The sequence below is a fragment of the Populus nigra genome, chromosome 3 (genome assembly GCF_951802175.1).
Source record: "Populus nigra chromosome 3, ddPopNigr1.1, whole genome shotgun sequence".
NCBI lineage: Eukaryota > Viridiplantae > Streptophyta > Magnoliopsida > Malpighiales > Salicaceae > Populus > Populus nigra.
The window spans coordinates 23,215,813-23,275,209 of NC_084854.1; the positions used below are offsets into that span (position 1 = coordinate 23,215,813).

Below are 59,397 nucleotides of genomic sequence, written 5' to 3' on the forward strand. Positions count from 1 at the left end.
TCAAATACCTACAAGATCGAGAAAGGGACTTTCACTTGGTGGTAGGCCAGATGACCAGGTGCCAATGTAGACATACTATTTACCCAGCTGACACCTCATGGGAATACCATGGATGACGTGAAAATATGGCCGGCTTTATTGGTTCCCTGTCATAGGAACCGAGGTGGACCTCTTCCAATATCACCATGAACACTTGGCAGGCTATGGTTGCCTCGACGGCTATAATCAAAAGATTAGTGGCTTGTTTCGATGTGAGGTTGCTGGCAAGAAACTCAAGTATAGATTTTGTGGTTTTGCATGTCCATTTAAACAAAAGGAGAGAGGATCGAGTCTTACATTTGTGCCCTCAGTTACAAATTGTTTTGTTGAAGATGGAGAACTAGAGATGGAGAATTCGGAGCCTAACCCCTAACCAAAAGGGTAACCTAGGGAAAAATGCCGATTTACAAACTCAGTTCTAACCTTAGAAAATAGGGGAACAAAAAAGAACATAGCCAGTAAATTTGGGATTTGGCACGCAAACAAAATTCTTGGTTGCGAGAGTGAAGTACTCGACAGATGGAAGTCCAAGCTTTAAATATTTATAATATTTATAGTAGGTTTGTTTTTGTATTTTGAGAATATTTTTTTAAAAAATATTTTTTTTATTTTTTATTTACTTTGAATTATTTGTTTTAGTGTTTTTAGATTGTTTTGATGTAGTGATGTTAAAAATAATTTTGTTTTAAAAAAATATTATTTTAATACATTTCTAAATGAAAAACACTTTAAAAAATAACTGTTATGATATTTTCAAACACCCAATATTTTGTTAGTGCAGCCAATCTTTACTAAAATTACTAAAAGAAAACAATAATGGTTACAGAGATTGTGTTCAATATCATGGTGGTGCAAGTTGTTTTTTTTACTTAAAATATATTGAAATGATTTTTTATATATTTTTTTTATTTTTGAAACAGACACATATAAAATTATCTAAAAATATTTTAAAAAAACATTAATTTAATATATTTTAAAAAAACAAATCACAACAAAAGCTATCATAGTGATTCCATGTCTTAGAATGCTTTTCCTTCGGATTGACAAAATGGTAGAAGGTTCTTCTTCTGCTTGGGCTGTGGATGGTGCTGATCATAGTTCCATTTGTTAAAACAGAAGCTGTCGAGGCCCACTGGCTGAGTACAATATGGAGTATGCGAGTGGAGCTGGACTGTACTACAGGCTAATGAGATTGGGCTACTCGTAACCGCTAGGCTGTCATCCCCCCCCAGACCCCTGTGATGTGCCGAAGTTAAAGTCCGCTTCAATTCACCTGGCAATGCTAGACTTTCATCAGTCGAGTTGTGTTTTTTTTTTAATATTTGTTCTTAATCATTTCTCACTAAATGTCATATGTTTTTTATTTATTTATCACATTGAATGAGCTTTATCCATAATTGGGTTCTAGAAATTGAGTAGCAGAACATTTTTCTGGAAGATTATATAGAAAATATATCCTGGTTAAATTAACATTATTCATTAGTAAAAGAAACACTGAAGCTGCATCTGCTTTAAATCCAGTAACGGGCCAATATTTTATCAGCTGCAAGATAGAATCAGGCGAGCCGAGACTGAAAGGATGAGATGATTGGAGATTTCCGCGCTCAGATTCTCCGAGGCTGAAAGGATGGGAGGATTGGAGGAGATTTCCATGCTCAGATTCTCCGAGGCTTGGCAGATGTTGCCCAATGGGCTTGACCCATCTGCATTTTGTTTGTTCTTACAATTTTTGGATTGGTAACCACTTTGCATCTTCTTTACAAGATCAGAATTTTTATTTTTTTTTTAACCACTCTTTAGGTAGCATTCAGTCAGTTTCGGAATACACGTGGTGACGATTATTCAGACAAAGCGGATATGTTTTTTTATTTTAAAATTATTATAGAAACAAATTTATTTTTATTTATTTTTCGTGTTTTTAAAATACTAGTCAAACGCAGCCGTGAACCACGTATCATGTGTTGTTTTCAATGATTCGGCTAGGATATTCTCAACTATGAAGAAGGGAAATTGATTTGAAGGAAAAGAAGCGCAAGTAGAAAACAACAACCAAACTTTAAAAGTCTACGAATTAAAAGATGATGGATTGACCTCTTCAAACATATAGTTTTCCTTCGTGTAATTTTCTCGCCTTTAATATGCAAGTCGCTCGTGGTGAATGCGATTGAAAAACTCGGGTCGACAGGCGCAAACGTGCTTTTCTTGGACCTAGCCTTTTTCCATGTGTTTCTGCTATTATAGTCGTGGTTTGGAAATTTATTTGAAAAAATGCTTGGGTGGTTAGATCATTACAACAACCCGGGTAAACTATATTTTATAAAAACAAAAGATTCTAATTACTTTATAAGATATTAAATCATCATGGTTTGAATCGGGATTGACTATACAAATCAAAATACTAAGAAATTAGTCCGGTTAAACCAGTATGATCGAGTTATTATCTTGTCTAATTTAACTAAAAACTCAACTTGGGCTAGGTTTCGATCCTGATTTTCTAAATTATTTCATTGACTCGAGTTAAATAATTACGCTTTTAATTATTTAAATTTAAATAAGTAGTTAAGATATCCATTTGCGAGTATGATAAGCATTGATTTTTAAAATGTTTTTTCGTTTGAAAATATATTAAGATAAATTTATTTTTGACATTACCATGTATTCAAAAACATAAAAAAATAATAATTTAAAACTAAAAAATAATTTAAAAATACAATTAAACCAAGAAGACAAAATAACAATAATAATAAAACCCACCAAAGTCTAGTGAACAGGGTTTGGATAAAAATTTAGGTGGTTGGTTCACCAAACGCTGCTGGCATGCGACTCCAATCACCCAAAGTCTCATCTCAATAGCCCAATTACCCTCTCGTTTATCTAGGCAATGTAATCTTACAAGTGTCAACGACAAATTTGGCATCCAATGACACCATATTGGAGTCCAGGAGTGAATTAAACTCGATATATAATTATTGCCGAGAGAGGTCTGCCGCTGCTTTCTCCCCTTCCCTTTGCCCTTTATGCCATGGGCAAAAGAAGATCTTGAACAGTAAAATTGCATGATAATTTATCATCATTACAATTTACTGGTTGCTATCATCCTCGTGACAGGTAGCACGAGCAGGATTCTAGAGAAAACCTAGCTGTCACTCCATGAGTCAATATTTACATAATTGACAGAGAGAAAGAGAGGGAGGAATGCTCATGTGTCTTATAAAATAACCAGGAAGATAAGCTGACGAGGCAATTTTTGTTTGGCATGGAGAAAGAAAGATTGGGAGATCCTCTTTTGTTTTACTATGTTAACCTTTTTTCTCGAAGGAATAAAAAGAAGCCCATGCCGTGCATGCAGTGCGGCGAGTCTAGTGGCCTTTCCCTAGTAGCCTTTCCTCCCCTCAATTTCCCAATTATTTTGGACCCTTTTAGGTACTCGTAATTTATTAAAAAAATAATTTAGAGTTATTCCCGGAGCCTCCCGTTCAATATACGTTAAATTCTCTGGTTCAAATAGGTTTTTTTTTCAAGTCCAATATTAGATTTGTAATGATCAAGTCATGGGAGTCTAAAAAACTTCATTTAAAAATATATTTCAAGAGTGGTATGTTATTATTCTTAAAACTTTATTTAATAATTTTAAATTTTAAATTGAAACGAGTTACTTACTGAGTAGTCATTACAAAATTTTAAAAACAAATTGGAAAACTATCATAATTTTAAAGTATTAATGTTTTCAAATTTATTTTGATGGGTTAATACTAAAAATAATTTTAAAAAATAATTATTATTGTAATTTTAAAAATTCTGAAATTTAAAAACTCCCGTTTTAAATTATCTATTGATTTCCTAGAACGGAGCGTGAGATGCAAAAAAGAAATATTACCTTCCCCTGTTACCTTCCCCTTTTTTTTTTCTTTTCTTTTTTTTTTAACCTTCCCCTTTCTTTTAAATCATGAAGCGGCTCCAGCACAGAGTGTTGAGGTGACAAGAGCACTTTAAGTCCAGTCTTTTTGCTAATTATGAGATAATGTTGATAATTTAATATTACTCTTTCTTTAATTATTATTGTTGTTGTTCATGGAGAGGTTTGATTAATTACACCTTTTCTCAGCCCCGATTCCTCATTTTATAATATGAAGATTTTAATATAATTTTTAATTTTACTGTGAAAGCATATTTCAGTTGGATGTGAAATTTAACTTTTTTCCATGGTGCTCGTACTGTAATTATTTATTATATACTTTTATAGTGAAATTATTAAAAAGAAAAGAGAGATGGATACAAAAAGAATAAATAATAATAATAATAATAATAATGTCCTAATCCCATCAAAAAGTGATACAAAACTCTTACTTGTTAAGAAAATATATTTTAAAATTTTCTTTTTTATTTTTATTTTTATCTTTCTTCTATGCGGTAAATATCCAACAATTACAACACAGGTAAAATAAAATTTATCTACAAACAATATCAAAATAACATGCCATCTATTTTTATCACATAGTTCAACTTTCAACTGCAGATACTTAATTGCTAAACAACAAAAAAAAAAAGGAATGGCGGTTATTGTTTGCTGTTTACGTGGACCGTGAACCACCCGCTAGTGTCAGTTTGTTATTTTTTTATTGTTTTTTTAAATTATACCTTTCAATTTTTTCCCTCCATAATCTCTCAATATTTTATTAAATTAAAATAAATCATTGTAATTTATTATGGTTTAATTTTTAAGATGGTGTCACAGTCTTAAATAAGTTTTTTTTATATTTGATTGATACTAGATTATTTGATTGATATTAAATTTTTAAAATCAACTATTTTGTTATCATATCGATAAATAAAAAATAAAGTTTTTATGCCTATTTGAGTCTGGGGACATGGATTTTGCGAGTTAAGCTACAAAACACAGGTTGATCTAATATTGTCGTCTCACTGTAAAAAAAAATATCATATTGTAAAAAAAATTTAAAGTCAAACCATGCTTTTACCGATCATTCTGATTGTCTCCTGGTATCAACTCTTATGTGGGTTAATTTTAAACATGGGTTAGGTAAGAAGTCAAGTCAAAATATTTTAAAGTTGACCCACTAGGTTAGGTTTAATAATAATGTCATATAGTTTTCTTTTTTATAAAAATCCATGTTCCAATTTTTTTTAATCGAATTGAATATTTTTTTTTCTTTTTTTTATTAATTTTATCCTTCAATATTTGTTTGATTTTGAATTGATATGCGTGATTTATTCTGATTTGCTTTATTTGAGGTCATTGCAATCTCAAACAAATATCTTAGTATTTAGTTGATGCCCAATTTTACAAGTGTTTATTTTTATTATCATATTATTGAGTATAAAAATGTTTTCGAACCCAATGAAGTCCATGATTTAAGTCACGGGGTTGGTGAGTTAAGTCACGAATCCCGATTCAATCTAATGTGTCACCATTTCAATATTTTAAAAAAATAACATTGAATTTTTTTTAAAGCCAAACAATGTTTTTACCGATCCTCCAGATTGTTTTTTTAATTTATCAAGTCTATTGAATCACATCAATATAACTCTCGTATGATTTAATTTGAAACATGAGCTGGATAATAAGTTAAGTAAGGAGTTTTAAAAGTTAATTTGTTGTGTTGGGTTTAATTACAATATAAAAAATTCTCCATTGTCTATATAAATTTGTTAGATTCGATTTTTTTAAAACCTACCTCATGACAAAGTGTGGGTGAGAAAGCTAATTTACTCTATTTGTATGAACGTTGAAAAAACTGACAACATTTGACATTATCAATAATAAATTTATGTGCCATAGTAATTATGAAAAATAACAAATTTAATTACTTTTTCCTAATCAAAGTGTTTTTTGAATTGAGGTGTGATTTAGTTTTTTTTTACGAGAGATAAGAAAAGCAACTAAAAAACATATATTTTTAACTTTTATTAATAAGTGATTTGTACCTTATAAAAATCATATCTATCAAAAAACCTAACTACACCTCGTTATGCCTCAATGCCAAGCAGACTTAAGGAATGTATACATAACAAATCATGGATTTTTGTTGTAAAATTAGCATAATAAATTAAAAAAATTGATGAATTGAGATAGGTTCAAAAAGATTTTGCAATATAGCATAATTTGATCACGCCACACTTATGAAGTGTAATAAAATCAAACTTCAATCTTCTGCCTTAACTAGTTAGCTGGTTAGATGTAGTTGTATTAACTGGTTGATCGTTTCATACAAAAATCATGATTTTTTGAAGTTTTTCTTCAAAGTATGCTTTAGACTCCAATTTATTGATTAAAAAATAAACTCCAATTAAAATCTCAAAGAATTATTGTTCACATGGTAGTGGGGTCTTCGAGCAGTCATATATATATCTGTCATAATTAAATGAGGTGTTGCCCCAAATATATAGATGGATGACTTAGCAGATGTATTCATGGATTAATGAGACAAGTTTAGACCTAAGAGAAAATTTGATTATAACTTTTGATTCTATCGTTGGATCGCGCTCAAATCTTTATAAGAGTTTTTCGAGGTCATTTTCCCTTTAGCAAAGACTACATTGCTACATGAACCATGAGATTTTTAGATATGAAAAATATAGCTGGACTTCAGTTTTTGATAATTTTAAAAATTTTCTTGTTCTTTTTAAAATCAATCGATTGATTTTACTTATTATTATGAACTAGTAAACAGGTTTACATGTGAAACTATACTATTTCATAGAATTTTGTTAAACCTATATCAATTCACCAATTTTTTAATTTACTGTACTAACTTCGCAATTTTTCGAGAAATGAAAGGGGCTATGGGAATGCAAGTTGCTGACGTTCTTGAAGAACGAGGAGATGATGGGCTTCTGGAGTAAAATAATGGAAGCTACGCTGTCAACGGTTGACTGCCCAGAGCTGAACTCCATTGCCACTAGAGACATGTGATGTTCAAACTTCAAAATATAAAAGAAATCACGAACGTGGCTCAACCATCCTTTGGTTCTATCGTCGTGTACAAATCATTAGGTCAGCATCCATTAATGCCCTGTCAAATGATGTCCACACTACTCTGCAGGAATTCTCTTTTTTCTTGTATATTTCAAATTCATGAAAATGTCTATCTACACACGACACTATTTAATTTGGGGACCATATGATATTCTTGTGTCGGTCCAAAGGATTATTTAAGAAAAACTGTAAGAAATTATTTCTTTTCATAAATACGTTAGTCTATTTACCTAAAATCCAATTAGTTTTTTCGTCAAGCTCGATGGATTATAGATCAGAATCTTGTTTCATTAAATTCTTTTTTTTTATCGAATATTCACAATTTTCAAACTAAACCTGTATATGCTTGTTTAATTTTAATACGCAAAGTAATTAATCATAAAAATCAAAATAAATTATAGACTCTGATGTTTATAAATTATGTAATATTACAAATCATAAATACTTGATATGGTTCATGGGTTATTTTTTTTTGAAATTAAATTGATTTATTTTGTTATATAAAAACATCACTTATTTATAATCAAATATATTTAAATAAATAGGTAAAAAAAAATATACCGCTACACTTTACAGCAAAAACAAAAATAACTTTGATTTTTATTTTTAGTTTTAAATTTTTTTTAGACTGGTTTTTTAAATGATTTTTTATTTGAAAAATATAAATTAATATTTTTAAATAATTTTTAATAATTCTAATATACTAATATTAATAATTAAAATATATTATTTTTAATTAAAATATACTTGTGTAAACTGCATCCCCAAGTAATCATTTATTTTCTTTCCTAGTTTCCTTTTCACTGTCTTTCTTTATCTCAAGAAGAGATGTCATGTCCCGAAACAGGTCCTTTTTGAACAGGGTCCCCTGTCTAGTAACTAGTGAAAGTGGAACTACTAGCCTACTAGCTAGATCATAGATGGCTTCACTTGGCTCCTAATAAAGGAATAAATAAAAGATGAATTAAATTTAACGATAAAACAAAAAATCCAAATTTATCAGAATAGCTGAAGGAAAATCCCACAAAACCCTTTTCTTTCTCATGACTACAGTCTTGCTTTCACACTCTTCCATTTCCCATCTCTCCTCTCCAATATCTTCTTCCTCTTCTTTGGCCACTCCTGTCAAAAAATTTTCAGGCCACATTTCCATTTCCAGGGAAGAAAAAGAAGACCCTCCTTGTTTGAAAGAACCACTTATTTCCTGGTTTCTTTTTTATTTTGAAAGTGTATTTGGCCTGTACTTTCTATAAAAGACTAGAAACCCTCCTCATTTTTCAGTGAGTTGGTCCCAATCTGTGGTTTATATCTTCTAATTTATCAGCTGTTGATTTTCAAAGATGGATTCTTTTCAATACCCAATATCTAGACCCTACTCTGTTTTTTTAAAGCCCTGAAAGTGATTGCCTTGCCAGGAAGTTGTGATCCATTGGCCTAATTTTGGGTCCCATCCGTGTACCTGCATAAGTTTCAATATTCAACTCCCATTTTTCTATTCTTCTGTGCCATCAAAATTTATTTTTTTGATTAGGCCTGTGATGTTGTATTCATCGATTTTGCCTTCCTAGTCAAATATAAGATGCTCCTCTGTTTCTTTATTTTTTATTTGTATTGTGGCCTAAAAGAGAACAGTTGATACTTCTGCTGAGGTCAAGGTGGTACTCTTAGCCGGCTTCTTGAATTATAATCTCCTTTCCTGCCCTTTTCAGGTACTAAAGTTCGAATCTTTAGACCATTCTTGAATTTGTGGTTGCTTCATTGTCATTGTTTTCTGCTTGATTATATCATACAATCCTTCAAATTCCTAGATTTGGTCCTGTTTTTGCCTAATAATCATTGAAATGTGATTCACTAGCTTTGATTTTGTGTTTATGATTCTTCTAGTCTTGAAGGGGTCATTATCTTGAATCTCTCCTTCCGTAAGCTGCATTATGCTTATTTTGAAAATCTTGGTAGCTGCCTAATTTTTTACTGTACCGTGCCTCCAATGTGTAAAATGAGGTTCAGTGGATTTAACCTCTCCTGATTCTTTAGGGGCTTATTCACTATATTTGCTTCTTGTTTTCTTGCATACCTAAGCATTTCAAGTATGCTTGAGCAGGGCAATTTTTTGTTCAATTCGCCTTTCCTTCCGTGTGTCTTTTTTTGGTTCTTTCTCTTTCCTGTTGTTGCTTCACAAATTCCCTTGGGGTCAAAGCTTTCTGTAGAGGAAAACAACTTGTGGGTTTCCCCCCGTGGTGATTTTGCTATTGGATTCGTTAACCGTTCTGATCAGCCCTATCAGTATAGTGTTGGGATACGTTTCAATTCGAAATCTATTCCTGTTCCCAAACAAACTGTGGTTTGGGTTGCTGGAGCTGATGTCACTGTTGGTAACAAGTCCTATTTCCAGCTTTCTCAAAATGGGGAACTGGTATTGGTTGATTCTTTGAAGGGAGTCACTGTATGGACCAGCAACACAAGCGAATTAGCTGTTGTTTCAGCTCTTCTTCGTGATGATGGCAACCTTTTTCTATTGAATAGAAAGCAAGAGGTTGTTTGGCAAAGCTTTGATAATCCATCCGACACGCTTCTTCCAGGCCAGAATTTACCTGTTCATAAAACACTAAGAGCAGCAAGCAGAAATTCTGTTTCAAGTTATTACAGTCTTTACATGAATGCTTCAGGTCAGTTACAGCTAAAGTGGGAAAGTGATGTCATTTACTGGTCTAGTTACTGGTCCAGAGGAAATCCATCAAGTTCGAATCTTGGTGCTGTCCTTACCTCTGGTGGAGTCCTGCAACTTGTGGACCACAATCAGGAACCCGTTTGGTCTGTTTTTGGGGAAGACCACAATGACAGTGTAAATTTTCGGTTACTTAAATTAGACATTGATGGTAATCTGCGGATGTACTCATGGGTAGAAGCTACAGCGTCATGGAGATCAGTTTGGCAAGCTGTTGAAAATCAGTGCAATGTTTTTGCAACCTGTGGCGAGCATGGCATCTGTGTTTTCAATGCATCGGGATCTCCCGAATGCCAATGCCCTTTCAAGTCAACATCTTCTCCCAGCTCGAAATGTTTTGCACTGAATTGTGAATCTAATTACAGTATGGATACTTATGAGCATACTTTTCTGTATGGGATTTATCCACCAAATGAATCAATCACCATTACTAGTTTACAGCAATGCAAAGAGTTGTGCATACAGGACCCGGCCTGTACAGCTGCAACCTTCACAAATGACGGAACTGCTCAGTGCCGAATGAAGACAAGTCCGTACTTCTCTGGGCATCAAAACCCCTCTTTAAGTTCGATATCTTTTGTTAAGAAATGCTCAGACCCCATAGCAGTTAATCCCCATGCCTTTAGATCTTCTCCAGCACAATCTCCTGTCAAACGGTCTCATGGGTTGTGCATTTCTTGTCTAATTGGAGCAGCCTCTGGCACATTTGTTTTGTTTGCTATTGTTCAGATAGGAATCGGCTACTTCATCTATAGAAGAAGATATCAGATTTTGAGGAAAGCTGCTTTAGCTTACCCGGGCTGGAACTCAAAGGGTTTGATGATGTTACCATTTACAGAAATCAAGGACATCACAGGGAATTTCAAGCACCAGATAGGGCCAGGTATGTATAGAGGTGAGCTTCCAAACCATCAGCCAGTAGCAGTCAAAGACCTTGAAAACGCTATTGAAGAAAGGAAGTTTCGAGCTGTTGTTTCAAAGATAGGAAGTATACATCACAAAAACCTGGTGAGGCTTGATGGCTATTGTTTTGAGTTGGGTCATAGATATCTGGTCTATGAATACGTCAAAAACGGTTCTGTGGATAAATATATAGAAGACGATGAGTTGAGTCAGAGACTGACTTGGAAAAGGAGAGTTGACATATGCATAACTGTGGCAAGGGCCATTTGTTATCTGCATACAGGATGCAGGGAGTTTATAAGCCACGGGAATTTGAAATGTTCAAATGTAGTCCTGGATAAAAATTACGAGCCCAAGGTCAGTGAATTCGGGTTGGAAACAGCTCATCTCGAGGCATCATATGGTGGGGAGAAAGATGTGGAGGATTTTGGCAAGATGGTGCTGATATTGATAACCGGGCGTCCAGAAGTCCAGGATGCCTGGGAATGGATCTATGAGGAATGGATCCAGCGGCGTCTAGAGGGGGTGGTTGATAAAAGACTTGACGACGGGGTGGATTTAAAGGAGCTAGAGCGACTGTTACGAATTGCATTTTGGTGTCTTCAAACAAATGAACATATGAGACCTTCGATGGGTGAGGTGGTGAAGGTATTGGAAGGCACATTAACCGTTGATCCCCCGCCGCCTCCTTTCAGCCATAGGTTATCAGAAGAAGAGTCCTTGGAGTCGGGCTCCAAACCTCCAAGTCCAGTGGAACCATGAAGATCAGTCAAAACCTTTTCCACTATAATTTGTATAGTAGAACTAACACTGCATGGTGGTACAATTTAGCACTTCCCTTGATACACACCTGCTTCCCCCAACTGCATGAACATCGATTCTGTAAGAAGAAAGTTCCATTGAGATCTAGTTGAAATTAAAATGCAACTTCATATGCATTCTGGGATGCCATATTTGCAATGTGAACTTTGATTCGGATGCAATTGATGTAATGGCTAATGCTTTTTTGTTTTTGGCTTGTGGCTTTCGCATCATTCTTCTCTCTGATATGGAATATGCCGGAAAAATCAAATTATTGGGGTAGTCAACCTTTGAAATTTTTGCCATGCGTGGCACTTATCTCCTCACGGTACTTTAAGTTTGTTAAAAATTATAGGATGATGAAATATGTTAGAAAAATATTTGAAAAATATAATATTATAACATAATTATATATTTTAATATGATTTTTATTGGCTGTTTAGTCATGTTTAAAAATGTATATTATTTGTAAATTAATTAACCTAAATAGGTCTAGAAAGATGAGATAAAAAGTAAACTAATAGGGGAGAGAAATGAGAAAAGAACAAAAAAAAATACATTATCGAGGACATACTGGGATTCTGTTTTTAACATACTAGGTATTATTAAAAAGATCTCGACGAGAAGATTCTAACTATATATTAGAAGACTACCAAACACAATCGTAATTAAGTCTAAATCAAACTCGAACAAATTTCTTAACTAATTATGATATCTTTTTGGTGTTCTTTCAAGATGTGATTACAATTGTCTCATCGAGATCTTTCTAACAACACAAAGTGTGTAAAATACGAAGTTTTGGTGTCTCCGGTGACCCATTTTTTCTTTTCTTTTCTTTTTTCCTTCCCTCTTTCCCTCTTATACCACATTACCTTATCTCTCTTTCTTAGCTATTGGATTTTGAATCTCATTTTTTGGCCATAAGATTTTTATAGAATTTTAAGTTGATTTTTATACATGTTAATTATTTTGAAGGCAACATAAATTTTGAAACAACTGTTTCACCTTATCTCTTTTTTTTTTTTTTAGCTATTGGATTTTGATTCTCATTTCTTGACCATAAGATCTTCATAGAATTTTAAGTTGATTTTTGTACATATTAATTATTTTGAATGCAACATAAATTTTGAAACAACTATTATTCCCAATGTTCAATCACTATTCCTAATGCTGGGTGTGTTAAGAATTGAGTCCCGGTATATTCCCGATGACTTATTCTTCTTTTCTTTGTTTTTTTCTATCAATCTCTTTCATGCCACAACACCTTATTTTATTTTTCTTTCTTAACCATTATATTTTAAATTTCATAGAGGTTGTGTTTAAAACATGTTATTTTTCTAATGTTTTTAAAACTCATCTAAATTTTTTTTTATCAAACTGTCCTATAATGGTAAAAGATCTACGGTTCTCGGCCTGAAACTTGTACGCAAATGCCTAATCCAAGACTTCCAAGTACTTTTTCTACCAGCAACTGCCTGGACTTATCTTTGGAGCGAAGCATGTGAAAGGGCTTGAAGCTTGGCCCATAAACTTTTTGTTGATGACTGGCCCATTTTAGTTGTTTTTTCCGCAATATCCAAGCTATATCATCATAATCAGTGGGCCTTCTTACCAACATTCAAGCAGACCTTTGCCGAAAGCCTGAGATTCTGGGTTGCTTTGAAGCAGCCTAATTATTCAGTTGTCTTTTTGGAGGGAAATAATTTCATTGTTTTTCTTTATTTATTCGATCTGCTTTCCCTTCTATCTACAAGTCCCTGCTCTCTAGTAACCAAGAAAAAAGACTGTATTTTACTATTAAGAGTCTGAGTAATGTTAATGGGGGATTAAAGAGCTACCTCCATCTTCCATTTTTTTCTTTTCTGGAAAAGAAAAAACAGAAATAAACGTAGCAAGTTGTTGCACATTTTGCTTTTAAATCATTGAGGTTATGTTTTGGTTAGTGCAAATACATACGAAAGAGACATAGACATAATGTTTGATTAAAGAGATAAAAAAGTAAAATAAATTATTTTTAAATAATAAAATATATTGTTTTTAAATAATTTCTATCAGAGAAACTTATAGGCATTCGTCAATTTTTGCGTGGATAAATTTTGTTCGTCCTTCATACGCAGGATTCAGTAAGAAGGGCAGCCAATTCGCCACAGTACACACGGCACGATTACGCGTAGCATTTCCTCTCAAATGCATTAATAAATTGATTTAATGCTTTAGAAAGAGGAAAATGCTGACACACGTTCACCCATGCTGAATTAAGCATAAAGTGAAGGGAAGAACAATAATCTCAAGCACCTCCCATTGTCCCACATCAAATAATACCATTTGATTCTTTACTACTAAAGCCTTATCTCTGTTATTAAAAGTTGCAAGACTTTATACATAGAAAATTAAGCCTTACTGATTCTCCTTCAGTACGCAATGAAGTGTCTACAAGCTGGAGATCATCTATAAGAAATAGATAGGTAATTGCAAAGAATTATTTCTTTAAGTTCTGCCGAGTTATTTCCTACTCCAAAAAAGCGTCCAATCCTATCATGATTTGGTAGAGGTTTGAATAAATCTCTTCCTCAAGTGGCAGTGGTTGGTATTTGCTGCTGTAGTGTTATTTTGGATTTACTTGATCTAGCTCACAAACTTTTGAAGTTTTCAAATGGTTATTGATAGTTGTTTTGGAATGTTTCTGTTGCTGTCTTGCAAGTCTTGAATGCCTTTCAGGTGAGAGCTTCTGTTAGCTAGCCAGTGTCTCTTTCTTAAACTTCCTCGTCTGTGACACGCACAAAGCCAAAAAGCAGTCTATCTATCTATCTATCTATTATATCCACCTGAAAATAACATCTATAGCTAGCTGCTACATTCTTTTTTGCCCTTCTTATTGGACTTCATTTAGCATTACAAGATTATTCATCAAGTTCTCAGATGGCACCGTCAAATAATACAAGAAGATCAACAAGATACAAGAGGCAAGAAGTTCTGACAAAACGTGATGAAACATCTAGGGATCTCCATTGTAGTCACAGCACTACTGCTACCAGCTCCAAAGAATCATGCAACGAGGGCATTGTTGGCTGTTCTACACCAAAGGCGCAAAGATTCAAAATACCCGAGACCCTATCTTGTCCACCAGCTCCGATGAAGAGAAGGGTAACTACAAAGTGCTCATCAAAGAAATCTCCCATAGCATTTTTCGCTTCTCCGGAGATAGAGCTCTTCTTCTTCCTAGCATTTCACAATATCCCAGCTTAATTAATGTACTTACATCGGGTCTTCAGGGGATGGCTTCTATGTATTTAACTATATTTGCAACTTAATGATCACTATTTAAGTGTTCAACTAGTTAGGGTTTGAAGTTTGAGCTATCAACCTTGGTTGCAGTTTGTACTGGTTAATTTCAATAGGGTTTTGTTATATTTTATGGTTGTGTGCTAAATTAATGATCATTAATGCTTAATCTTCACCTCTCCTTAATTTTGCTAATACATATATAAAACTGAGTACTGCTTGTTAATCTGTAAGACTATCTTGTACATTAGTTTTGATTCTTGCTATATAAATTACTCTTAAGATGTGAAATAGATGTCTGTGGATTGAAAACAGCCATAGCCAGCTCCATCAGAAGCCTTTACGAAACCGTGTTTTCTTTTCTTCCTTGCGAGCGTTGCTTTGCAGGGTCAACCAGGAAAGAAAAAGAAATAAAGAAAAGCTTCTTTTTCGTGTGACCTTGATGATTGGATATTCTTCTTCCTTTCCACTTTCCTCCACCAACAGTTACTTGTCTAATCTTGGCATCTTGATATAATAATCATAGTACTGCTCAATTCTCTGAGTCCTCATTCTCAAGTTAACATGTAAACATGCAGTTTTCCGTAATTTATTAGTTAAAGTACCAGTCCTCGTTACGGTGCTACTGCACCATAATTTGATCGGCAGAGCAATGGCTAACACACTCACACAACAAGATGTCTGTTAATAAGTCCAGATGTATCTCAAGGTATCAAATCCATTTATATATATAACCCCCATGAAGTCTGAATTCTTTAATTTGTGTGTGTTAGTTTTCGAGAGGTAATATAATATTTTGAGATCAGTTTTCATACATGCAAATTCAAAACTATATGCTTACTTTATCGTCTGATGAATAATTAAAGTATGATCACGTAAATTTTGTTTCTCGAATCCAACAAAAAAATTGAATTATGGTTAGGATTATTCTAAGATTTGACTGGTAGATAATCTATGATTAAAGAAGTTAGTAAAGAGCTAACCAAAGTCTTGTTTGATACAGTGAGTGAGTGAGTAAAAGGTGAGAATCAATCGATCTAGTCTGTGTTCAAGGCTCTTCCACCGCTAGCGAAGTCATCATAGAAGAGAGACGCTTGGGTGGTGGGTTGGATCATGGTGTCAGGTGGAAGTGGAACCAAACCAAAGCATCCAAAACACGGTAAGTTGTGCATGGATTCCATAGAATCCAACGAGGAACCTCGTGCGTGTTATCGTATCATTTCATTGACATGACAGGACAGGACAGGACACGTGAAGGGAATCTCCACATTTTCTCGTGAATTTGTTTTCCTCGCGGAATGAAATTATTTGTTTCGCATGTCTTGTGTTAAACTTGATCGGTGGGTTAGATCTGAAAAATTCCAGATTCAGGGGAGCTTGATTTACACTTTATTTTTAATTGAATTGAACATTACTTTGATTAGATGAATTTTAGTACACTCGATTTTATTTTTAGTGATTTGGTTAGCTCTATATGGATTTAGAATATGCTTGGTGATATGGTGTAAAAACTTGGATTCTTTATTAAATTTTATTTTTTAAAAATAAATTTTATTTTTTAATTGAGTTTATTTAATTAATTAAATATAAACATGAAATACTCAATTCATAATATTTTATTTAATATGCTTAATGGATCGTTGTGTTTATAATGTGTGTGATCTTTTTCTCTGTTGTTGTGTAGTCTTTTACAATAGTGTTAAAACTATCTCAATAAACTTTTTTTTTATGGTAAGATTATGACGAGTCTTTAACATAATTTTCTTTATATTTTTTCTAAGTACTGATAACTCATTTTTTTATAATTAATTATTATTGCTGATTTTTTTTATTTACTATCAATGCTTTTAAATTATATCAGTAAGTTTATAAAACTCATTTAAAACAATGATTCGAGTCTCAGAATTTTTTTTTTTAAATGAACTCGACACAACACTTGCCACGTTTAGCTCCAGATGAGGCTATGAGAACTATGATTTTGTTCAACTTAATTAGCTCCAAGTTTTTAGACTTGATTAGCTAAACTTTGAGAGCAATATCCTTGGAAGAATTGGCCTTCCATAGAAGACCAGCAGATTTGGGTCCATTGGATGCTGACAAAAATGTCTTTCTTGAATTTGCTACTCACACTTATATCGAAGAGGTAATTAAGCAATTAGCCCAAAGTACCTATGGACCATAACTCTACAATCTTTTCGTAGCCCCCTTCCCCTCCAAAGGCCTACCAAGAAAAACGATCCCCCCCCCCCCCCCCCCCCCCGGTTTTTATTTCTTTTCGGGGTGTTTCTGTGACCTGCTACTAAGAAATTAGGAGCTAGCCTAAAGGACTCGGCTGGAGGATGAATCATGACGAATCCAGCCTCTTCGGGGCATGTAGTCTGTGTTTTGGATTGTTCCACCAGCAGAACCGTACGAGTGTACTCCATGAATGAGAAAATGGCTTCTGCCTTCTGGCATACAAGCTCTCAGCCTCCAAACAATGGTGTAAGACGCAGTGATTGCCAGGTTCACTGCTTGTAGTGTAAACCAGGTACGCAGAGTCGATTAGAACCATATATATATATGAACTGAAATCCGAAGTAGTAAACACAACTAGATTAATAAAAATCATGAATAGAAGGGAAACTTTCAAGATTATGAGTAGAAATGCCCGCAACAGAATGCATGTAGCAGTTGCCTCAAGTCCTCCGGCAAGAGTGTAACAATTAATGGTATCAGAAAGCTAGCAGCGTAAATGTTCACTCCGGTAAGTGCATTTACGGCGGCTAAACTATCAAGAAATAGCATAGCCGTGACCAATGTTTGTCAAAAAAAAAAAAAAACAAAACAAAAATCAAGGAAAACTATATGTTGTTATTAATTGTTATTATTATTAACAAAAACTAAAAGACATAGATCTCACTGTAGCCACAAAAAAATAAAATAGGCATTAAAAAATCATTGTATCAACACTCACAAATCACAAATTACTGTTTCAAAAATGCTTTGTTTATTTTTTTTTTAATTTTCAATTTCATTATATAACGATACAATCTTCTCTTTTTTTAATTTTTTTTATTATTCAATAAAAAAATATTCAGAAATTGAGTTTAATATTTTTTTTAATTTATTTTTTATTAAATTATTTTAGTTTCGTGAATTTAGTTTTTTTTTCAATCTCATTCTTCAATATTATATTTGTTGGAAATTGATCATCGTAATTTTTTTCAATTTATTTTGTTGAAGCCATCATAATCTCATGACCTGAATTATGAGTTTGACAAGTTAGTCTTAATTGAAATTTAGGCTTCGTAATTTGTTTTAATTGATTTTTATACGGTTATCACAGTCTTATAACTTGAAACGAAAATTTAACAAATTAATCCGAGTCGATCTATAGTATTATCATCCCAATAATTTTAAATAATATTATTTAATATGTTACCATCTTGATATTTTAAAAAATAACTTTCTAGTATGTATCGGGTTTTAAATTCATGATTGATTTTTTTATTAAAAAATACATTAATAACATATATATTAAAAAAGAAAATCTCACCTGCAGACAAATAATCTGATTCTATTCTACTGCATTATGTGAGCTGAAGTAATACCCATAAATGTTCATCAATGACCATAAGCAAAAGATGTCGCCTGCTTCTACAAACATGCGATGGGGCAAGTCATTGGTGTAAACAAACGCAAGAAGCAGATCGGACTGGATTATTATAATATAGAAGCACGTCGATATTATTATAATATTGTAGAAATGAGAAAAGAATTATGTGTATCTACTAATAAATAAATCTGTTTCCAGCAGCTCCTTTCATGCTCATAAAAGCACAGAGAGCTTCAGTTTGAGGCCAATATCTATTCCATTGTAGGCCAGAGGGGGCACATCCATGGATCCTCCGAGCTCAAAAGCTGCAAACAATTATTGAGATTAGCAATGTATTTGGCAGCGGTAACAGCTTAATATGAGCTCTTTTTTTTTTAATTATAAGTATTCGATTTCGGACCAACCTATACATACCAAATTAATAATAAGATAAAATACTCGAATTAAGGATCTATGAGCCTTCGCCTCGATTTGAAGCTGCAAAAACTTTTACATAACGGGCTGCCTCTTCTAGCATCGTGCTGACATCAACCTCGGCTTCATTAGGGCCAGGATTTCCAGTCTCTCGTATCTATCTATCTATCTGGGTGCGTCTCTGTCTCTATTCAATTGAGACCCTGCACATAAAAAATGTACGTGTGCACTTGCCATGGCAAGATCTGATAGGTGCTGGACAATTATCTTGTACTTCAAATATTAAAATATTTAATGACATCACCTACATTTGGACCTCTCTTAAAATATTTAATGGGAATTATCTAGGTGTGTTTATATCTATGAACTCCACACGTAGGGCATGATGGGGTTTAAAGCACTCTAAACTTTAATTTCATAAGATTTTGATGAAATCCAGACGAAAGCCTTGTATTAACGAGAGCTAATTCGAAGGGAATTTTCACTTTAGCTTGTGAGTGAAGATAGGTTAATGGGTGTACTGAACAAAACTCATTAGTTATTATTAACTTATCTTGGGATAAATAAGTAAATTTTTCATTTTAATTGGACAGTAAAACAAAAAAAAAAACTATTAGAAACAAGAAAAATAAAATTAGTATCAATGAATATTTTTATATTTTCATAATGATTTTTTAGTTATTATCAAGTCAGTTAAGAAGTAATTTGATATTTAATCAAATATATAAAAAAAAACAGACTAAAACAATCAAATATTTATGAAAGCTAAAAAATTAAAACTAGCTTGAAGGATTTTTTCTTTCTTTTATAATGTTTTTATTATTATTATTATTATCAGGTCAGTTGATAGATAATTTGCTATTTAAGCAAATATAAAAAATTAAAAAAATTATGACAAATAGGAGGTATTTATGCTCTTTAGACGACATGTGTGGTGCCTCCAACATGCAAATGAAATTTTTATATCTAGATGAATAGTTTCTAGAATTATTTTTCAGATAGTATTTTGATTTGAATGTAGCTTTACTTAAATTAAATTATTAATAACTATTAAATCATGTAGTTTATATTGGTGGTTTGGATTTCTTCAAGGATAAAAATAACTATTAAATTTTTAAAAATATATAATCATTACACTGAGTTTTTTATTTATTGAATTGATATGATCCCATAAAATAAGGTCCATGTAATACTTTTTAATCTTTATCATGATTTCTGACCACATGCAAGATGAATGGATGATGGTTCATGGGCAAGGTGTTTAGATTTTTTTCCCCTTTTATAATCAGCCCTGCAAGCCCATAATTTAGTACTTGAGGAACCAATTCTTATGTCTCCAATGAGCTGTCTACTTTTACCTTCCCAAAGCCTCCACTGCCTACCACGTGGCTCCTCTCTAATGGATTTAGAAACGGCTAATAATTGACCCCATGTCTCCAGGAGGACACGTGGAAGTTGACGGTCGCCGTCATAGAGATCCGTGCTTGTCGTGTAGCTGGACCACTTACTCACCTCCCCGGTTGCCTAACTCCACGACAGCGTAACGGCGCAGTGCAGTTAAGTGGTACGTTAATTAGCGCCATCAAAAAATGGCAAAAAAACTGTTTGCGTGGACTTGTTGGACCACGTGGAGTTTGATCCGGTGCTTAATTGGGGCCCACTTGCCAAATTTTCAAATTTGCCGTGCTTTTGTGGGGCCAGTAGTGGACACGTTGCGGATTTGTGTTGAGAGAGTGAGGACATGCAAACTTAAAGTTGACGGTTAGGAGAGGAGACTGGAAGTTCTGGAACCATAAGTCTGCGTCACTGGTTGGTTTGTTTTTTGACGAATATGCCCCGGTCTTTGTTTTTAGTGGCCATTGAGGAGACCAATACCATGCATTTTTGCTCACGAACCTGTAGATTCGTGGCAATCCACATCAAAATTTTGTAACTCTTTTTTTCTTGAGCTTTTCTCTCTTTTTTTAGTATTTTTCCGAGAGGGTAAAATGTTACATATATATATATATATATATATATATATATATATATATATATATAACAAGTTTAACCATAACCACATATTGGACGTATGTTTCTAAAAATTATTATATATACAATATGATTAATCCCCTAGTCAGTTAAATATCAATTAATTTTTTTTAAATCCACAAAAAAAAAATTACTCCCAAATTATCTTCTATACTAAAAAAAATACCTGGATTCTCGAGCTTTAATATTTATATTAACATCCAAAGCTTGTCTTTGTTTGTTTTTTTTCTTTCAATTCAGCACTTTTATTTTTTTTTTCCTAATTTTATCTTTAAATTTTTTTAATAATTATTTAGATTGTTTTTAGATTAACTAAATTAACTAGATCATTTTCAGGTAATTCCTACACGATTTAATAAATCCAGGCTAAGTAAGTAGTCGGGCTGCAAAGATTTTTTTTTTTCAATTTTATCTTTTCTCTCTAGCAATTTAATCCTCAAATATTTTTTTATAATCGATTAGGTTACTCTTGAACATGATAAGTTAACTAGATAATGTCGATAAAATTTTCATAGAGTTTAAATTTTAAACCTAGGTAAGACAATAAGTTGGGTTAGAAGGTTTTTTTTATCAATTTCATCCTTATATATTTTTTTATCGGTCGATTAGGTTATTTTTTAATCAATCAAGTCAATTGAATCACAACAAGCCATTTTCACATGGTTTAATACTTTTAATTTTAAATCCGGGCTAAGTATAAAGTCAAATCAAGAAGTTTTAATATTAACTTATTATAACAGTTTAGTAATAATATAAAATAATTTTGTTACTGCATGAATATTTTTTGTTATATGAAAAAAAAATAATCTGACCCACTTCATTAATATAAAATAGTAATAATACTATAAAATCAAAGAGCTCTCTGCTTTTTAGAGTAAAGCTTTGAAACTTAGAGTCTGTTTGGCTCTGCGGTTGAACCTGCGTTTGATCAAATTTTAAATTTTTTTTTGTTAAAATTGAGTGTGGTTTGTACTTTCTGGATTGTTTTGATGTGTTGATGTCAAAAATAATTTTTAAAAAATAAAAAAATATCATTGGCATGTATTTCGGCACGAAAAGCTATTTAAAAAGCAACCACTACCACACTGCCAAACACGCTCCTAATTTGGCTTCTGACTCACATCATTAACTACATAGTTAAACCAATGAGTTAGGAGGTTAATCTAGATTAATTGTTTGTTTTATTTTTTTTAAATTAAAATAGTGTTGTTTGAAAAAAAAAAAACTGGAACATTAATCTTGGACTTGGATTGAGCACTCCTCCCTCCAATTTCTTAGTGAATTTGATGTTTGTAATCTTGATTTAGCTTTGATCAATAAAACTTCCTCCGTTACATTTTTATTTTTTTTGTAAAACCAAGAAGCCAAAGAATTAGGTCCTTATTATATGCTTAACTATACAATGCAAGTCCCATCTGGTAAATCTCTCAAGATCCAATACAAGTATAATAAATACAAAGATGAAGCCGACATTCTTTTTAAATGACTAAACCAACGTGTCATTTAATTATTAAACAAACTGTTTATATATACATATAAAATATTAGCAACGCATTATTCTAAAGTGCCTATACAGGCTGGATTAAAAAAATGAATTTATTGTATTTCCATGCAAGAATTCATTAATATGTATAAATAGAAAAAAAAATCACTTTACGGTGAAAAAAACATAATTTTTAAACTTATCATGATAAATTAATTTGAAAAACTCGAGACTGAAATTTAAAAATTTGATTCGATTGAATTTTAAATTAAAAATAAAATATTGACTCTATTAACGAGACAAGTTGATATATAATCCGATTAATTAATTTTATCAAATTTGACTACGGAACTCAGATATATATATATTTTTCAAATATATTTTAATAAAAATAATTAATTTAAGTTAACCGATAGCGCGATAATTAGGGGTCTTTTCAGGTCAGTTGCCCGGGTTTGACATCCATGGTAGAACTTAGAAGAGACAGCTAATAAATATCTCGGAGTGGAGAAGAAAGGGAAAAGGAGCGGCACGTAAGGGTGATTGCGTAATTCTAAGGGGACAAAGGACATTGACGTCATTAGAAAAAATAACAAGGTTCCCCATTGTCCGTTAACCAAATCGAGCGGGAGGAAGAAGAGAAGAGAAAACGACATTATTTACGTCACCATTTTCCCCTTCCGTCCAAACATCGTTTAATTTTTTTTAAAATCCTTCCCTTTCCATTTCCCCTTAATAAATCCTTATTTCTGGCTTTCTCGTCTGCCCGCGCTCTTCACTCTATGTGATCAAGCATTCACAGATCACAACCTTAATCCTCTTAAATCCTCTTCTCGCTCTTGTTAATCGATTTCTTCTTTTTTTCACACTCTCGAGAGCCCCAACAAAGCCAGTAGCTAGTACTATCAGAGTAAGTGCTCGTTACTGTTGATTTACGTCTGCTTAATTTTATTTCAAGGTTAAACTACGATTACCTCTGCCATCCCAATTTATTATTTCTTGTATTCTTTTTGCTATTTATTCTTTGTAATTTGAAATTAATTCATGCTAGCTAGTTTTTTTGAAACAATTTCTGGACACTTGACAATTTTGAAATGTTTAAAGAACTTAGACGTCCTGGATCGAAGATAATAATTAATCAATCAAAAGAGGATATCTATGACGCTCCCTCCCTCCCTCCCTCCCTCCCTCTCTCTCTCTCTCTATATATATATGTATGTATGCATGCATGTATTGTATTTAAGTTGGTGTTCGTGTGCTATACATTTTTCTGCAATTTTAGATTTTTTTTTTATAACAGTCTGAATATCTGATCGTACGATATTCCCCCCCCCCCTGCTTGCATGGTTTGTGTGTGTGTGTGTGTATTAATTTTTTGGTTAAGTTGGTAAAATTATTAAATAAACAATTGATATCTAGAAGTACTGTAGTTTTTTTATATGGAAAAAAATTTATTCCTTTTTTAGGCTTAAGATTTAACTACGTGTTAATTTGATTTAATTTTAAAGAAATTTAAATCTGAATTTGATTTAGAATCGGAACAAGAGCCTTCTTTCTGGTATGATCTCAATCTCCGAGTGAACCAAACATGAGTTAGCTGCTAAACCAGTCCGAGTTTGCTGTCGAGCTTATTTATTTAGCTTGACAACAAATTACAAATGCATGTACTCTTAAGATTTTTGCTTCGAGTATAGTTTGATAGGTTACTTTTGAGTAATTTATCAAAAAAGAAAAAGTTTCTCTTGAGTAATAATTAAGAAGCTGACTGTATATGCTATGCTTTCTAACAGAATCACACAAACAAAGGAAAAAAAAAGGCTTCAAGTCGCTATCATTCTCACCTTTCACGGGTTAATAAACTATTTAGTCGATATGAATTTACAGAAATTTTGATTTCAACTTCTGTGTTAAGCAGAATTTCTGACTCAACGGGGAAGTCATGCCAAACGCAACCTTGTTTTATGAGTTCGTATAACATCTTATGCTCAGGGGTTCAGTTGACGAGCTTGTTCTTGAGTTAGAATCAGTTGAATTCTTGATTGAAGTAGTAGACATGCATGATTTTTGATGAAGCGTGTTAACGCAACGGTGAAAATTGTGATCATAAGAGGTCATTCTTAGCTGTGATTGATCTGTTCACCAGTTCATCAAAGTGAGTTAAAAAATTTTCAGGCTTTTTTTTTTTAAATTTTTATTTTTATATGAAAGTCTGAATTGAGATTGGGTTTGTGTTTATCAAATAATTAATTAAATCAAGAAGGCCATAGTTGATTTTGCATTTAAGGAAAATCCAATGTTCTTGCAATGCAAAATTTAGCAGTCTGTCATAGCAAAGCTGTCTTGTTTTTTGAGGTCTCGTCTAGACTTGCTTGTTCCTTGGAAGAGTGGTAGTTGTTTAAACACAAGACTAGGTTCGATTTTTGTGCTTTTCCCGAGAGGCATTTTAAACTAAGTAGAATGCATATGTGCGGTCATATTGAAGTAAAGTTTAAGAACTCTGAAAGTTAGGTCTCTAAGCCTTCATATCTTTCTGACGCTTTCCCTATTTAGAATATTAGCCAGGGTCTCCAGACTCTTGCATTAAGTTTTAATTTTTCCTCTTTGTCATGTACTCCATCAACAATGTTGTTGTCATTTTGGTTGTTGCCTTTTCCCCATGGAATGTTCAGTCTTCCTTTTTCCTGCTATATATGTGCGCTACTGACTTCTTGTATACACTATAGAAGCTTTCAATTTATTTTTGAATGTGTTCAGCTGATTTTGTGTTCGTGAGTCTTTTCTATTTGTATGACAGTGTATTGACTTGGGATTTCTTGCTTTTACAGTCAGAACAACAGTCCAGGAGATTGTTGTTTTTACTTAGCAAGCAGCATGCAGAAAACATTGGACAGCACTGTGACGACCAATTATCCACTCTCATCCCCTTCCAAACCTTGGTGGTGTAGTATAGGGCATGATGCTATCTTCTCAAATGTCTTGGGGGAAAGTACGAAAAACTTGTCTCTTCAAGAATCCACAGATGATGGTTTAGGGACCAAGGCCAGCAAACCACATGGCAATGTCCAAATGGATGGAGGAACTGTTGCTTATAAAGAAAAGCAACTCAATGCAGTGTCAGAATCAGGTGATTTTTGAGTTTTGTGTGAAGGACCTTATTGGAATGATTCTAAACGTAAGCTTACTTCCTGAAGTTTAAGGACATAACTGCCTTTTAGATGACATTCAGTTGATCAATCATCTTTCTATTACATTTAGGTGAGATGGGATAGAGTTAAAGAATGCCTTACATGATAGTTTGTTGCTGGAAAGTTTAAACATTGAGGCAGTACTAAAATCTCACACTCAGTGGGCAATATCGTACTTCTAAATTTGGCAGGCAGCTGATACTTGTCTGCTTTATTTGTTATTTTCTCAAGTAGTTGCTTATGAAAACTATTGAATTCTTTAAGGACTTCGTGCCTTTCCCTCCAAGGGAAGATATACTTTGTATTATGATACTAATAGAGATTTTCCTTTTTCTGGCAGATGGAAAATACGGAGACCATCACCATCCACAGCTAGCTGCATCCATAATGATTCCAGCTATGGGTGTATACCTTGGTCCATCTACCCAGCTGGAACTTGTTGGCCACTCAATTGTAATCTCTCTCTCTCTCTCTCTCTCTCTCTCTCATGCATGTACACATCTAATTATGAGCAAATTATTAGTACTTGGAAGCTGTGTACGTGCAGAAATAAGAAAACATACGATGTTAAACTTGCTTACATCACTATGCATTGATAAGATTACACAACTTCCTTGCTGAAGGCTTTGTTTTGCTCTTTTTTGAAAGAAGGTTTGGCTAGACATATTGGTGTTTGGTAGGTGTCCTTGTAGCTTGAGTTGCATTAGATGCATCTGCTAAATAAGTTATTTTGCTAACAAGATCCAAATATGTAAAAGTGTGAATATTTTTCTCTGTATTGTATACATTTTTAGCTATAAAATTTTTGGAGGTCGTGCTCAAAGCTTTTCTAGAAAAGTTATACATCATTTAACAGTTCATTGGAGAAGTAAGAAATAATGTTTTCTTGAGTGGTGCACTATGATCTAAACTATGGTGTCACAAACATTTGGGTTGCCGTAGGTTCATTCTCAATATGCTGGGCCAAATCCTGCTAGAATGGTGTTACCCCATGAAATGGCAGAAGAACCTGTTTATGTGAATGCTAAGCAGTACCACGGCATTCTGAGGCGAAGACAGTCACGCGCTAAGGCTGAGCTAGAAAGGAAACTTATAAAAACAAGAAAGGTAACTCTTTCAATGGCCATGCAATTGTGAGTTTATCAAGTTAGGATGTACTGGTCTTATTTCTTTACTTGTTGCTTGTTATTGTTTCAATACTTGAATACGTTGCCTGATGATGAGTGAGAGATGAAGAATATATGACACGGGACAATTACATTTATTCAAAGTCTTCCATAGTTACAATGTTTTTCCAGAGAGAGAGGCAGTAGATTGTGCTTTGCATTATATGTAAGTGTTACATGAACTACTTAGAGGGAAGTGATTTGTTGAAAGTAGTTATTTCACTGAGAAATTGTTTTGGAGGAATTCCAGTCCTATTTTTCTCAGAATGCTTTGTGAGCATTGAAAGACTCGGTCATGCTGGCTATTTAATGATATCTGTTCTTATATATGTTGTACTTGCACCGTATTGTGAAACAGTAAGTACAAAAGGACTTGAAACTTTTAATCCTGGAAAGGTGACCTTTTATGTGATCATTGATTTTGCTGAAACGATTATTGGGGATGTGCCCTCTCAAAAGGACCAGATGTATATGAATGTCCAACTAGATGGCAAACGAATGGTATTTGTTCTTTCAAGCAAGATTATGATTTAAAATTCTTCAGTATGTGAATGTAGCTCCAGATTATGTTTCAAGCATTCAGTGTTTTAATTCATGCTTCACAGCCTTATCTTCACGAGTCCCGGCATCTACATGCTATGAGAAGGGCAAGAGGTTGTGGAGGCCGTTTTCTTAACACAAAGAAACCTGACACTACCAATAATACTGCACCTGATAAGCATACCAGCTCTGATGAAACTGTTTCAAGAAACTTTAACAGCTCATCAAGCTCTGGACCTGTGCTGTCTCACTTTTCCAGAAACTCTGATTCGTCAATGAGTAATGATGCGGAAGTAATAGAGTCTTTGTGTCAAATGCACCCTCATCAGACATATCTGAGCAAAGGATGCACCCCGCAGTTTCCCAGGTATCAACTTTCCAAATTTCCTTCGCTTTCAGAAAAGATGGTGGGAGAAAGGGATCGCAATGTGAACAAATTATGGTGAGTGAGTCGGCCTCTCAATTGAAACTTCCAGCACAAGGAGTTGAGGGTCTCTCCAGCATTGTTAATTGTATGAAAGCCCGTTTAGCTGAAAGGTGTGGTGGATTCTACCAAACTCTGAGAAATCAAGGTGCCTCTTCATTGAGTTTGCTTATTCACTCTTGACACGCAGTAAGGATTTGTTGGGCGTATGTCTTTACCACTCTATGCTTTCTTGCTTGCATCCTGTTGAAGGTGTTTCTTCGATCATTAGGGATTGTTTATAACCATTTAGAAAAAGCTAGAAACATCGACCCTGACTCACTTGGTGAGGAAGACTATATATATCGTTGGCAAATCATTCTTGGCTTATTGTTTGTCACTTTCTTTTCTCAGTTTATGTAAAATTAGTTCATGTAATCTTGGAATATCATATCGATCTTTTTGTGATTCCATCTGTCATGGTGTGGATGGTATGGTCAGTCTTGAAGTTTTCAATTTAATCTCCATGCATAAAACCTAAACAGCTGACCGGAGATACTCTGGAGCAAGTCCAACACGGAGAGTACCGATCAAGAGATTCTCGAGGGGTGATGGAAGGAGAAAATGTTAGTAACCAAGCCAAGATGTGAAGAAGAAGAAGAAAGGGATTAGCAGATAAAGCTGACAGGGAAGAGAATGATTCACCCGAATCCTTCCTCAACATTCATTAATTGTTTTTCCATGTTTTTTCTTTCTATTCTCATACAATTATGTAGCAGTAGTAACAGAAGTACCTTCCTACGACATAGGGAATCCTAACATTACTAATTGAGCTACTCGTGGCATGTCTTATAACTAGAAGGAAAAGATAAAATGCTCTGCATATAACTAAACAAGAGCTGCAATAGTCGAAGGTCCCTAAGCTTATTATTGATTCTTTGCTTCTTTTTCCTTAATTTAACTCAGTTTCTACTCCCTGTAACAATTTCCCCTCCTTGAAAATGCCCTTGAGAAATTGTGGAAGTCTTAGACAAAGATCATCAGCGAACTCCCAAGTGGCATCTGATGGAGAGAGACCCTTCCAGTGAACCAGGACTTGAGTGGTAGCTTGATTTTTTTTTCACCATCCTCCTGTCCTGTATGGCTTGTGGGTGAGGGGCTATTTCGCAAGGAAGTGCAGGTAATTTAGATTGTACCACCTAGTTTCCTACGTGCTTCTTCAGCCTATCAAGTTCAAGAGATTTTTCCAATTGCTCCTTGTTCGGTCCAATTATGTATAAAATATCTTTTTGCCCATATTTCATTCTTGATATGTACTGATCAAGTAATGTCAGTTTACCATCAACTTGGTGATTTCGAGTCTCAGAAGCTTTGCTGAGCGAAATCCTCAATGATACCAATTCTGATAAACTTGCCAAACTCATTTCAGAATTTTACATGTTGACCTTTTTTTCCTCATATTCACCGGAATTCCTGACATCTTTCTTGTCTTTGTCATTTGCCTCATTGGGATCTTCATCAGCAGTTTTACAGAAAATATCAAGTGCTTTTTCTAATAAATCTCTTTTTGATTGTTTTTAAGATGCTATGTTGTTGAAGCATTTCTCGTGAAACATTGAGCAGTAAAGTGTCAGAATCAATGAGACCCTTCAAAAAGTTCAGATGTTAAGGAAAAAGTTCATCAAATTCATCTGAGATGAAGACTCGTCTAACATACAATTTCAGGTTGGCTTTATTAGTGTGTAATAACTCTCATATAGATCACAAGGAGCCTTTGGTTGTGGAAACCCCTTTGGTTCTTTGAATATGTCCTGGTATGACCCAACATAAGGTGATACAGTAGTAGATACTGAATACAACACCCTTTCAACTTCTTTCATGATCTTAAACTGCACAAACTGACCTCTGCTAGTTGATTTGAATTATCCAATAGGCTGTTAAGTTGCCCGAATCTAATACTTTGTAGCTTAACAGGATTATCACCCTTAAGTCCTACTTCCCGACCCTCCCATTTAACCATAACTCTTTGTAGTTAGTTATAATGTTGTGTAGCATGACCAACTATTGTATCCCTAGTACCATACCATAGTTTTTTAGCTCCATAACAAATGCATTATCTAAAACGCTAACCCCTTGCATTTTCCATTTGAAATTTCTGCGCACATTGTCCCCACCATTTGCTACTGTCAATGGCTTGATGGTCGCAAGGTTGCATTGTAGTTTGTTGGCCACTTGTGTAATGATGAAGTTATGGGTGCTGCTAGAGTCCACTATGATGAAGAGTGGATGTTTGTCACCCCCCCCCCCCCCCCCCCCCGCGTCACTCTTCGAGTGTGAAAACCTGAGATCCTTTTTAAGGAATTGATTTAAATATAGGGAGTGATTTATTCATAATCCAGTCCCTGCCCATGGTTAGCATCTTCTTCATTGTCTCTTTCATGATCAACAATGCATAGTGAGTAGAGCTTTTTATTCTTGTATTTATGCCTTGGTATGAGTTTCTCATCACACCATAAACACAATCCATTTGCTTTTCTTTCCTCTAAATCTCCATTCTTTATTGAATTGATAGGTTGCTTATTTGGTGGATTAATGTAATTTAGAGTGAGAGTACATGTAAGAGGCCAGTTTGGGATGAGCTTGGAATATTAAAGGGTTGATGAGATTGTATTTCTATGTGTTATTAGGTGAGGATTGAGTTTGGTTTGTGTCACTTGTGTAGTAATTTGGCAAGAATATTTGAAGTGGCTTAAATGAGAACAACTGCAGGTTAGGGTGTTTTCTTGTAATCGAGCTAGGTTGTAGATTTGTTTTAATGCCTTGGATTCAATTTTGATAAGATTTTTTATATCAACCTCTAACCCTACTCTATGGAAAGTACCATAGCTTGCTTCTCTCTAATTTATCTCTATTCTATAATATATCAAAAAAATTTATATAGGCTTCCAGGCTTTCTGCTTGTCTCAGATCCACAAGTTTTTCCAGTGAGTACTTCTGACCCTCAAATCTAGAACACAAGACATCTACATACTCTCTATGTTATTCTTTTATTTTCTAAATTTCTCATAAGACCATGCCTTCTAAATACTTTTTAAATAGTAAAAAGCTAGTTTAAACTTGTCAGAATCATTAATTTCCTCTATTTCAGAATATTAATTGCATTTATACAAGTAGTATTCGCTCCCCATTCCAATTCGACTTGTAACATGCTCTTGAAAAACAAAAACAAAAAGGTTGTCATATTTGCAATCCTTCGCATTTTGCTCTCTTTTTGTGCTGTAGCTAAGCCCGTCAAGAATGTCTTATCATAGCTCATGCGATCTTGGGAAATTGGGTGGTTGTAGTAGTAATTCTTAATTATATTTGCAATGCATCCTGGGCCTCTCGTGAAAAACTCAAATGGCCTATCAAAGCCAGCAGATCATACAATCAACACATTCAGTAGAATCTGATCTGAACAGGAGAGGAACGAGGGCCCGAAAAGAAATTGCCCAACAATCCTATAGATTATCACCATCTTGCTCCCTAGTGTTGGTAGCTCCACGAGAATGGAAAAGAAAAAAAAATTAGTTTAATTGATTGGATTTTAAATTTATTTTTTAAAAATTATTGGTTTGAATTTTATAAATCTCAAAATTACTAAAACTTACTTTATTATTAATTTTAGAGTACCGAATAATTAATCAAAATACATGGGAGATTTAAAAAAAACAAAAAGCAAAGAAGCCAGCTTGGATAAAAATTCAGTTAAAGTACTGTCCTTTCACATGGAACAGGAACACTTCTTCATCCCCCAAAGCTTCGGCGTGTTTTACGTGGAACAAATCAAACCTCAAAAGTTTCTAGTTTTTGTTGTGTTTTCGAAAATATCTAGTGATATAAATCTTAAAGCATGCATTTCATAAGAAGCTTCATCACATGGCTTGCACCACTAGACCAGACCAGCAAATCAATGACTGGCAGAGCCACAGGGGAACCCTGGGACCAAGACGACCTCCAACAGAAACATAACGAGTGTAGCTTCATGTCTTTGTCACAGCACAATTGAGATCCGAACTAAGGCATGCCATTCGCCAGACTTCCGGTGACCATGCCATGTTAAGCCAATTTGACCTGTCCTTTTAGCGCTCACTCTGTGTCGATATCCATTTGCACAGACATCTTTGAAGAATAGCTTCTAATAAAGCAGAATCATCTGTTATTCTCTCTTGAGGGATCCTTGGTTGCCATGACAAATTGATAAGCCCACTTACCTATAACCAAACACAGCTTAACTGCTTCTGTTCATTTCTAATGGCACCCACAATTCCAAAGGCATGGTCCTGATTTTTTGTCTGTACAATCCACTGTTAGTTTCACTTGGATTGACTTGGCCACTATGAAAAAACCGGGAGGTTAATTTAGTAAGGTTTTGTTTGTTTTGGTGGTATATTACGGTGTGATTTATGTTTTCTTTTCACAATAAATTTAAAAATATAGCTAAAATAATAAAAAATCATTATAGCTATTATAATTTGTAATTATTTTATCGCAACCGCAAAAGTTATGATGGAAGGAAAAGACCATTATGGCCTGTTGATAACAGGATTTGGGATTTGTTTAGTCTAAAGATTATAAAAAAGAAATAGCTGTAAGAAAAAAAATCTTACATGGTCTCACATTCCAATTAAAGTTGATCTTTCATGCGAATCGATAGATTCTTTTCATCAATTTGGTAAAAGATAGAGGGGAATCTTTTAGTTGCAAACCTTGTAACATGCAATAATTCTAGGAATGGATACCCTTGCTAGTTGCTAGTGGATTTAAATTGTTCCTAATTCTAAGAAAGAATTGTTCTTGATTCTAACCTTGTGGTCATGGTGCGGAGCCAAGTTGTCAAAATAGAAATGTTCTTTGTTACTTTATGATCACTGTGCGATAACTCGCACCAACTCTATCAAGTTGGTATGGAGCCATTGGCTGGTGAGAATTCAAGGATTCCTACCTAAAAAAGGGTTAAAGTCAGCTGCTAATTCCTCCAACACATTCCCTAGTCTCTTCCCCTCTCTTAAAATAGTTGGTCACTATTGACCTTTTCCAAGTCTTTTAACAGTCGGAATATCTTCCGATTATCCATCCACACAAGGTTTTTTTTTTTTTTCAATTAGATTTTAATCAGGTCATCCATCTCCGAATTGTTACATTTGTAAAGAATTCTTTTCTTACATTTTTTTTTTTAAATAAACTTGAGAGGATGAAAGTGTAGAAATTAATCTGAATGTTATTCCAAAAACATGATAAAATTTCTTCACAATAAAAAGTAATTAAAAAAAACTAAGAAGTCTCAGTGTTTCATTACACATAAAACACATGATAATGTGGATTACTATAATAAAATTATAATTTTGACTATCCTATAAAAAAAAATCATTGGATTAACTATTAGAGGTAAAACAATGTTCTAAAATGATTCATCTTTCATTATTAGATTGATCGGAGGCAAGTATGCTTTTTTTCACTTTTTTATCACAATATAATTACTAAATTACCCTTAAAAGATGGATTTAATTAATTGGATTCCATGGGATTTTTTGTATTTTACTTTTCTAAAGTACAATAAAATTACTAAATTACACCTAAAAGCAAAATTTCTTTAATTTGCATCTAAGATTTTTTTTATATATATATATATATATATATATATATATATATATATATATATTCCATCATGGTTTTTAATTATAATTAACTTGACTAAGGAGTAATTTTATATTTTAATAAATATAATATTATTAAAAAAAATGGTTTACGCACATGGATTTTTCTCGTGCTCTTTGGGCAAATACATGTGGCATTGCTTAATAGAAAAACAACGGCTTCTAGGATAACATTGGAATTGTCTCGGCGGCCCCTCCATCACAAGGCGGCACGTATGGTTAAATAATTTGTGGTTTGGCACTAGTGGGATTTTTTTTTTCTCTCTCTCTTCCTTGATTTTCACGTTTAACCTTTTAAATTTTTAAAGTAACCATTTAATTTATTTTTCATTCAAATTTGATCATTTTTCTTTTAATTATTGTTACTTTTATTTAAAATAATTAATAAAATTATTTTTTTTTTAATTTTATCCTCTGATTGTTTTCATATGTTAAATTTGGTCCATATTCTCTTGATTGATATTTATTTTATCTGAGATAATTTTTAAAATTGAATTTGTTTTACAATTTTATCTCCTCCAGTTTTTTCCCACCCAGATTTGATTATCATTCTTTTTATTGCTATATATTTTACTTTAGCATATTTTTTAAATTGATATTTTTATTCCAGTTTCTCTTTCAATATTTGGTTGGAAATTGAACTTATTGGTTGAGCCCGATGTAGGATTTCACGGGTTACGAATTGGAGAGATTAACTTAAGTTTAGAAGATTTGCTTGGGTTTGCTAGATTTTTTTTCTTTTTTAAACTCATGCTTTTTTCAGTTTCACCCTTCACTATTTATTTAATTGGCGATTAGGCTCCGTTATTTTTTTATTTGCTTCATGTAACATTTTTCACTAATCTTGAAATGACTTTGGATCTTTTTATTTGTCGTTCTTAGTTAAATTTTGTATTTGAATTAAATTAGATTAATTGATTAAATTCAAGTACTAGATGTTCACTTCATGATTTTTTATTTGGTTTGTTTTCTAGGTTGTTGCTCTGATAACGCAAAGGATCTCTTTTGAAATCGTCATATATTTTTTTACAGTGGTATTAGAACTGTATTGGTGAGCTTTTTTTAATAGTTGGGTGGTGTCTATAGTAGGGTGGTGATGAGTCCAATGATATTAAGAATTATTTTTTATGGTTAAATATTGTCAATTTATTTCTATTTTATTAATACATTTTAAAATTAATCAAATTTATTGAATCAGTCTATCCAATTACCTAGATCCCAGATTTTTTTTACTTTTAAAGAAATACCAGTGTTGCCTATCTAGTTGGTCACTAGAAGTTATGGTAGGAAGCACAATATCTAGATCATTTTGGACCACACCATAAATCAATTGCAGTGATTCTTCTAGCAAAGGATGAACATAATTTGATCATCATATACCAATTGGGAATACCGGGTTGGTAAACCATAAACAATCAAGCGTCGCATCTGAATCTGTGAAATGTTTCTGTTACCAAACTACTTTAGAACTATTCCTTGTTTTCTGCTATTTTGAATTGCAAGCGGAAAGGGTCAGGTCTCGACCATATAGTAAAAATAGGAATATTCCGCCTTCATTGTCAGTCAGTCCTTAATTGCTGTACAATCAATTGAAAACGACAAAAGCAAGTGATGCCAAGTGGCATAGCCACCAGGCCAATCACAGGTTGCCTATTGTTAGTCAACTTGTAGTGAATCCTTCATGAGATCTGGATTCATAAGCATCTTCCAGCCCTTCATCTTCACGCAAACGCAATCTTGAAAAGGTCCCCCATGAAAGACACAAGCCTTTTCCAAAAGGCAGAGCTTTTAACAAGTATTAAAATTGCGAAGTTTGATGAGCATACTTGACCATATGCTCAAAAGATGACAAATTGACGCGTATAATGTAGACTTGATACATAAAACCAATGAAAACCCACTTCACCTTTTAAAAAAAGTGTTCTTTCAACCTATGTAGTGTAAGAAACTTGTACAAATATGGATTGGCACTGACATAGCTATTACCTGCTCAAAATCTCAAATCTGCTTTCCTCGGGGAAAACTAGTCATGTTAATAACAATATGATTGCGAATACGCACATTTTTGCCGACAAATCATAAATCATCCCACTGGCTGTAAAGGGAATAGTAATAGATTAACTGTTCAAACATTAATCCCAAGTCGTCGCCGTACAAAAACAAGTAAAGAATGGGGGGGAAAAATGGAGGATATCAAGGTATGGGATTATTGCGGAAAAACCATGTCTAGAGCTTTGTCACCATTCACTTTCTTAAGAATATAAAGCAAAGACGACTCGAAATTTTTGAACTTTGTGAAACCATGTTAGTATCAATGAGGCTGGACTCATTAGATTGGTTGATTGATCCCGTTCAAGCCATCTGAAAACGAGTCAATGGCGTACACGTCAAGCCCTCTTGTCCGTCCAGGAGCTCCTCCCTTGAGTGAGGATACATCCAAAACTATCCTGCTTAGCACAAATCACGGTAGTTGCAAGTCAATAACCAAAGCAGTTGAAATTAAAAATGTTGAAGAAGAAAGATAATGGAACTTACAAGTTCTTTGATGCTTTCTTTAGTTCCGGTGTTTCACAGTTTATGATAATCTTGTTATCCATTTTCGAAACGGAATGGTCTGTAGGCAGATCAATCCCTTGGGGTGCTGGATTGACAGCAAGATATTAGCTACAATTTCTAAGACATTAAAAACTTGCGATGTCATGGATTTTATTTATGATGGCTATCTTACCTGATCTCTGGGTAGCTGCAGCAGCTCCATCTAGCCCAAGGAGTTTCTGCACCAAATCAGAGAACACTACCCTGAATATAAAGCATTCGGAAGTAAACTCCACATGGATGCAATGCCAAGCAGCACAGTATTACCTTAAGGCTCTCATAACACTCATCCAGATTATCATTATACAGGATATGTTCAAAGATGCCCGAAGAATGTCCTTGCTCCATCTCTGTTTTTGCATTTCGGAGTCGCTTAAGAATCTGCTCCTCTGTCTCAGTGCCTCTGTTTATCAGATTCAAGTTAGAACAAGTGCATGAAAATACACGAATGGTTAGGAGTTGATGTGAACTTCTGACTCACCTTGAACGCAGGCGTTTCTCAAGCTCCTCCATCGAGGGGGGACAGATAAAGATGAAAATTGCTTCCAGGGAACTAGCCTTCACAGATCTTGCCCCTTGAACATCTATGTCAAGAATGCATCTCTGCAGCCCAAATGAAATACTTTATAAATAAGATTCTCAGAAACACATTTCAATTTTGCAGATGAAAGTAATTTGATTTAAGTTGAGGTCTTTCTTGTTAGAAAAGGTCCTTTATATGGCTTCTCAAAACATTCAGCAAAAGCAATATTCCAGATTCACTATCATTTGTTGGTTGGTCCAGTACCTAAATACCATATGAATTAGCCCCCCCCCCCCCCCCCAACCCACCAAGAAAATAAATAAATAAATAAATAAGAATCTGCTTTCTGGTCAGAAGAGTACAGGACTTTAATTGATATGTGATACCATCAGCGGGATTAAGCATTCCTGAGTTTCAGTAGGTTCACCAAAGTTGGATATTGCCCATGGTTAATAATAACCAAAAAACTCAAGCAATCAATAACCTACAACCATTTATCATGGCTCCTACAATATATTTTATTTCATGAAGATTTATACATGGAGGAGAAACAGAAATATTCACCTTCCCCGCATCTGTTACCACCTCAACAGCTTCGACACTGGTCCCATACAGATTTCCATGAACAGAAGCATACTCAAGGAATTTCCCATCTTTTATGTCTTTCTCCATAATACTTCGCTCAGTGAAATGGTAATGAACCCCATCCTTCTCCATGCATCTTGGTGCACGGGTTGTGTGGCTTACAGAAAAACCAAACATAGATGGGAATTCCTTCATGAGCATGGATATTAATGTTCCCTTGCCCACTCCAGAAGGACCACTTATGACAACTGGCTTCTCAGCATAACCCCTTGCTCCCTTACTCCAGGCAACAACATCAGTCCCCTGAATTTTTTTCTGCTCCCTAACAAACCGAGTATCCACCTGCCAAAATAAAAACAAATTAGTCATCTGAAGCAAACGCAATTAGGAATCATGTAAAAGTTGCATTCAATGTATTGACAGTGTTTATCCATTTAGGTTCCACACCACGTGTAAATCAAACATATTGTATTCCAAATAGAATTCAAGATCAGTTTAGTTCACACTTTTGGAGAGCGATGAAAATGTTATGAGGGTTGTTGTTGATCATTTTGGTGCTAATTTTTTGTGACTTCAGAAGCTGTTGGGAACATAACAAAATCTTAATATTTACCTGGTTGAATCTCAAGAAGTTTGGGAAATACCAACCTCAAGGAACCAAATGCAGTCATCCGGGGTGGAACCCTTCTTAACTATCAAGATACGATCATCATTCAACGATACAGCTGAGAGGCCTTTGCATGTGTTAGGTTTTGTTCCCAGCACGATAGGAGTTACCCTGAAAAAGGAGAAAAATTCTATCACAATAAGCAATCCCAACTCTAAACTAGAACCCCGAAGAAGTAACGCTCACTAAGGCAGAGTTATCAGCTCACCAATTGCCAGTAGTTTTGTCAAAAATTTGAACTTCAACAGACAATGTGGACTCATCATTGCCACCACCAATCACATACTGCCCAAAAAAATTACCGATCAGCTAGATCATTAACCGGATTAACCACAACAGGGAATAAGGTTCGTTTTAGATGAGAGTCAAATCAAAGAAACAAGCTCACTTACAGTTTTATCCCCGATGGTTGTGGTGGTCTTGCAGCCTTTGGATTTTGAGCCAAATCCATCCTGATTCTGCAGAAGATTATCAACAACGAAAGCTGGGGCTTCTCCCTGATGAACAAAACCGAATTAAAAAAAAAAATCACAAAAAAGCAATCAAATGAATCCACATTCCCAGGTTACTAAATAATAGCATTGCCTCGTGTTGTTTTACATCTCCTTTGACCAATTCTAACACAGTAGAACATAAAAATTAAATACATAAAAGCTCACCATGGAGAAACTATGTCTCCAATGCAAGATCCTCCTGATCAATAAACATGGAAAGATAAGAGATCAAATAAAAAAAGATGCATATTTCTTGATCTAGCATTAGAAGTCTTAAAGGCACATAAAAAAAACCAAAAAAATAGAAGGCAAGCAGCAAAAGATTGAGCAAAAAATCCAAACTTGAAAACAGAAAAACAAAACTAATACCAAAAATAAAAACCCAGATGTAATTTAGAAATCCCAATGCCATAGCAAAAATTAAACAAATCATTCAAATTAGTTTTTTTTTTTAAAAAAAATCATCTAAAACCCCATATCTAGAAAAAATAAAAACGAAACAGCTACAAACAATTAAGACAGGAAAAGGGTCAATGGCATCAACACCAGAGGAAAAAAAAACAAAAATCACTAGTAAATTCAAAACCTCCCCAGTACAGCAAAAATCTGCGGATCAAGCCATTGACATGGGCTAAAAAACCCAAAGAAGCAAAAGCAAAAAACAGTCTAAAACAAATAAAAAACCATAAAAGGATTGAGACCCATGATTATACCTGTGCGTATAGGCGGAAAAAATTCAGCAAGAAACAATCCTTTGAATGTCAAGCTGGTTATATTTGTCAAGGAGGTCAAGTTTTGTCTTTATGAAGGGTATGTGGTAGCCTTTTTTTGTCAAAGAAGAACGAGCTTAGGATAAAAGAAGAAGCTGAAAGACAATTTGCATTTGAGGAGGCTGGTGTTCATATTTGTAGGCGGTTGGGGAGAGAAAGAAAGGTTTTCAGAGAGAGAGAGAGGGTGGTGGCTTAGAGGTCGCATTCAATTCACGAAACCACGAGACCGGCTCTTATTTTCTTGACTCTTTTTGGAATGAAATGTAAGGTCCCTATGAAGCTTCTTTTTTTAGTTTTATTTATTTTATTATTTTATCTCTTTTCCTTTCCTTTTATTTATTTATTTATTTGAGTTCTTCAAATTAAAAAAAAAAAACAATCAAATATAGGGGCTAAAATCGAAACTAGCACCGACTTTTGAGGTTGTGGTAGGTTGGGTAATTTGTAGAAGTGGCGCTGATTTTGTTGGTATTTTGAGTTTTGGTTAGATTTTAAAAAAAAATTAATTAGTCTAATAAATTTATTTTTATGTTTTGAAAGGGTTTTAATAAATATGTATTTTTTTATTTGTTTTAAATTATTTTTTTAATTTTTTTAAATTATTTTGATATATTAATATTAAAAATAAACTTTAAAAAATAATAAAAAAATATTTTGATGTATTTATGAACAAAAATCATTTTAAAAAATAATACTAAAACAACAATTAGACTTTTAAGAAGCATAATTTTTGTCCTTTTTAAAGTTTATTTTTTATTCAAGTGTCATGGCTTTCAAAAAAAAAAAAATAGAATTTGTATATTGAAACTAAACTAATAGAATATTTTTTGTTTCAAAATCTCGCTTTAAATTCAAAATAATAGTTTGGGTTTCACTTGATTGGGTTTGGTAGAAGATTATACGAGGTATTAATGGGTATTGATCTCAAAAATTCAAAATCCAAGATCGTTATAAAAATTATAAACAGAAAGAATAAATACCAAGTTAATTATTATTTAGTGCACATAGTTTATTAACATTAATTAATTTATTCTTGTAGCATTAAAAATAATTAAATAGTCCATTAACTAACATTAATCATCCATCTTACCCCCTTCTCTTTTCTCATATAGTTTTATTAAAAATGGAATATAAAGAAATTTAAGAAAAAAAAACATGAAATTAATGAAAGTAGTAAATATATCATTCTTAAAAATTATAAAGATTATTACATGAATTGAGATATAAACATAACTCCATTAATTAAAGATAAAACAAAACTTCGGCAACAAAAAGTGTGGAAAAGACTCCTTGAATCCTTAGACATGTGAATGTCGGTGAAGGTGGTTTATTAGAGATAAAAAAAAAAAAAAAGATGGTTTTTTATTTTCTATTTTGGTGTGATGTTGTGGGGCGGGATGTTTGGGTCTCAAAGTTTTTGATTGGCCAACTCACCGGAGGCAACTTGAAAAACAAAATTATCTTTAATCTTTCATGTGATAAGTTCTCACTGCTCCTTGTAACCGTCAAAATCACTAATCATCACAATAATCAAATTGCTAAAACAAGACGTTTATGAGTCAAATTCAATGTAACCATACTTCACATATCGCAATTGCATTTCTTAGAAGTTGTTTATTTCTTAAAAAACAATATTAAAAAAAAATAACAAAGTTTAAAGAAGTCGCAAATTATATCTTTAACTCGTAAAAAAAATATAGTCATGACAGTTTTTCCAACCTCTCAACTCCCTATCATGAAAAACCAACTCAATAATTCACAATTCAACACTCAAAACAACTCATAATTAAAAAATCAACACACAATTTAAGTAGTTAATTAAAATTAACAACTCATAATCAAACACAATTAAAATTCACATAGCATTTTATTAATTTAAACTAAATTCAAAATTCTTATAACATTAAAGCACATAATATAACCATATCTAAAAATCATTATAACTCATAGATTAGCCTAAAACACTCGTGATTGGGCTTTGAGAGCTTGTGAATGGAGTTGCACTACACCAACTCGCCCCCCTCATTGACAAGCCTATAGCGCTCGTGGAGGGGTTAGCATCAAAATCACCCTAGCTCATAGATGGGTTTGAATGCTTGTGGACAGGTTTAGATCGCTCGTGAATGGACCTATCTCCCCAACTACATGTCCTTGTTCATGAAAAGTGATCCCATCGCCTATTAAATTTGTTTCGAGATGTTCATCCTCCCAAACTTCCTGAAGTCTACCACGACATAAATCGAGTGTATTGGTGGTCGAAACATGTCTCGTCTCATCGACTCCTTCGCGGAGGGTTGTTATTGCTCTTTGAGCCTCTCCTTTTAAATAGTGCATCTAATAAATACATAAAATAAATATTTAACACCCATCATCCATAATAATATGAAAAGATATTTAATAAATCTTATATAAAAAAACTATTGCATACCAATCAATTCTGTCTCGGATAACAATACCCATAATACATCGGATTGCTTGGACACCTTAGGAAATACAACTATGTAAGTAAAATAATTCGACATGTTACGGGTAAAAATCATCTAATATATTTATCTATATCAATTATCGGATGTCACTCCACAAATATATGATCTCTCCTCACATTCTAAAGATCTAGGTAAGTTACATGAATCACCAACCAATTCTCTTTCTGCTTGCCATGATGACTGATACTATGTCAAAATTAAGATATATTTTTGTATTTAATTTATGTATGTAACATGTTATTCAAAATTTATTAATACATAATCAACTAATTCTTTGTTGCTTTATGTAAAGGTCTTAAAATGAATGGCCAACCATGTCAGCTTGATGTTATCGCCTTTACAAATAGTGGTTGAAGGCACATGTTCCAGTAGACGACCACACAAATCTTGTAAGTCCCATAAATTGGTTCAGCGACTTAACTAACTCAACATCTTCCTTTTCCTCTTCCTCAACTTTATCAATATAACGATCATTTTTATCATCACTTAGTTTGGATTTTTCATAATAATATGGAGCAAATGTCATACACAATTGAACTTTCATATTTATAATTTCTTGTGTCAATGTTAGGTTCATTCAATTATCACCTAAACTAGAGGAACCAACCATTCATGATTCTTATATGTGGTTCTTTAAGTGTAACTTAACACCTGAGTGAACTCCATATTATAAGAGTTTTCTCGTCTAGGTGTATTATTTAAATAGAGCTCTAAAATATACAACTCATTATCATTGGTCAACCCAAACATTGCAATCACATTTTCATCTCCACAAATGGATACACAGATATAACAAGTTGGATACATTGCAATTTGCATCCTTTCAGTAATCTCAACTTCAATTTCAAATAAATTCTACCCAATTTTGGTCATATAACATTCTAGATAGCAAGGTAAAAGACATATTTAATTTAATAATTAGGAACTCATTACTTCCTTCATTATCGACATTGAAATTAGTACCGTCATAAAAGCATAATGTTCTAATGCAACAAGACATTTTGCAAACAATATAACAAAAATTGAGCCTAATTTATTAATATCTCAAATTAATCAAGGTACATGATTTTGATAAAAAGTTTATTCAACAAAACTCTAAACCATAACATAATCAGCAGCAACCCAAATTCCTTGATTTTTTTTTTAATCCTTTCAACTTGAATTTTAATTCCAGCTAGATATTGAATTTAATATATTTTGAATGGCTCAAGCGTAAGTTGGATGGATCTTATGTTTCAACCACATATATACACCAGAAATATTATAGCTTCAGTTATACTCTCTATCCCGATAAGTGCACCACTTTTATTGGTTCCTTGATTTTTATTTTCATTTTTTCAGTTCTACGGTATTAAAGCAATTACTATCGGGAAAATGAAGCAAAAGACACTTTGCTTCGTCAAGAATTTATCCAACAATGTAGTTGCTTTCGAAATTTAATTATTGTTACTTTAGTGTGTGTGAATATCCCTTTAATTCTTGGGAAAAGAAAGAGAAGAAATATGGTTTCAAGAATAAATGCAAGTAGTAAATTATCAAATAAATACCTAAATAATTGCTACTAATACATAGGTATAGGTAAAGGGTAACTGTGAATTATTAAGACCGAAGACTTTCATATATAATTGAATACAAAAACTTGACTTCTTCCTTGAATTGGTATTAAAACAAAATTTACGGATGGATGCTTTGCATTGAGACGTGTAGAAGAAGAGAGAAAGAAAGAAATTAAAGAAAAATAATACATTGATTGTTGAAAAAAAATCAAAATGATCTGCACGTAGGAAATGAAACGATCAAGGTGATATATTTTCGAAATTGGTTAGTGACAGCTATTAAGAGATGTTAACCAAATATATATATATATATAAACCAAAATGGTGTTTTTAAATGGTAAAATCACTGTAGAAATGTGGCATTTTTGTTGTTTCTCATTTATTTTATTTTTTCTCAAAGTTTTGATTTTTCAATATAATCATTCTATATCATATTTTCAACTTTTTTCCGTTTCATAAATTTTTTACATTTTTCATTTCCTAACGTGTTCATAGTTTTGGACATTGTTCTGTTATTTATTGGGCATTAATTTTACAAAATTAAACTATAATTATTATTATTATTATTATAAATAGTAATAAAAAAATAAGAATCAAAGTTTATATTAAAAAAAAATTAAAGCCCTTTTTTAGGCTAAGAAAAAGAGGGGGAAAAAAGATTTTATAAGTCACTCTTTCCACCATGCATTGTCTTGGAGGAAAGACCTCGCCAAGACGATTCAAACAACACCAAGGATAGCCATCACTGAAGCTTATATGACGTTGTACACTCCACCACATGTGATGGCCTACCTCACATGTTGGCACATGTGTTATACACTTCAACATGTTTTCTCATTTTATTCAATCTAGTCATTGATTCTCTAGTATCTTTTCAATTTAGACAACGATTCTTTAATAACTCTTATATTTTTTTCCCTCTTGTTTTAATTTTTTCCATAACTTCCTGATAACTCTTCAATTTAATACAAATTTTTTATCCTAATTTAGCCCAATAAAAGCTCAATTGAGAAGAGATAACGATACGAGAAAAAGAAAGAAACAAGATGGACCAATAAGCCTTAAGTGTAGCTCCACCGAACATAATAGGAGAGTGAAAATATATTTGCACCTAGAAGAAAATATTATCGTGCTCATGTTTAACTATCTGATTTATACATTTCAAAATACTATCATCTATCATCAGTTTGAAGCTTGGGCTAGGAAATGGGTTAGTCAGAAGGTTTAAAGTTTGGTCCACTTAGCCTAGTTTAATGATAATTCTAAAGAATTTCTCGTGATTTTGATTTTTTTCATTAAAATAAAAAAAATTAATTTAACCCACAACATAGCGCGAGAAGTAATCATATAGAGCCTAGCGAAGGACTGTGTTATATTGTTAGTCTTTTTTATGAAATAGAAAATTAAAAAAAAACAAAATTATTTACAAGCAAATGGTTGGGTGCTTGTAGGTTTTTGGACTCCAACAATCAATCCTTTATACTATGATAGTCTATTTTTTTTTCTCAAAAAATGATTCCATATATGAACATCTTTACATATAAAAATATGTATCATTATGTATTTCACCTATGATTCTATATATGAACATCTTTACATATAAAAATATGTATCATTATGTATTTCACCTATAGGAGACTACCAAGTAATCCAATAATTGTTAAATTCTGCAACAACGGTCTCCAATTCCTCCTTTTCTATTTGGCATGAAACAAAACAATTTGATTAGCTAACTGATAAACCTAAATTTAATAGGTTTAAAAAACCATGTGAATGCTTAAAAATCTATGGTCTCAAACAACTTTTCCATGCCTAACTCTAATGAGCTCAACCTTAGGGAAGAGTCTAGTTGTCATGGGCTTAACCTTGAAAAAAAGCTCAGCCTTCGTGAGCTCAGCTTTATAAAGAGCTCAACCTTCATGAGCTTAGCCTTAGGGAGGAGCTCAGCATCATGGGCTTAGCTTGGGGAGGAGCTCAGCATCTGAGAATTCTCTATCTACCATAAAAGATCTTTGTATGAAACCAATACATTTTAGATCATACTCTCCCTACACTTTTAGGTGTATAAAAGTTCTCTAAGAGCCTACTATATTTTCATCAACATTAATATTGTGTAAGGGATAGTGTATTTTTTTTTTAATAGCTTACCATATTTCCATCGCGTTAAAATTTATATAAGAGATATTTATCTATCATAGAAGACCTTTTTACGGGCCCAATACATTGTAGATCCTATTCTCCCTATACTTTTAGATGTATAAAAATTCTCTAAAAACCTATCATATTTTCATCAATATTTATGTGTGTAGGGGATAGTGTATATAAAAAAATATATTCTAATGGCCTGCCATATTTCCATCACATTAATATTTATATAAGAGATATTTATTCATTATTGATGCATGAATCAAAAATATTTTCTCTCATTAATATTTATGTTAGAGATATTTATCTCTCATTAATACTATTAGAGTAAAATTACACTCTAGCTCATCCTCTCTACAAAAGACAAAATTCATGAGCTATAAATACCCTATGAATCTTTAAAACTCCAAGTTCGCGCGCGCGCGCGCGCGCGCACACACACATATATTTTCGGAGTCTATCTCTTTAAAATATTGTTACACTTTCTTTTTCTACAAAGATACTTAAACGTATGAGAATTTCTAAATTTACAAAAATAGATTTTTTGCATGTACTAGCTATCGATCATATTGGTCTACTAGGCATCAAGTACAAGCTACCAGCTACTATAATCAGGGATAATGGATCAAATTATTAAAACTAAAAGATTAACTGGTTATCCAATACATATATCTTGTTTTTAAGCTACTTGGATTTTTTAGATCTTTTTCACTAATCTAACTACTCTCATCTTTTGATTTGTTATCTTAATCTAATTAGTTAATAATTCTTTTTAGTTTTGTGAATAATTCTTTTTGGGTAGAACTCAGCTAATATAAAAGGGGTAAAAGTACTTGCCTTTTGTTTCCCCATTTTTATAAGCTTTGGGTGGAAAGGCTATCATGACATCAAGTGCTAGCAGGTCATAATTTGAAAGGTGCGAGAATTACAGAGTAATGGTTATTTTTTAAAATATTTTTTAAGTTAAAAATATATTAAAAAAATATTTTTAACATAAACATATTAAAATAATTTAAAAATATTAAAAAAATAATTTAAAGTTAATTTAAAAAAAAACACAGTGTCAATGCAAAAATAAATATTATGATAATTTTCATTTTGGAAGTTGCAAGATGCAACCTCCAAAATATAGCATCTCCCTCACCAAAAAGCCTTGGCCTTCTAGTGTGCAATAATGAATTGACAATAACTTAAATTACTAGATGGAAGGGGCCGGCACAGCCAGCTACCAGTTTTTTTTTCTCGTTTATGTTCTTGATTATCTGACTAATTCAATTTACTGTTGAATCTAATTTGAATGATTGTTTTCCTACCCGCCCCGAGAAAAATTACATTTCGAAGCCAAAATGTTTGAATTTAGTTGACCAGTTCTTAGGGGAAAGGGCGTGCATGCAAGCTAATCCCTGGATTGTGACATTGTGATGTTCCTACGTTTTTTCATGTTCAAGTGCAGCATTGACCGTGGACTATGTCGGCTAGTTTTGTCAATACCAGCAAGACTAAGCAAATTGATGTCAGAAAAATCCAAAAACCAACTGTAACACACGACTCTTATAATCTAATTGCCTCGCCGATCACAGTCGTGATTAGACATGCTTTTAATTAGTAATTTAGCATTCAGATAGCTCAAGGACAAGCAGTGCTCGCTCCATTACTTCCTGCACCATTTTTTTTATATATAGAAATACAGAAAATGAAGAGAATTAAAAAATATATTAATTGAAAAGGGTGAAGGGGATTAGAGAAAGATAAAAGGAACCCTTCTCTGGCTGTTTTATGAAAAAACGAGAGAGCTTTCTTTGTATGGTGAGAAAGGGAGAGGAGGGGGCTGGCTAAATGAAAGGTGAGAGAATTTTTATTATGTATTTTTTTGTAATTGATATTGATATTATAAAATCTAAAATATTTAAAAATAAAGTTTTTTGAGTGGTTGGATAATAAATTTAATAGATGTTAATACTATTTGATTTATTTCTCGTAGTTTAAAAGATGTGACAGCTGAGAAATTAAATACTTGTAAAATAGTTTTCTTTAGACATATTTGAATACTCTTGAATTTTTAAGTTATTATCTTTACAAAGAGATTACAATAAATATATAAAAGAGCATTAAATCTCAATAACTAGATTGATTGTTCTTGTTTTGGTATTGGTATATATAAAATAATTTTTAAAGGAAAATGATGTTCTATGTAAATAACATGTACAATATGTTGAAATTAGCGAAATTATAAACATTTTATCATAGTGATTTATAGAATATTTATATCTCATGAATCTTATCCTCTTGATTGAATAGAAGGGTTGTATAATCATTTTACCATTGTAACATTAATGATATATAAATATTCCTTACGAGTGCATTAATAAGAGACAAATATTCTCTACACAAACATTAATTAGAAACAAATATCCCTTACACATACACTCTTAAAATGAAAATGTAGTAGACTATAAGTATCTGAAGTATAAACTTATTGGGTAAGCTCCCTGCATTGTATGCAAAAAATTAAAAAAATACTCAACTCTCTAAGGATAGGATGAATAAAGTCCCCTGACACTTTGGATCTAGCCAAAAAAAAATTGGATTCGGTAAGAGATCCTAAGGGATCAAATGTTAGGTCCAAGCCACAAGCCCAAGTCCATATAATATTTGAGATGTTTCATCAACCATTTCATTCGACTAATTAAAATAATATTTTTTTATTAACATTTTTACCACCTCATCCAACTTAATTACATGTTATTTTTTATTAAATCTTGCTACTTGATATTCATAAAACTTAATCCAATTGATAATGATATTTTTTCTTTTTAAACGATCTTGATGGTGCATATGTTTTCAAAAAGAAAAAATGTGGCAACACATTCGTTGCTTTGTTGTTGTTTGTGAAGTGACCCAAACGACTGCACCCTTACCATTGCAACGAGCTATCCAATACGTATACAACTAAATATTTTTCCGAGTTTCAATAGTAAAGTAATCCTCTAGTTAGAATATTTTCGAGTTAGTAAAATATTAAAAATTAACTCGAAAATAAAATGATTTAAATTAAATTTTTTAAAAAAATTAATTAGATAAATAGGTGAAGATAATTGAAATAAAAGAGCCAAAGTAGCGTTGAACTATAAGAGATAAATAGTTTAGTGGGGAAAATAAAAAATATAAGATTCAATCTTTCCCTTATACAATGTGTCGGCCAAAAATTTTGACTAGAAAAATAGGATTGGTTGACTTAATTAACATAACCTGTATGTTTAGCAGTGTTAATTGAAAAATTTAATGTCAGCGCGAGGACTGGTTTTTTTTAAAAAAAAAAACTCACGCCCTTTTTCATAAAGAATATTTGGCTAATCTTGAAAGAATTGAGGAGAGAATAGGGCTAAATTGATGATAAAAAAAATTATCAAAATATTAAATGCATAAATCAAGTAGCGTGTTGATGACTATGTAAATATGAATGGATGTATCTAAGAAAACCTTAACTTTTCTTTACTATTGACTTGAGAATTAAATTTGAAATGAAAATTGAAACTTTGATTTCAATGATAATTAAATGGTATGTGATGTATTTTACATATCGGTACATGAGAGGTTACAAGATTTGCCCAGCAAAAAAAAACTACAACACCAGTGCAGGCATTAGATAGATCTTCTTTACCTTCTTTAATTAAGGTCAAGAAATTCCTAGAATTGTATAACTTTAATTACTTTAAATGCATATTGTTTATTTATTAATTATGATATAAACATAAAAAAGGATGAATTTATTAGACTAGCTAGCTTAAGAGAGACTAGTAGCATCTATCTTTAGATAACTAAAATAACTGACTGAAGAGGAGCTAGTGATATCTATGTTTAGATGACCAAGATAATTTATTAGACTAGTTAATCGAAGATGGTCTAGTAACATTTATGTTTAGATGATCGAGATAATTTATTAGACTAGCTGATAAAAAAAATGCTAGCGGCATCTGTGTTCAGATAACCGAGATAATTTGTTAGACTAACTAACCGAGAGGGGTTAATGGCAATGATACGGTTTATTGCCGGGATATTAAACTTGTTTTAGAGTTAAAGTATATGCATGATTTATATGTACATTGAAAGTGGTGAATTTAAAATTTTTCTCAATGTTGATTTAATGAATTGATATATGTGTGTGTGTTTTATTCATAAAACTATTGTTTTACATTCTAATATGATGAAATTGTCAAATTCCTCTAATTCCAAAGTTGACTAGTAGATTTCTTTAAGGCCACCTTTTGATATAAAAATAAATATTATAATTTGTAGATGTTTAAATGATATGTATTTTAGATTCAAGTATTTCATTTTGGACTTGTAATTATGTTTTCAGAAATAGAAATATTATTATCTTGTGTTTCGTTTGTGTATCAATATCAAAATTTATATTAATTAAGATAAAATCCTAAAGATGATCATATTCTAAATTTTAATGTTCTTTTGATCGCTTAACTAAGTATCCTATGTAAATATGAGTTAATTATTTCTTGTTTGCACTATTTATAGTTTATGAAAACTAAATGTATGCTATTCTTGAGTTGTGTTTATATGAAAAAGGTCCGAGATGATTGAACTATGATTATAGTATTGATTTGTAATATAAAAAAAGTTGTCGATAACTTTGTACGATTCTGATATATAGAAAACTCTGCTGAATTTTTAGTAAAATGTATGTCAAAAAAATTACCTTGGATTTTTGCATTACTATAAAAGGCAATATTATGGGATTGTATTCTAAAATATGTGGATGTTACAAGTCAAAACATGATAATATATACCACCAATGCACACAAAATTTCCTATGCTTTTCACCAATATATTATTTGCAAGTACACACTTTTATGCAAATTATGTACCTTCTTTATCGATTAATGGTTATTTTCAGGCAACATATCACTAACAATCACCTATTTCTCGGTCATTAAAAGGTCAGACACTACAACTGATGATGGACACAAATATTTCCATCAATTAATTGTCATTCAAATCTTCATGTCTCGGTATGAGTTGACATGACCATGATATATAAATACCTTTGAATCACCAGGTAAATATAACAAGTTCACAAGTTCTAAGATCTGGTAACTTATTCTTATGTTTTTCTCTTTTTCTTCCACACACTTAATGATTTAAGCATTAGAGATTTCCTTGTTTCATGGGAAACTTATTTTGTCAAGAATAATAAAGTTTAGAAAAAATCTCAATCCAAGCCCACATGTTTTAGTCTAGGATTACAGTCCACAAAAAGCTTAATTTTAATGTGAAGTTTTCTTCATGACTTTATGAGATCTTAAGTAACTTCACAATAATTTAACTACATATTCATACTATATCATATATTTAATATTTATATGTGTGTGTATATTCTAAAATATATGTTAATTTAATAATATTATATATGATGAGTATTTATTCGATTAAGCAGTTAAGTGTTATATACAATTTAATATGATGAATACATTAAAAATAAATATCTTTAAATATATAAAAAATATTTTATATATTATAATATTAAAAGAAACTAAAATGGATCAACAAATCACAGTGGTCCTAAACTTATTATAGTGTGGTTTGGAACAATATAATAACAATTTTACAATTTTCAAACAAAATCAATGAACTAGATATCACGAGTAATAAAGTTTTTTAACGTAATCTCTTGGTCATTACCAAATTTATTTAGATAAATTGTTCTTCTCACATTTTTTTAAGGAGAGTGAAATAACTTAAGACAATTTAGGGTTTCACACGTTGTTAATTCAAGAGATCAACCTAGGTTTAGAAGATTCGCTCGAGTTTGCTTGTTATCTTTTTGTTTTTTTAACTCATGTTTTTTCAGTTTTATCCTTTAACATTTATTTAATTGGAGATTAGGCTCCATTATTTTGTTTATCTGCTTTTTATTGGAATTTTCACTGATTTTAAAATAATGTGTTATCCTACTCTTTAATAATGAGATGTTTGATAATTCACCTTCATAGTTTTATTTTAATTTTCTTTCAACAAGGTTATTTCGGTATCACAAACATGTCATAAATTTTATGTGCTGAATCGGGTGAGCTCGAGTCAAGTTTTTCTTATCTTTTTTGGATTATTTTTTTTCTTCAATTTTTTCCTTCAATATTTTAGTTGTTAAAAATTGAGTTTCAAATTTTTCCATTTTACTTTCGACTAATAACCACGTTGTATATTTGACGTGCTAATTGAGTTGACTTTGAATCGAGTTTTTTTACTTTTTTTCATTGTTAATTTTTTTTAATTTATTTAGTATCATTGTGATTTTATATTTATGTTATTAAAATAGTCGACTTTATTAAATTCAATTTGAGCTTGTTTGGCATATGTGGTAGCGGTTACTTTTTAAAATATTTTTTATTTAAAAATACATCAAAATAATAATTTTATTTTTATTTTTTAAAATTTATTTTTGACTTCAGCATATTAAAATAATTTTAAAAAAAAATCAATTTTATTTTAAAATACTTTTCAACAGTAAAAACTAAAAACAATCGGTGCCTTTATAGTATCAAGTTGGCAACTTGTACATGCTAAAAGAAGTTTTTCTAAAAGCTTGTCTCTCAAGTGGCGGGAAAGGCTCGACTTTATAATTTTGTTTTTAATTACAATGACTTGCTTACTTTAGTTCATATGTCCTAGAAAACGTTGGTAACACTTTCGAGGGTACACGTGTCTTTTATCAATAGTTGTTTTTGGTCCGTGACTATGTTCCTTGTCCGGGGTGTTTAGAAAAATACTACTTATCTATAATATTTATATTATTTGTGAACTTTTGAGAACTTTTAAAGTTGGATAACATAAATATTAAGAATAATAGTGAATTAATTTTTTTATTAAAAATATATTACGAGTTAAATTAAATTGAGATTTTTAAAACCTGCTCAAATTGATCTATAATCTCATATAAATAATTCTAATTCTTGATATAAATAATATTTTTTTTATCTTAAATTTTTTACTCTCTCGCCTTCACATTAAATACTGCCTCTCATTCTCTTAATATTTCTCTTCAATTCTCTTATTCAAACTTCATGTATTTAATTACTTATTTTTTTTTTGTATCTTTTACCTGTATAACCAATGCTCTTTTGCAACCTAACATTTTATTAGAATCATCAAAGAATAATGAAATTAATATGTTCAAACTGTAAATATCTGTAATATGCACCAAATTTTCATCTCAATTCGATATATTCAACTCACTCAAGTAAATAATAAATAAATTAAGTTTATATTTTATAAAATATAAAAAATTAAGTTAGATAAAATTATATATAAAAATCCAACTCCATATTTATCCATAGACACCCCTATTGCATGATAGTGGTATTTGTCAATTTGGCACTCCAAATAGGTTTAGAAAATGGATCAGATGGAACTCACTACTCTTAATGGGTTTTCTTTTCTAAGTACATAAATAATAAGAATATTTTCAAGTCTTTTTTTTCATAATAAATTAGATCATTTTTTAATTAGGTATTTAGCAGGTAACTCGCGCTCAGTATTCAAGGAGTGTTTTTTTTTCTTACAGGATTTAAATCTCAAACCCACTTATCAATCAGATTAATTAATTAATCTCCAAAAGTCAATAAATATGAATACTGAGATGCAATAAGAAATTTAATTGGCAATTATCTGAATATGGCCGTAATCAATCCTAAATTATAAAGCACTAATTATTCATTGTAAATACAAAAATAAATAAAATTTTGTATGTGCATGTATTGCTGTTATCACTTGTCAGAGAGGATAAAATTTGGATAAATTTGGATTTTTTTTTTAGTTTAACGTGGGTGTCCGGGCCAGTTTGCGCGCACCTCAACTAATCCCACGGGCCCTAAAGTGAACGACCATGTAAGCCTCCAGTGGCCATCATATGAGCAACCACATGACTCGAACCTGAAACCACAGAAAAAGCAAACCTCTTAATCACAAGCTCTTACCACTGGGCCACCACCTAAATGGTTAATTTGAATATTTTTTAAACGCATGGCTTTGGGAGCTCATCAACGTCATCTAGGTTGATAAATTTGGATATTTTTTAAAATTAACATATATTTTTTAAAATTTTGGCAGAATAGAATAAAACCATTTAATTTTTTTTTGGTGAAATAATATATTTTCACATTGTCACGCTTCATAAACACAACAAAATGAAACTTCAATCATCTAACTCAATTGGTCATCTAGTTGAATCTAGTTGCATGAACCAGTCGACCATCTCACATAAAAATCATAATTTAAAGAATTTTTTTTAAATATGTTTTATAAGTCAAAATATAAATCTTTCTTCAACTTATAGACTCATAAATAAACTCCAATTATAATCTTAAAAAATTATTGTTTACACGGTAGTTATCCTTTATTTTTCAATGTCAATAATGTAGTTGGACTTGCGATAACGAGTGATTCTGAGCAGTCAAGTGTTGATCTGTCACAACTAAATGAGGATATACCACAAACAAATTACATGGATGGCCTAGTAAATGCATTTATAAACCAGTGGGACAGTTCTAGATCTAAAAGGAAGTCTGGTCGCGCTAGACTAAAATGACGGTTCAAAAATATCATAACTTTTGATCCGATGTTGAATTGTACTCAAATTTTTATAGGAGTTTTTAGAGGCTGTTTTCTCTATAATAGCATTCGCGTCACTATGCAGACCATGAGATCTTTAGATATAAAAAATTTCACCAAGGCCCCTTGATTTTAGTAGTTTTGAGAATTTCCTTTAGCCTCTTCTCCCTCTATGAAAAGACTCATGTAATATAAATAGACTATAAATTCTTTAAGTAAAAGGTTTAGAACCTTTATTCTTTACTACATATTTATTTTCAGAGTATATGTCTATAATATTATTATATTTTTTAAAAAAATCATTGACTTAATTATCGAAAAATCTTTAAATTCATCAAATGCAACCTTTTACATGTATCAGACACTCGTTTCTAGCCACTTTAATTAGAAAAAATAAATCTAATTATTAGAACCAAGAAATTAATCAATTATCCAAATATAATCCTTTGCCTCCAAAGAATTTGGATGGTTTGGGGCCTCATCAGATTCTTTAATTAATTTAAGCTTGAATAACCCATATTTATCACATTTTAGAGCTACACAGAACCAACAAATACAAATGAATTAGAAAAAAGATGATGAACACAAGTAGCATAACAACTAACAAGATCCATTTCACTTATGGAAATTAATGAATAATTTATTTTAGAAAAGAAAGTGGCAAGAAAAATCAATGATGATAAAGGAAAAATAATATGTTTATTTGGTTGTTTGCATGTATGACAGTATAGTGCAATAATATATTTTAAAAAATATTTTTTTTATTTTTAACATTAGTATATTAAAAATATTAAAAATTATCAATCCAATATTTTTTTAGAAAAATACATTTTAAAAAAGCATATAAAAATAAAAGTTACCTTACTGTCAAAATCCCTTGGTATAAAGAACAATTTAGAAATATTCAGAAACGATAGGAATAGATGGCATTTAGGTCATTTAATGTGTAAAAACCAATCGAAGAGAATGTGCCTAGGCAGTGTCGCTGTGCCAATACAGTTTCAAGGTGCCGGTGCCGGTGCCGGTGCCAATAAGTCAATAACGCTTCACTTAATAAACATTCCTTTCCAACTTTCATGGAAGGCTGCTGATGGGTTTGGATCGGATGGATCTTTGGGCTAAAGGCAAATATCTTAGAGAAGTTAACTCAGTCTCAGTACACGAGAGTTGATAATGATGAAAATATTCCTTGTGATCTTTTGATTTCAATGTTAAAGAATTCCATCCATTCATATTGATGATGCTAACAATCTAACTAATACAAATTAATGCATTGAAATTATTCGAGTGCATCATAATTCCGATCTTGACTGCGTACGATGTTTTTTAAAAATATATTTTGTGATTGAAAATATATTTAAGTATTCTTTTTAATTTTTAATATAAAAAAATCAATTTAATACTTTTTTTAGTTAAACATTTTTAAAATGCATCCAAATATAATTAAAAATGCACTTCTAAACGGACAGAGACAAATAAAACTTAACGGGGGAATATGCAATATTACTGTAGTGTAGATGAAGTTACTATCCATGTCTAAATTTCAACTTCGGAGGAGGCTTCAATTTAAGCTGCCTGTTATTATTATTATTATTATTATTATTATTATTATTATTATTATTATTATTTTCATGCAATATAGCTTATGGCACAAGAAAAATCGATTTCTAGCTGTTAAAACAGGCCAAATAAAACAATACTCATAATTTTTTTCCAAGATATCACAGGTGAAAAATGACCAGCAAACAATATAACTTAATGTGATTGTAGCCTAGGACTGGGACTGATTGATTGTGATATTACAACTTCGTTAACCTTACCTCGTTAACTTAATCTATGACCTTATTGATGTTGTTGTCGTCGTAGGGTTTTCAAATACTGGCTCTTTCAATTGACAAAGAAGACCCAGTAATTTGCTTATCTATGATATGCTCAGGACCAGATAACATTTTCGGGAGCAATTTGCTTCGCCCATGGCAAAAATCTAATTTGAGAAGCCAGTGCCCTCCATTAGAACACAACGTAGGATTCCAAGCTGAACAAGGCGGGAACCACGTTCAGCAGATTGCAAGTTAACAGCGTTTTAAGCTTGAAATGAGTGGTCTACCGAAGCTTTGGTGGCCATTCAAATGCTTGTATATCCTGTCATTCGCCGCTCGAACTCGCGAAATTACCAAAGCAGATTTTCATGCCAAAACAATGCGCACAGCATTCATGGGAAATAATATGTTCACCATACCCCTTCGGTAGAAAAATTAAAATATTAACTATTTGATAATCCTTTCCGCATAACAGAACTACTATTGGTCGAGCAATAGAATCAAATATAATCCTTTATCAACACATGATGTGAGCAAGAATCAATCTTTATTTCGTTGACTACAAAAAGAAATCACAAAACAATCAGTCTCGAAGAAGGAAAATTTACAAAAATGAGTACCAACATCTTGATGCTTGGAAATACAGAAGCTTGGGATAACAGAAAAAGAAACACAGAAGCATGTGATTCTGTACACCAGATTGTCAATCACTTCGTCAACAACATAACCTAGTTTTTGCTGCCAAGGCAAGCTTAACTGAGGCACACATCTAATATTTAGGGATAGAAGCAAACTGATATCCCTTAGCACCCCTCCATGAATAATATGCTATCCGAGTTTCGTAAAAGCCTGCAACCACAACAAAGGTCAATTTAGCAGTGGTCAGTTGAACAGGTCATGAAAAATATAAGAGCATGTCATAGAAAAATCATATGGAAACAGATTGGTTGAATTGGAAATATGATTTCATGTAATTTGGATTATGAGCTGAAAAATAAATGCAACGTGGGAACACAGATGGGAGTTCCACAAAAAGGCAATGCCAAAGCGAGTCCATAATGGATACAAACAACCTCAAAAACACCATGCTTATAAATTTCATGATAGCTCAATAAAAATTCCATGTGTCGTTAAATTACTATGTTTCAAAAGAAAAGGAACTGAAAACTCCATATTATTAAACTACTTTATGTCAGTCCCCATTTCACAATATCCTCCACATCTACTGAGCAAATCCTAGACGCTCATTCTGCAATTTAGGTGGCCAATCTTTCTATAAACCTAATTGTCATAATGCTAGCAAAGCCATCACGATTTCTGAATTTGGATGAATGACTAAACTGTTCTAGCTTCCTACTCTAAATCCCGGTTGTCTCGGTTAAGACAAGCAACCTGTTTTTTATGGCCAGGTTACGCTTTCTTCTACGACATGTATATGGATTTACCCAACATACGAATATGGTGTGATTTAGCAGCAATAAATGCAAGGCATTAACTTCCATAACAACCAATAACAAAGCAATATTGATTGGGTTTTTCATTTTTTCTTGACTGTGGAATTTTAAACCTTCCATTTAATGAAGTTATGAACTATAGTCAGATGGTTCTAAGACATACTCAATGCGTTTAGTATTAATTTTACAGAAGTTCAGCAATCGAAAAGGATGAATGTAGTTTCACTCCATAACAGGAGCACCTCTAGCATCATGATAGTAACCAATTTTCTATGCGGTATAAAAGGCAGGAAGCCAAATGGAAAAGGTGCTTCATTTAGTTGTTATTAAGCACCAACCCCAACCATGCCATCCTTCCCCCACAAAGAAAGGCAATTAAAGTATTGTCATTTCAAGAAGTCTAGAATACCATTGTTCTATTAGAGCAATTTATATATATATATTCAAATAAAAGCTAAAGGAAACTTGGTCAGTGTCTGTAGAAACTGAATAAGCAGAACTCATTCACAACAATAGACTCTCTACAAATTCACCAAACGAAGGTGACACCAAGTTTCCATATCCTAATTACAGAATACAATAAAGGCAGGTAAGTGATCGGCCATCAAATCCTGTCCATATTTCAAATAAGGAATTCAAAAGCAATATACAAACATCATCATGTAAAAAAGCTTCATGGAGAAATTGCAAGTAATTAATGGTTTGTAGGATTCTACTGTAGCCACAGGGGCAGAGCTTGGGAGGGCCAAATCAGAGAAAAGATTTCATAGGGGGGCAAAATTTAAAATTTTCTATTTTTAAGGCTAAAAATCTAATTTATTGACCCCCCACCCCCGCCACAACTATTCACATGTGATCTAGAACATCATGGCACAAGGAGAGCGATCTGAAAATTTTTGGGCCAGTGACCGCATCTTTAACTTATTTTATTTCTTCAATTGCAAGCCTAACTTGCAGCAATGCTGTGCCGTTTTGGTAACTCAGCATCACAGAAGCAATTAAAGAGAGTGCACCCTCATGTTCCACAAGCTTTTACAGGCTTCTACAAAACATGATGGAATATCTTTCGTAATTTTTTAGACAACTAACTTCTACATCCCAGTGAGCTGAAGGTTGTGGACTACAAAAATGAGAGAGATGTCACAGACAATACAAGGTTGATCTAACATATACAAACTAATAATGAGCACTACATGAAAATCATTTTGCACAAAACGAAAGAGAGGAAATTCATTATGCTTAATGTCAAGCAATAGGAAGTTTGATCAACCTAAGACAGTATCACTTCAGTGCGCATCATTTTGGACTCATGGCATTAACTACGTTAATTACAACATTGAATGACAGTCAGGCATGTTGAGCAATGCCTACATAGCAAATATGAATCATCAAAATTTCCTCTAACAACACATTTTTAACAAATAACAGTCTAAACTAGCCTTGCATGTGAGTGAACCATTTTATTGAAAAAACTATCAACTTCTATTATATCACTTTGTTATTTAAGGTAGTTCTAAATCTGTTTGCACTTCCTTTTTATTCATTAACCTGATAAAGCTCGAGAAAAGCCAAGAACCTTTGGTTCACCATTCGTTCCTTAGTTCTACAGAAACATTTAACTCGCAATATAAAGAATGGAACATGTGAAAATTTCCAAAGATATAAACAAATGATTAACTAATCATAGTCTTCATCATGGTCGTTGTAAATATTATGCAATCAATCGCTCATTGAGTTTTAACATACCCGGCATGAAGGTAATGATTCCGAGAGCTAAGAGACCATAAGCTTGGGACTTCTCTCCTCCCATGTGACCAGTGAAGATAAAGAATGATAGAGAGAGAAGTACACATCCAAGGAAGAGCAGAAAAATTGCAAGGAAAATGGACTTCCATGGGACTCTATCAAAAGATCCAGGTGTATAATCAAATCGAGGGTCATATTGTACACCAAATTTATCATCATTGTCATCATCAGGAAGAGCACTGTAACGAACATTGCGCCTTGATGCCATATTTTAACTTTTTTAAAAATCCTAATTAGCTGCAAAAGAAACCAAATTGCTTCAGATACTGGTCAAGAACTACACAACAATATATAAATATATCAGGAAAAAAAAACCAAAAGATTCAACCTTTTTGGGTCACACACAGAAAAAACCTCAACCATGAGCAGAATCAATCAAAACAAAGATGGGTTAATCGCTTTTAGTAATTTCCACGACATATTTTCTTTCTACAATTCTCAAAATCATCACAAAAAGAGAACTACTGCTGGCCCATAAAAATTTAGAACAAAAAAAAAACATATTTTTATGAAATGAAATCAAAGACAGGAACAGGAAGAGATGTACCTCGTAACCTTGCGTTACCAAGACACCGGCTCGGTCGTTTTGATTGTGGGTTTTATGGAGAGTT

The 59,397-nt window shown here is 32.5% G+C and overlaps 4 protein-coding genes across 5 annotated transcripts in view; 2 read left to right on the top strand and 2 right to left on the bottom strand.

Moving 5' to 3' along the window:
- The first annotated feature begins 8,037 nt into the window (after positions 1-8,037).
- Positions 8,038-11,677, top strand: LOC133689843 (G-type lectin S-receptor-like serine/threonine-protein kinase SD3-1). Its single transcript, XM_062109911.1, has one exon. It carries the CDS (start codon positions 9,126-9,128, stop codon positions 11,424-11,426), a length of 2,301 nt encoding a protein of 766 aa, XP_061965895.1. The 5' UTR covers positions 8,038-9,125; the 3' UTR covers positions 11,427-11,677.
- An 11,276-nt stretch (positions 11,678-22,953) lies between these two features.
- Positions 22,954-28,035, top strand: LOC133689115 (nuclear transcription factor Y subunit A-10-like). 2 transcript variants are annotated; one of them, XM_062108862.1, is made up of 5 exons: positions 22,954-23,183; positions 25,099-25,397; positions 25,799-25,911; positions 26,401-26,565; positions 27,230-28,035. In XM_062108862.1, the coding sequence occupies exons 2-5, from the start codon at positions 25,145-25,147 to the stop codon at positions 27,608-27,610; spliced, it is 912 nt and encodes a 303-aa protein (XP_061964846.1). In that variant the 5' UTR covers positions 22,954-23,183; positions 25,099-25,144; the 3' UTR covers positions 27,611-28,035. The 2 variants fall into 2 exon arrangements, with proteins under 2 accessions (XP_061964846.1, XP_061964847.1); XM_062108863.1 differs by lacking the exon at positions 22,954-23,183 and adding an exon at positions 24,086-24,425.
- Positions 28,036-35,355: 7,320 nt separating this feature from the next.
- On the bottom strand, positions 35,356-39,136 carry LOC133689814 (guanylate kinase 2). The gene is made up of 11 exons (XM_062109871.1): positions 38,841-39,136; positions 38,293-38,326; positions 38,026-38,130; positions 37,842-37,918; positions 37,615-37,744; positions 36,946-37,308; positions 36,340-36,461; positions 36,126-36,261; positions 35,992-36,037; positions 35,799-35,904; positions 35,356-35,710 (listed from the first exon to the last, which is right to left on the bottom strand). Exons 2-11 carry the CDS (start codon positions 38,293-38,295, stop codon positions 35,593-35,595), a joined length of 1,206 nt encoding a protein of 401 aa, XP_061965855.1. The 5' UTR covers positions 38,296-38,326; positions 38,841-39,136; the 3' UTR covers positions 35,356-35,592.
- A 16,920-nt stretch (positions 39,137-56,056) lies between these two features.
- Positions 56,057-59,397, bottom strand: part of LOC133688291 (uncharacterized) — a 3,463-nt gene continuing 122 nt past the window's right edge. Inside the window, exons 1-3 of the mRNA XM_062107724.1 lie at positions 59,334-59,397; positions 58,727-59,023; positions 56,057-56,375 (exon numbers count right to left, since the gene is read on the bottom strand). The exon at positions 59,334-59,397 is cut by the window's right edge and continues 122 nt beyond it. Of these exons, the coding sequence (XP_061963708.1) occupies positions 56,296-56,375; positions 58,727-58,994 (348 nt within the window). The 5' untranslated portion in view covers positions 58,995-59,023; positions 59,334-59,397 and the 3' untranslated portion in view covers positions 56,057-56,295. The remainder of the gene's footprint in view (positions 56,376-58,726; positions 59,024-59,333) is intronic.

What these genes read in the sequence shown, in the direction of transcription:
- LOC133689843 (XM_062109911.1), top strand. Translation starts at nt 9,126, where the DNA reads ATGCTTGAGCAGGGCAATTTTTTGTTCAATTCGCCTTTCCTTCCGTGT.
- LOC133689814 (XM_062109871.1), bottom strand. An exon ending in TGGTAACAGATGCGGGGAAG is followed by an intron (nt 36,462 to 36,945) that starts GTGAATATTTCT and finishes TTTGGGCTGCAG; the next exon opens with AGATGCATTCTTGACATAGA. An exon ending in AGTGTTATGAGAGCCTTAAG is followed by an intron (nt 36,038 to 36,125) that starts GTAATACTGTGC and finishes GATTTGGTGCAG; the next exon opens with AAACTCCTTGGGCTAGATGG.
- LOC133689115 (XM_062108862.1), top strand. Translation starts at nt 25,145, where the DNA reads ATGCAGAAAACATTGGACAGCACTGTGACGACCAATTATCCACTCTCA. An exon ending in CAATGCAGTGTCAGAATCAG is followed by an intron (nt 25,398 to 25,798) that starts GTGATTTTTGAG and finishes TTTTTCTGGCAG; the next exon opens with ATGGAAAATACGGAGACCAT. An exon ending in AACTTGTTGGCCACTCAATT is followed by an intron (nt 25,912 to 26,400) that starts GTAATCTCTCTC and finishes GGGTTGCCGTAG; the next exon opens with GTTCATTCTCAATATGCTGG.